The sequence below is a fragment of the Ranitomeya imitator genome, chromosome 3 (genome assembly GCF_032444005.1).
Source record: "Ranitomeya imitator isolate aRanImi1 chromosome 3, aRanImi1.pri, whole genome shotgun sequence".
In the NCBI taxonomy this organism is placed as follows: Eukaryota; Metazoa; Chordata; class Amphibia; order Anura; family Dendrobatidae; genus Ranitomeya; species Ranitomeya imitator.
The window spans coordinates 408,544,919-408,617,007 of NC_091284.1; the positions used below are offsets into that span (position 1 = coordinate 408,544,919).

The window sequence follows — 72,089 nt, forward strand, 5'->3', positions numbered from 1 at the left end:
ATAAAAATGGCCAATTTTATGTGTGCCTGGTAGCCTCTTTACAGCATCTCTCTTATACCAGGTCCTACGCTTGCCTTACCTCATTGAGAATAAACGTCTCCATCTGAATGGGTACATGTGAAAACCTCTTACTAGACTAAAATTCTCTCTCTCTGTGCAGGGGTATTGGACCTGCTGTAATTAAAACACCTGTAGGCTAGGAGGCGGAGTGCACGATCAGAAGGCTAGAGAATACATTTCAAAAACCTGACCTGCACATCCAAACATAGACTCAGTGTGAACAGGTGCTGAACCTAGAGTCGCCAACTCGTATTTAGTTAAGTAAATAAGGCAGCACACTGCAGCGCTAGAACATACAAACTTGAAAAACGAAATTTGAACTGCATTACTGCACTAGAAATATGAAAAATGAGAGCTTTTAGCGCATAAAAATGGCCAATTTTATGTGTACCTGGTAGCCTCTTTACGGCATCTCTCTTATACCAGGTCCTACGCTTGCCTTACCTCGCTGAGAATAAACGTCTCCATCTGAATGGGTACCCCTCCACAGAGAGAGAGAATTTTAGTCTAGTAAGAGGTTTTCACATGTACCCATTCAGATGGAGACGTTTATTCTCAGCGAGGTAAGGCAAGCGTAGGACCTGGTATAAGAGATGCCGTAAAGAGGCTACCAGGTACACATAAAATTGGCCATTTTTATGCGCTAAAAGCTCTCATTTTTCATATTTCTAGTGCAGTAATGCAGTTCAATTTTTAAATATGACCAGTGTCACTTTATGAGGTAATAACTCTTCAACGCTGGAACGCTTCAACAGATCCCACCGATTCTGAGATGGTTTTCTTTTGACATATTGTACTTCATGAAAGTGGTACATTTTCACAATTTTCAAATTTTAGTTCCTAAGCCCTTATACCAGAGTCATGTCACACAAAATAGTTAATAAATAACATTTCCCACATGTCTACATTACATCAGCACAACTTTTGAATCATTATTTTTTTGTTAGGAAGTTACAATGGTTAAAAAGTTGACAAGCAATTTTTCATTTTTCCAACAAAATTTACAAAACTATTTTTTTTAGAGACTATCACATTTGAAGTGACTTTAGAGGGGTCTATGTGACAGAAAATACCCAAACGTGACACTATTCTAAAAACTGCACTCCTCAAAACCACAATAATGAACTTTATTAATTCTAAAGGTGCTTCACTGGAATTAATGCAATGTGGAAGAAAAAATTTCACAAAAAATTTACTTTAGCCCCACATTTTTTTTATTTTCACAAGGACAACAGGAGAAATGAACCTCAAAATTTATTGTGAAACTTCTCAGGAGTACTCAGATACTCCATATGTGGGGAAAAACTACTGTTTGGGCGCACGGCTGGACTTGGAAGGGAGCGCCATTTGACTTTTTGAGCGCAAAAATGTCTGGAATAAAGAGCGGTTGCTATGTCTCATTTGGAGAACTCATGATGTTCCTAAACAATGAAAATCCCCCACAAGTGACCCCATTTTGGAAACTAGATCTCACAAGGAATGTATTTAGATGTGTGGTGAGCACCTTGAACCCCCAAGTGCTTCACATAAGTTTATAATGTAGAGCTGTGAAAGAAAAAAAAAAAAAATCACTTTTCCTACAAAAATGTTTTTAGCCCCATTTTTTTTATTTTTACAAAGGTGCATTTTCTCCTGCAACCATACAATTTTTTGTGCAATTTCTTCTGAGTGCAACAATACCCCATTTGTGGTCAAAAACGACTTGAGGCACAGTGGAAAGCTCAGAAGAGAATTACCATATTGGAATTCAGATTTTGCTAGAATGGTTTAAGGGTGCCATGTTACATTGGCAGAGCCCCCGAGGTGCCATAATTGCAGAAACCCCCCCATAACTGATGTTATTTTAAAAACTGCACCTCTCAATGAACTCCTCTAAGTGTGCAGTGAGCATGTTAACACCACATGCGCCTCACAAATTTATTCCATTGGGTGGTGAACAAAGAATAATTACATTTTTACAGCTAAAATGTTATTTTAGCCCCATATTTTTCATTTTTATAAGGTCTAATAGGAAAAAATGAACTGTATACTTTGTTGTAATTTGCATAGTCCATTGTGGTGGGTGCCACATAGATAAGAAGTGATGGAAAAAAAAGTGCTAGTAAAAGAATATCTTTATTGAATTACAAAAGTGTAAAAGAAAAGTTAAAAAGACGGCAAAGAAGGAGCCTCCAAACTGGTGGGGAAAAAAGGAAGCAGCAGCGGAGAATGATAATTATTGATAATAAAATACACACTGAAAAACAATATAATCCACACACCATTTATATAGGAATGAAGTGGGTGTAGAGCCATGCTGTATGATAGTCTTCAAATCCAAGTGATGGCGGAAGGGAAGAGGGGGGAAGAAGAGAGGAAGGGGGGAGAGGGACGAACAAGGGGGAGGACTTCGCAAACACTGAATTGTTGCTCTGTACGCCAAGTTTTGCAAAATGCAATATTGAGTAGCTGCATAAAAGTTAAAGATGGAAAAGGACAAAGACCCGGAGACAAGGTGTAATAGGTATAAGGCAGGGGTCCCCAACTCCAGTCCTCAAGGCCCACCAACATGTCATGTTTTCAGGATTTCCTTAGTTTTGCCCAGGTAATAATTGCATCACCTGTGCAATGCAATGGAAATCCTGAAAACATGACCTGTTGGTGGGCCTTGAGGACTGGAGTTGGGGACCTCTGGAATAAGGTGCTTATGAATTATAAGCCATGAAGGCTAGATTTGTGATAGAGCAGGTCTATTTGTATATCAAAGGCAATGAGAATCAGGTACCTGCTATGGGACTGGTGCATTGAGGCTGTGCAATGGAAACACCTGCTGCTAGGGATCCCCACGCCCAATTTGACAAGCACCGTTTCGCAGTGTTGATTCTTCCAGGGGCGTGACAGGTCTGAAGGTGTTGGGGAGGAATATATACAGAGGTACCGGGTGCTAATTGGATGATGAAAAGTACAGGGATACTCTCCGGGGATTTTTTTTTAAGCACATGCATGCGGTGGTTCCGCCTCCTATGGCTAAAGGGACTACCGGAATCGCGCTGCGGTCACATGTGTGAGCACTTCAGGAGGTCAGGAGATTTCGGGCGTGGCGCGTGCACAGTAGACCACGGGGGCGAGGGAAGCGCAGAGGGCAGGAGGAAAGACTGGAGTCAGTGGGATGTAAGACGAGATGAAACATTAAATGAGGGGAGGATAAAGAAAGGAGGTGCAGAATATAATGTGTATGAAAGGAGCATATAATAAAGGTGGAGAGAATGAAGAGAAAATGGTGTAAGTAAAAGGGGATAAAGAAGTGCAAAAACGAACCATTAGACTAGAAGCATAATCGATAAATCGAGTAAACATGGTATCGATATTATTATATCAATAAATAGGTATATTACATAGGTGACCGAACAAGATAAAAGTAAGAGATTAGGAAAAAATAATTAAGATTAAATAAGTACTAAAATATGAGTGTATTCATAGGATGCGAAAGAAATGAGCAGAGGGAATATGCAACAAAGGGATATTAAAATAAGTCTTGTGATGAAAAATATATACCGTATATACTCGAGTATAAGCCGACCCCCCTAATTTTGCAACAAAAAACTGGGAAACTTATTGACTCGAGTATAAGCCTAGGGTGGAAAATGCAGCAGCTACCGGTAAAAATAAAAATAGATAATAAAAATAAAATTGAGACATCCGTAGGTTGTGTTTTTGAATATCCATATTGAATCAGGAGCCCCATATAATGCTCCATACAGTTCATGATGGCCCCATAAGATGCTCCATTTTAAAATATGCCCCATATAATCCTGCATACAGTTCTTTATGGCCCCATAAGATGCTCCATATACAAATATGCCCCATATAATGCTCCATGCAGTTCTTTATGGCCCCATATAATGCTCCATGCAGTTCTTTATGGACCCATAGATGCTCCATGAAGTTCTTTGTGGCCCCATAGATGCCCCATATAATGCTCCATGCAGTTCATTATGGCCCCATAGGCGCTGCAAATAATGCTCCATGCAGTTCAGTATGGCCCCATAGATGCCATTCACCCCTTCCTTTCCCGCTGGCCGCAATATTTTCTTGAATTTGAGTATGTTTTCTCCATAGTTCATGCATGCGCAATGCAATCTTGCCTTACGCACGATCAGTATGCTTTGCCCAACTGCAGGCAAAGGCGAAAAGCATTAGTGCGCATGCACACTATACCCCGGAAGTATTTTGCTGTGTTCCGGGACATAGTGCGGCAGCGCATGCGCACTAATGCTTTTAGGATTTGCCCGCAGTTGGGCAAAGCATTCTGCCCGTGCGCAAGGCAAGATTGCATTGCGCACGCGTGAACTACGGAGGAAACATACTCAAATTCAAGAAAATATTGCAGCCAGCGGGAAAGGAAGGGGTGAATGAAAGAAGAGGAAACACCGCCCATCGGACCGGACACAGGGCATTTACATAGCCCGCCAAATTCGGGTGACAGACTAGGGAACCTTTTTAAAGGGACGCTGTTTCAGTAGGCTCCACAATCATGGGGAAGATTGCCAACTTCACAGATGTCCAGAAGGCAGTCATTGCCACACTCCACAAAGAGGGTAAGCCGGCTGTTCATAGTAATAAATCACAATATTCCTCACCTGCCCGCAGAGAAGATAATCCATAATGTCCCATGATGATCCTGATCACTTTGAAAGCAGTCACTCTTAAAATACCCTAAATCCATTAAAAAATACCTTAGCATCTGAAAAAAAATTTTTTTTTTCTAGACCTGTGTAATTGAAGGGATCAGTAGATGCATTTATAGTCAACTGGTCACTTCCAAAAACACTTTTCCAGCAGATATCTGCAGGTAAATTGTATTTAAATCCAGCCTGTTACCCCTCCCTATGCAATAAAACAAGGTTATCAGTCCACAGCACATTGACTGACAGCCTGGTTTGCACACACATTGCAAGACATGCTGGGGACACAAACTGTTCAGTGAGTGGAGACTAACATCCCCTATACAGCCCTGATGACTGGAAATAGAATTTAATTTTCTCCATGTAGCAGCACTTCCAGCCTACCAGACATGATTTAACCCCTTAGTGACAAGGACAATTTTTTTTAAATCTGACTTGTCACTTTATGTAGTAATAACTCTGGGATGCTTCAACACTGACACTTTTCATGACATAACCTTATGATAATGTTAAATCTAGCATACGTTGTGTATTTAGAACTAAAAAATTGCAATTGTCAAACTTTGAATGATCATCTCTTTAATCCAGAGTCCTACCACACAAAAAACATAACATTTCCCTCATGTCTGCCTTATGTTTTTAATTTTGCTAGCATTTTGGCTTAAAAAGGTAGCAGCAATTTTTAATGAAATTTACAAAACTTACTTTTATTGGGACCTGTTCAGTTTTGAAGCAACTGTGGGGGTCCAATGTATTGGAAACCTCCCAAAGTGATTTTAAAAACTGCACCCATCAAATTATTCAAAATTGCTTTCATTAACTGTTCAGGAATTAATGCAAAGTGGCATCACAGGAATGAAAGTGGGTTTTTTTTTTAACCACCTAAATATTAATAAATTTTAGACAGGCCACTATGTTTAGTAGACTCTGAGGCCGTTATTTGCCCATGAACTGCCATAGCAAACATCAGGCCCATATGATCAAGATCTCAGGCTGCTGATGGGCTTAAAGAGGGAGCTTCCGCATTTTGATGCTGTAATCACTTGACAGCAGCATCCAAGGGGTTAAACAGCAATGGACTGTGCCAACATTGATGGCGGCTGATGCAGCAAGTTGTATAGAGATCTGCTGACAGCTGCTGGATTATCACCCATCGGAGGATGCCATCGCAGGTCAGTAATAAGACCTATTGGAGGTCATTAAGGGGTTAAAAGGTGTTCCACAAACTACCATTTAAATCAATAGATCTTGGAATAAGTTCAGCAATTTGATGTGGTTAAAAAATGTTTTTTCTGTGCAGAGATAATCTTACAAATGTGGCCCTACAATGTACTGTGTAAAGATGGAAAACAGGGTGGTAAAATCTGCATTGCCAGTAGTCCCGTGATGAGCAGGAGACGGGATTTGTAGAAGCGCTATTCCCTGTTCATGTCACCCGTCTTATCCATGGTTTTTCCCCCTTTTTTTTCTGTGCTATGTTGTGCATAAATATGTGATTCTTCAGAATTTCTTTTAGTCTTTGCCTGATGAAAAGACCTGAGTAGTCTCGAAAGCTTGCAATTTGTTACCATCTTTTCAGTTAGTCATTAAAAGGTATCAACCACTGAGGACTCTCAATTCTAAATATTTTTCTATCTACTGGCTAACATGGTACCAAGACATATCTTTCCTGTATTCACTGATCAGTTTCTCTTACTCGTGTATTGTTTTATGGCAGTTTCTGATAGTGGCCTGCAAATACCACATCTCCTGGGCAATGGACAAAACAAAAAGAGTATACAGACAGGTCTGCTGATTCTTCCTGTGATGTAAAAAAGGCAGGGAAATGCTTTAACTCACAATCAGCGACGATCCCATGCTGTAATGTCTGTATACTCTTTTGCATCATGCCCCTGCCCAGGAGATATGGTACGATCAGACCATGCCCCTGTACAGTTAAGACACAGACATTACACAGTAGGGACACATTTATAAGATCTCAGCACAGGAAAAATTTTTGCTTGGTTTTTAAAAACATCCAATTCAGGAACATATTCGTATTCCATTCATTTATGAATTAGAATGTACTTTATTGATGGGATAACCCCTTTAAATGCTATTTACCTTCAAATTACCACTACATCTGCAGGTAGTTTGGGGAGCAGCAGACAGCGCATAACGAACTAGTATTGCCTGTCGGGAAGGGGGGTGTTGGAAAAAAATAAACCTTGCACCAAAAACAGCACGTGTGTTACCAATGTTCGGAAAAGAAACTGCACCATATTAGCACGTACAGCTAGAACAGTAGATGTGAACATGTTGGCTTTCAGCATACTAGATCTTTTCTTCTCACAGAAGATAAGCCGATAGTGGAGTCCTGCAGATGCCTTTTCTCTTTCCGCATTGAGAACAATTAGAACCAAAATGAGTATATGTGTAGGAAAGGCAAGGACAGATGTTGGCCAACCAAGCGTTTGATGTTCATTACCACCTTATGGCCAATTAGTTTGACTACTCTGAGAATAATACGTATTTATAGAAGACCTGACCACATCTCCTGCCATGTTTCTTTAGTAAATACTTGCATTCCTCATAAAATAATTCTAGATTTTTTTTTTAACCACTTCTCGGTTACACTCTTGAAATGCCTGATAAATCGAGTGTCATCATTCCACTTGTGATACTGTCAGCACCGATTGTGTCAGATTGAAGGAACAGACCCTTAACAACTGGATGTCAACTTAATAAAAAAAATTCCTTGTAGGAACAAAAGAGAAACAGCCCAGAATAAAGTTCTAATGGCAAGAGCACAAAATAGAGGAAATTCATTTGAAATCATACTGATCGATACCAGTACAAGGGAAACACCGTATATGGCAACTCTGTAACCCATGAGTAAACCTACAATTGATTTCATGTATTTTATTATTAGTACCATGACGAGCCCTAATCTTTAAAGGGAATCTGTCACCTCATTTTTCGCCTATAAGCTGCAGCCACCGCCATTAAGGGCTTATCTACAGCATTCTGTACTGCTGTAGATAAGCCCCTGATGTAACCTGAAAGATAAGAAAAACAGGTTAGATTGTACTCACTGTGCTTTAATTATTGTATTGTTAACCCTGTTACTTATGACTGTTGTTTGAAACTGTTCAACTGTAAAGCGCTGCGGAATATGTTGGCGCTATATAAAGATTATTATTATTTATTATTACTCACTCAGGGGCGGTCCGGTTCGATGGGACGTCGCAGGTCCGGCGCCTCCCATCTTCATACGATGTGGCCATCCTCCTTGCTTCTGTTGTGGCTCCTGTGCAGGTGCAATTCTCTGCCCAGTTGAGGGCAGCGCAAAGTACTGCAGTGCGCAGGGAAAGCTCAGAGAGGCCCGCCACCTGCGCACTGCAGTATTTTACGCTGCCCTCAACAGGGCAAAACAGTACACCTGCGCAGAAGCGACAGAAGCAAGGATGGCAACATGACCAGCCTACAACCTACAGTAACCACCGATCGACCAAACCGCTGCATGACCAGCTCTACCCTGGCCTACTGTATCCTCACCCATCCCTTGTAGATTGTGAGCCTTCGCAGGCAGGGTCCTCTCCTCATGTACCAGTTATGACTTGTATTGTTTAAGATTATTGTACTTGCTTTTATTATGTATACCCTTCCTTATATGTAAAGCGCCATGGAATAAATGGAACTATAATAAAATAATAATAACAACATCGTATGAGGATGGGAGACGCTGGATCCCGACCTGTGACACCCATGGGACCGGACCGCCCCCCCAGGTGAGTATAATCTTGTTTTTCTTACCTTTCAGGTTACATCGGGGGCTTATCTACAGTATTACAGAATGCTGTAGACAAGTCCCTAATGGTGGTGGCCGCAGCTTATATGCGAAAATTAAGATGACAAATTCCCTTTAAGCAAATTTCTATATGAAGAGAAACAGTTCTATACAGAGACAGAAAAATATTACATTTCCTACTGATTTTAATGAATGTACATTCGCATACTAAAAAAATAAAAACTTAAAAAAACTTTCACATTTTAAAACTCAAATTAACAGGGAAAATAATATTTATTAATGTCCGCAGTGCATCAAAAATCTATGTTCTATTTAAACAGAATACAAAAATAAAAAAAAATTTCATCCTAAGACTACACTCAGTGCAGAAAACACAGACCCTTCCTAAAGCATTTAATTTAAAGAGGGGAAAAAAAAACAAACATGATTTTAGCAAAAAAATATTTAAAGCCTTATGTTACAGTAAAAAAATAGATTTTAAAAAGTTGGAATGCTCCATCAAAACAAGTGAAATTGTCATTTATTAAACAGAACTCAAAAAATATAAGAGGTCGTAGTGTACAATATATTACACAGTGCACGTTTAAGTGCATATTCATTCAAGTATGAAGTCTTGTAACACCCCAAACTCCCAGACAATCATGCACATTTATTGTCAAAGGAAGCCCCATTACATTGATGTCCTAGCACCAAGTACAATAAACTGCTGGGAAGATCAACCAAAGATTGTGAACACATAAATACATTCATGAAATGTTACATCTAATTGCACAAATGTCTATATGGTACAACTCTTATTAATAAGAGAATCCTTCTGTGTGCTCAGACAAGTTCCCTCAAAATTAACACTGGCAATATTTTAGGGGAAAGGGGTATTTCATGAAATCCCCACACAGAGTTTATCATTTTTTTTATTGGAAAAGAGGTCTATTAGAGGTGCGGTGAAGTCTGAGCGCTCCAAAACAACAACTGGCCTTTGATAAAGCTGGTGGAGTTGTTTTAAAGCCAGGTCACCACAGTCTGACAATGCCTTATCCAACATTGTCCTTAAACTTTGTAATGTGAGTTCCGATGTCGTACTCTGGCCCAAGGACAAACTTATTTGTTGGTTATTTTGAGCTTTACTGGATCGTTTTCGATTTTTCAGAGTGCACTTTTGAGGGTAATTCCATTCAAGTTCTTCAAATTCGTCATCTGTGTCTTTACTCTCCTGCAAAAACTTCAGGAAAGAGGACTCAAACCCCATTGGCTTAAAGTTCTTAAGTCCAATTGCTATCTGTATTTGTTCTTGCGTGTTGTCCTCTTTAGTGGATAGGGCAATGGACCCTATAGACTGCCGTGGAGAACTTGCCTTATTTTCCAATTTGCATTCCGTTTGAAAACCTCTGCAAGAGACATTTTCTTTCTCATTAGAATCTGCAAGTCTGTCTTCAGATTTACGGAAAGGTCTGATGTCAGACTCTTTAAAATTGGATATTTCCACAGGACCATTTCTTCTTAGATCACCATTTGAGTTTCTCAAAGAATCAGGCTTTCCATTGGAAGCACGGTGAATATCACTGCGTAGAGTCAATCTAGGACTATGTTCTTCAGAAATTGACTGTTCTTTTCCCTTTGGAAGATTCTTCACACGATATACCAACTCTGAAAGATGATCGTATACATAGTCAGAACTCATTTCATGTGTTAGTTTGTAATGTCGTACAATACTACTTTCTAGCTTTACGACAGAGGAGCAGCCATGAACCATACATGGAAACTGTGTGAAGTCAATATTTTGGGCACACATCTGCAATGCTTCCTCTCTGGATTTATATTCGACCACATCTGTTCTGGTCACCGGGCACCGATTTTTGCCTTTTATTTTCTTCTTTTTGTAAATCAAACGATTGCAGCGTTTCGGCTGATTATAATTTTCGCCTAATTCTGCCTTTTTTTTCCTTTTCCTCCTGCCATCATAAAGGGTGTACTTTCTATGTCGGGACAGTATATGTCGGGTGTACTTGGTATGATCAGTGAAAACGGCATCGCAGTCTTCTACATCACAATAAATCTCAGATTCACTACTACTAGCCTCGCTTCCATCGTCGGTGTCAGTTTTGAAGTGGTTTTTAGTATCAAACAAAGCAAAGTCCTGCTCACTACTGTCATCCTGATCATGAACTTCTTTGTAATGTTTAGACAGAGCGCTGACACAAATAAAGCTTTTTCTACATTGTTCATATTTACAAGTAAATATCCTTTTGCATTTGCCATGCTCACTCTTTTCCCGTTTGTCTTTTTCCAAACATAAAGATTCCCTATTATATTGATGTACAAGTTGATAATGGCGAACTAAGCTCCGCTGGCTGGTAAAAGAAGCATTGCAAGATTTATGAATGCAGTGAAAAGGTTTATGATATTTATTTAAAATATAGCACAACTTCCCTTGAGCTACCACTCGTCGGCTACCTCTCCCTTCTGCCAAGTCATCTTCTCTTGTTGCCTCAGTCACATTACATAGATCCGTTTCAGAATTCATATCATCCTGGGGTGAAGGCGTTCTCTTCAGATTACCGTTTGATTCACTTAAATGGATATTTCCCCAGCACATCGCACGTCTCTGAGTTACCATACACTTTTTAGGTGTCTTGTTATCAAGCTTTGCAGATCCTGACCTGGTCTTTTCTTTCCTTATTTGATGTTGATTTTCATAGTGCAATTGAAGTAGGTTTTTCCTCGTAAAATGTCTTAGGCAGATATGGCACTCAAAAGGAGAATATTTTCTTTGGAGTACGCTGAGTTTGAGAGCTTTTTCCCTTGTATACTGATGTTTTTTACAGTAATGTAACAATAGAGCACCTTTTGTAACAAAAGCAGATCTGCAGCCCAACAGCTCACAAGCAAATGGCTTGGCTGCCAAGCGAGATAAAAACAGACTGATAACTTTGTCATGTTTCGAGTTGTTGCCTTTTTGAGCTGTAGAAAATTTGTTAGAACAGCTGGCTTTGGGCTGACGGCCTTGAGCAGAGGACCTAAATCTGGAGGAATCCGAGGCTTTTAAATTCAGTTGTTGCAAACTTGTGAGAAGTTCAAACAAACTTTCCTCAGAAGTAGCAGAGCTTTGGCAGCTATCAGAGAGAGCAATATCTTCATTTTCTTGTTTGATGGGCTTCTCTGGCTCTGTAAGGGCATGTAGTGTTTCCGACACTTCTTTTGGTCCATCTTGCTCCTCTTTAACATCTGTACTGCATGGCTTTTCACAGCTAGTTAAAAGATTGAGAAGACTATCCGAGTCAGTCGAGTACTTAACCATGGCTTGATCAAGTCTTTCACAATCAACTTTCCCATTGTTTTCCAGTTTACAAGTGCCATCTGAACTCAAGCCGCGATGCACACAAATTTCCGCATTGCTTGAGCATTTTAAAGTTTTGTCTACATGCTCTTCAGGCAGCAAGTGTGTTCCTGTACCAGATGATAACCGTCTATCTAACGAAAAATGTGTGTAATCAAACTTTGTGCTAAATAGTCTTTCGGATTCATTTTGCAGGTCTTTAAACAATTCAGTCGTATTTTTAAGATCATCACCAGAGCAAGCTACGTGTGTAGCTATGTGATCCTGGAATTCAGAGCTGCAGTAATAAAACTTTTTGCATTGTGGGAAAGTGCATGTGTATGCAGCATCTCGAAAATGTTGAGCTTCATGGTGGTAAAGCAGTCCTAAGTCACCAAAAACAAGGTGGCATCCTTCTAGCTCACATTTATATTGGGGGTCCACATGGACTTGTTTGTGGTTAAGCAGTTGATTAATAGTTTTAAATCTTTCATTGCAGTCTATAGACACACACACAAAAGGTAGAGGTCCTAGGTGGAAGCTAGTGTGTTGCCGCAAGTGAAAATTTGAGATAAAATGCCTCCGACAAAAAGCACACTTCTCTCTCAGATTTTTCAAGTTCAAATAATGCTTAGCATTCTCATCATTGTTTTGGTGCTCGGCTTTCAGATGTATACTTAAATATTTAAACTGTTTGAAAACTTTGGAGCATCCAGTTCCAGGACACGGATAAACATCTCGGTCTTGCAGATTTTTATCTTTTATTGTCCTAAAGGAGATGTAATCAGCTGTGTCATTTTCAACTTTACACTCAACAACTGGCCCAAATTCAATAACCTCCTTCTTTTTCACTTTTTTTGGAGGGCGAGGTCTCATGGGCATCTTCATGTGTTCCATCACGTGGGGAACAAACACTTCCTTCTTCCTGAACTTTTTTACACACACGGGACAGGAATAAACACCATCTTCAAAGTGCTTCCTAGCATGGTGAAGAATCCTTACCTCAATTACTTCTTTTTTACAAATACGACATATAAATTTATATTGTTGCCAACGCTTCGATCTTTCAGATCTTTCAGATGAAGCAATTGCCCTTTTCACTTTAGCACTATCCATTGCGATGGAAGCATTTTCTTGTGCTTCTTCTTTATGGTCAGACAGTATTTCACAGCTGGCCAATGAGGCATTTATAATATCGGGTTCATTTGTATCTCCGTAACGTTCTTCCTCTGAATCGGAAACTTCTTTACCAAGAAGTTTAAGGCAGTGTCTTTTTAACGTTTTCCAGGCCCAGAATTCTGGATCAAATGACCAATGACTCTTCAGTGCAAGTAAGAGTTCACAGCGGAGGGAGTTTGAAATAACACTCGATTCCTCAACATGCTTTTGGTCAGGTTGAAGAAACAGTTCTTCTAATGTGTCTAGGCCTTCAGATGTGGGTTCAAATAAGAATTCTGTAAGCTGGCAGGCACGTTTCACCTCCAAATCTTCTGGTAAGAGGCATGCTATTGTTTTGCAGACAGAAGACTTGGTTGCATCAGTTTCAGTCGATGTAATCTGAAGTGCCCGGATGCATAGCATGATTGAAATGGGAACACCATCATCACCAGCCTAAAAGACAAAGGTTTCAATTTAATTAAAGATGACAAAATATTTAACCTAAAACTTAACCCATCTCTACTGATCTAAAATCCCTAGTCAAAATGTAAAAGGGTATTCCTGTGTTACATTTAGATTGCATCCTGTAAACCAGCCATCAACCCCTTCAGAATTCTGCGCTTTGCTCTTCATTGCTCTTTTTATTTTTCAGTCCACACAGCCATTTTAGGGCTTGTTATTTTGGAGTTTCCTTTTTATAGCATTTGATTCATTAGGTCAGTACAATCATGTTGATTTTTTATTTTAGAGGTTACAATAATTCAGAATTTAAAAAGATTAAAAAAAATTGTATACTTTGGTCTTTACTTTTCTTGCAAGGGAGGTGAGGGCTTGTTTTTGTGCCGTGTAGTTTACATTGATATTTTGGGGCACATATGATGTATTTATTGCTTTTTATGGGGAGGTTTGGCAAATTGAAAGTCAATTCTGCTTTTTTTTTTACCTTCTTGCTACGCAATTTACAGTTTGGGTTAATTAACTTCACAGTATTCATTTTTACAGATGCAGTGATTTTTCCCGCCACACTAAATTATTTTAGATTTGGAGAAATATAGTTTGGGGGGATAAAGCATTGAATTTTTAATTTAATTTTCAAATTAATTTAAATTGCATCCTAGAGGACTTGAACCTGATCACTTATATAGTATTACATAGGAATATTATCGATCCCATATGAAGCCCACTCACAAGCAATTGGGGCTTTTAGTAGATCCCTTGCTGCCATGACAAGCCAATCACACCCCGCTACCGATGTGCGCTGCTAATCAAGTACACTGGCAACAAACCATTTAAAATGACTTTGTTAAGGATCTGACAACCACATTTAAACAGTTCAATCATAGCATTTGGAGCTAGCTATGGTGTTTACTGTTTGATGCAGGAGCCGGCAGTATAACAGACACCACATGCCCTTGTGATCTAACAAGAGAGACCAACACCTTTACACACCGTGATGTACATGTATAAGATGGGTAGCACAAGCTGAGCAAATAAGTGTGAATTAAAATACCCAATACTTGAGCTTACAATCCGGTTCACTAAAACGCATCCAGACAACGTCCTGGAAAACAATGTACAAACTCACACTCTGTGGATGTGGTCCTTCATTTATTTATCTGTAGGAGGAGCTCAGTCATGAACGCTCACTAATGAGGGGTATGGTGTTGTATATTATGAGTCTACTTGAAAAAAGGAAAGACTAAATCAAATGAACTACCAATGGCATGCATTGTTTATTAAAAAGCCACAACTGCTTATAAGGCAGATACAGGGGACTTGAAAACAAATTTGGCACACCTTTATTTTTTCCTGTTGGAAATGCCCAATAAAACTTGAAGACAAATTACTAGATTATGACATAATATACATATATATGTATATATATATTTTTATTTCTCACTCACCTCTGTATGTACAACTTTAATAAGAAAGAATAAGTGCTGACACGTTTTGGCAATTGCACCAAATTGCCTACATCTTTCAAGAAAAGTATTCAGAGATGAATCAATTCTTCGCTGCAGCTTACTCCAAAATAAAGTCAGCTCCCTGAAACATAGAACCAATGCAGAAGTGAACAAAGAATAAAATACACATGCAACTTTACAATTCAAGATAAAAAAAATATTATTCATACATACAAACACCGCATTCTTGCTATCGTGGTCTATAGTCCAGCACTCTGCATTTTCCCTCAAAATCTTCAGGACATTGAACTTTATTGCTTGCAATAAAAAGTCAAATCCTTTCCTTTTAATCATTTACCTTTCTTTGTGGAGGAGCTGTATGCTGGCAAATATCGTTAGTTCAGGTCTCCCTAGACTAGGTCAATCTGTCTACTTACCGTATTTTTCGGACTATAAGACGCACCGGACCATAAGGCGCACCCCAAATTTGGGGTGAAAATTACAGAAAAAAAGATTTTTTATAAGATGGGGGTCCGTCTTATTGTCCGAATTTACAGTATCTTACCTGAGGGCTGGCGGTGGCAGAGCAGGGTCACAGGAGGCATGGTGTCGGCAGAGGTGGGGAGGTGCTGGAATGAGGAGGTGCTGGGATGAGGAGGCGCAGTGTGAAGTATGGCGTCAGAGGGGTCCCTTTCCCCGGTATGGTGATGCAGCAGCCTGGTAAGCAGCAGAGCCGGTTGAATCCTGCGGTGGCAGAGGTGCGGCGGCAGAGGAGGTGCAGTAAGCGGGGTCCCTTTCTCCGGTGAGGTGATGCAGCAGCCCGGTAAGCAGCAGAGCCGGGTGAATCCTGTTGTGATCGGTGGGGGCGGCCATCTTCCTGAGGCCGCGCGTGTGCAGATGAAGCGCTCTGCTTCCCGGGGCTTCAGGAAAATGGCCGCGGGAGGCCGCGCGTGCGCAGATGGAGATCGCGGCGGCCATTTTCCTGAAGCCCCGGGAAGCAGAGCGCTCCATCTGCGCACGCGCGGCCTCAGGAAAGTGGCCGCCACCACCGATAACAACAGGATTCACCCGGCTCTGCTGCTTACCGGGCTGCTGCATCACCTCACCGGAGACAGGGACCCCGCTTACTGCGCCTCCTTTGCCGCCGTACCTCTGCCGCCACGGTAAGCCTGCATTGCGACTATTAGACGCACCCCCCTTTTTTTTGGGGGGGGAAAAGTGCGTCTTGTAGTCCGAAAAATACGGTAATTGACCACAGGCCTCATTGTTGCATATCTAGGCTTTAGCCCTGTAATGAAGCCCATACATGATGTGATTTCTCAGAAAACAGACATCTAAAACTGAAATCCTAAACTTTAAAGTAAGCTATAACTAATAAAAACAAGACTGAAAAAGGGGGAACAGTAGAGAAACATAAGTTGTAAGAACCAATAGATCCATAGCTGACAGTAGAACTTGACTGCACTGCATTCAATTTTAATATTAAAAGGAATCTGTCCCCAAGCTTTTGACACTTAACATGAGAGCAGCATGATGTAGGAGCAGACTCAAATTCCAGTGATGAGCCACTTACTGGGCTGCTTACTGTAATTTTGATAAAGTAATTTTATCAGCAGGAGATTATCACTTGCTGCCATGTAGTCCTAAACATTCTTGAGCTCTATCTCTGTTCCCTCCACTATGCATAGGCAAAAAGCTGCCAATCTGTGGTGAGCGTGGGGTTATACAGCATTCAGAGAACTGGTAAATTTTAAGCAGATAAAAATCACTTTATCAGAACTGAACGAAGGAGTCCAGTAAGTGATACATCGCTGGAATCGGGGTCTAGGCCCATAGATCATGCTGCTCTCAGTTAGGACTGCTTTGATATGGGTATACCTTGACGTTTGGTGGAGCAGCTTGGTATACATTTTTTGCAAAAAACGTATCAACCAAATACCCTGTTTTACGTCTTTTTACTAGCACTTGCGGATTACTGTGATTTTTTGAAACTGAGTTTTTTTGGTTCTACTATGCTCTCTTGTGTCTTCAGGTTTCAGGTGGTGTGTGAACATTTTCCTACAGACTTGTTCACTGTGCAAGTAGCCCATGTGTTCCTGTTTCTATAATTGTTCTCTTGTATCTCCAAGACGAGGGAGTTACCCACCACTCCTCTTGGGCTATCTGCACAAAAGCTGTTCCACTCAACATGTCCACATGGACTTTTCCTCTTTGAACCCTGTTCACACAGGTAATCTACAGATGATCAGGTTTTTAAACACATCAGATAGGGATTGCATACATCAGTTAGGACTGCTCTATATGGGTATACCTTGACGTTTGGTGGAGCAGCTTAGTATACATTTTTTGCAAAAAAACGTATCAACCAAATACCCTGTTTTTTACATCTTTTTACTAGCACTTGCGGATTACTGTGATTTTTTGAAACTGAGTGTTTTTGGTTCTACTATGCTCTTTTTGTATCTTCAATGCTCTCATATGGGGTAGCAAAATATTTTTGACAAATTCCTTTTAACTGCCATCGGACGGAATAGTACATCCGTTGGCAGTATCACCCCGCTTTGATGTTGGCTCCGGTGGTGAGCCTGCATCAAAGTCGAGATACAGCGGTTTTGATTCCACTCGCGCCTATTAAATATTATTATAACTGACAGCGGCATTTAACAAGTGCTTCCGGCCATTAGGCCGGAAATACGCGCACCAGTGACCCCCATCACATGATCGGGGGTCATCGGCACGTCGGCATGACAACCAGAGGTCTCAAGGAGACCTCCATTTTTGTTGATGCCAGATTGCTACGAGCGCCACCTCTTTCAAAATAAAAACAACAAAACACAAACCTACACATTTGGTATCGCCGCGTTCAGAATCACCTGATAAAAAAAAAAATAAATTAACCTGATCGCTAAACGGCGTAGCGATAAAAATAAAAGGAAAAACGCCAGAATTATGTTTTTTTGGTCACTGCGACATTGCATTAAAATGCAATAACGGGCGATAAAAAGAACGTATCTGCACCAAAATGGTATAATTAAAAACGTCAGCTCTGCACGCAAAAAATAAGCCCTCACCCGACCCCAGATCACGAAAAATGGAGACCCTCAGGGTATCGGAAAATTGCACAATTTTTTTTTTATAGCAAAGTTTGGATTTTTTTTTCACCACTTAGATAAAAAAGAATCTAGACATGTTTGGTGTCTATGAACCCGTAATGACCAGGAGAATCACAATGGCAGGTTAGTTTTAGCATTTAGTTAACCTAGCAAAAAAGCCAAACAAAACACGTGTGGGATTGCACTTTTTTTTGCAATTTCACCGCACTTGGAATTTTTTTTACCGTTTTCTAGTACACGACATGGTAAAACCAATGGTGTCGTTCAAAAGTACAACTTGTCCCGCAAAACAACAAGCCCTCACATGGCCATCTTAACAGAAAAATAAAAAAATTATTGCTCTGGGTAGGAGGGAAGCGAAAAACGAAAACGAAAAAAAAGCTCTGGGGGTTAAAGAGCTCTTCCCAAACACACTCATCACCAATTCTCAGTGAAGTCCTCATGTCTTCCCAAAACTACCATAACATTAAAATGGAGCAGCCGCACATATACCGTGCATATAGCTCTTCAGAGGAGTCACATGGACATAAGCAGAAAGACAACCTCTGACCACAGTTCTACAGCAGAACTTTCAAGCCATGCTCTGATCAAGTCTCATTGTGAAGGCAAGGGGGAATGAATGATGAATTTCTACTTCATTTAACCCCTTAAGCCCCAAGGGTGGTTTGCACGTTAATGACCGGGCCAATTTTTACAATTCTGACCACTGTCCCTTCATGAGGTTATAACTCTGGACGCTTCAACGGATCCCGGTGATTCTGACATTGTTTTATCGTGACATTGTACTTCACGATAGTGGTAAAATTTCCTTGGCATTACTTGCGTTTATTTGTGAAAAAAAAAAAAACGGAAACTTGGCGAAAATTTTGCAATTTTCCAACTTTGAATTTTTATGCCCTTAAATCACAGAGATATGTCACACAAAATACTTAAGTAACATTTCCCACATGTCTACATTACATCAGCACAATTTTGGAACCAACATTTTTTTTTTTGGTTAGGAAGTTATAAGGGTTAAAAGCTGACCAGCAATTTTTCATTTTTACAACACCATTTTTTTTTTTTTAGGGACCACATCTCATTTGAAGTCACTTTGAGGGGTCTATATGATAGAAAATAGCCAAAAGTGACACCATTCTAAAACTACACCCCTCAAGGTGCTCAAAACCACATTCAAGAAGTGTATTAACCTTTCAGGTGTTTCACAAATGTTTGGAATGTTTATAAAAAAAAGAAAAAAAAAAAAAAACACTAACATTTAACTTTTTTTTCACAAAACATTTACTTCAGATCCAATTTGTTTTATTTTGCCAAGGGTAACAGGAAAAATTGGACCCCAAAAGTTGTTCTACAATTCGTCCTGAGTACGCCAATACCCCATATGTTGGGGTAAACCTCTGTTTGGGAGCATGGGAGAGCTCGGAAGGGAAGGAGCACAGTTTTACTTTTTCAACGCAGAATTGGATGGAATTGAGATGGGACGCCATGCTGCGTTTGGAGAGCCCCTGATGTGCCTAAACAGTGGAAACCCCCAAAACTGACCCCATTTTGGAAAGTAGACCCCCTAAGGAACTTATCTAGATGTGTGGTGAGCACTTTGAACCCCTAAGTGCTTCACAGAAGTTTATAATGTAGAGCCGTGAAAATTAAAAAATCATTTTTTTCCACAAAAATGATTCTTTAGCCCCCAATTTTGCATTTTCCCAAGGGTATCTCGAGAAATTGGACCCAAAAGTTGTTGTGCGATTTGTCCTGAGTACGCCGGATGCCCCATATCAGAGAATTTTTTTAATTTTTTTTTTTTTTCTTTTGGGGGGGGGGGGGGGGGGGCGCGTTTATACCGTTCCGCGTTTGGTAAAATGGATAAAGCAGTTTAATTCTTCAGGTCAGTACGATTACAGCGATGTCTCATTTACATTTTTTTTTATGTTTTGGTGCTTTTATACGATAAAAACTTTTACAGAAAAAATTATTTTTGCATTGCTTTATTCTGAGGGCTATAACTTTTTTTATTATTTTGCTGATGATGCTGTATGGCGGCTCGTTTTTTGCGGGACAAGATTACATTTTCGGCGGTACCATGTTTATTTATATCCGTCTTTTTGATAGCGTGTCATTCCACTTTTTGTTCGGTGGTATGATAATAAAGCGTTGTTTTTTGCCTCTTTTTTACGGCGTTCACTGAAGGTTAACTAGTGGGACAGTTTTATAGGTCAGGTCGGTACGGACGCAGGGATACTAAATATGTGTACTTTTATTGTTTATTTACATAAAGAAATGTACAGTACAGACCAAAAGTTTGGACACACCTCATTTAAAGATTTACCTGTATTTTCATGACTATGTCATGAAACTATGAATTAACACATGTGGAATTACATACTTAAAAAAAAGTGTGAAACAACTGAAATTATATCATATATTCTAGCTTCTTCAAAGTAGCCACCTTTTGCTTTGATGACTGCTTTGCACACTCTTAGCATTCTCTTGATCTCTTGATGAGCTTCAAGAGGTAGTCACCGGGAATGGTCTTCCAACAATCTTGAAGGAGTTCCCAGAGATGCTTAGCTCTTATTGGCCCTTTTGCCTTCACTCTGCGGTCCAGCTCACTCCAAACCATCTCGATTGGGTTCAGATCTGGTGAGTGTGGAGGCCAGGTCATCTGGCGTAGCACCCCATCACTCTCCTTCTTGGTCAAATAGCCCTTACACAGCCTGGAGGTGTGTTTGGGGTCATTGTCCTGTTGAAAAATAAATGATGGTCCAACTAAACGCAAACCGGATGGAATAGCATGCCGCTCCAAGATGCTGTGGTAGCCATGCTGGTTCAGTATGCCTTCAATTTTTAATAAATCCCCAACAGTGTCACCAGCAAAGCACACTCACACCTCCTCCATGCTTCACGGTGGGAACCAGGCATATAGAGTCCATCCGTTCACCTTTTCTGTGTCGCACAAAGACACGGTGGTTGGAACCAAAGATCTCAAATTTGGACTCATCAGACCAAAGCACAGATTTCCATGGGTCTAATGTCCATTCCTTGTGTTCTTTAGCTCAAACAAGTCTCTTCTGCTTGTTGCCTGTCCTTAGCACTGGTTTACTAGCAGCTATTTTACCATGAAGGCCTGCTGCACAAAGTCTCCTGTTAACAGTTGTTGTGGAGATGTGTCTGCTGCTAGAACTCTGTGTGGCATTGACCTGGTCTCTAATCTGAGCTGCTGTTAACCTGCGATTTCTGAGGCTGGTGACTCGGATAAACTTATCCTCAGAAGCAGAGGTGGCTCTTGGTCTTCCTTTCCTGGGGCGGTCCTCATGTGAGCCAGTTTCTCTGTAGCGCTTGATGGTTTTTGCGACTGCACTTGGGGACACTTTCAAAGTTTTCCCAATTTTTCGGACTGACTTTCATTTCTTAAAGTAATGATGGCCACTCGTTTTTCTGTACTTAGAATTTTGTATTATGGCAAGAAAAAAAGCAGCTAACAGTCTATTCAGTAGGACTATCAGCTGTGAATCCACCAGACTTCTGCTCAACACAACTGATGGTCCCAACACAATTTATAAGGCAAGAAATCCCACTTATTAAACCTGACAGGGCACACCTGTGAAGTGAAAACCATTCCCGGTGACTATCTCTTGAAGGTCATCAAGAGAATGTCTTTGAACAACCTAGAATATAAGACATAATTTCAGTTGTGTCACACTTTTTTGTTAAGTATATAATTCCACATGTGTTAATTCATAGTTTTGATGCCTTCAGTGTGAATGTACAATTTTCATAGTCATGAAAAAACAGAAAAATCTTTACATGAGGTGCGTCCAAACTTTTGGTCTGTACTGCATCTATTGGAACAATATATATTTTTTTAATTTATTTAGGATATTTTTTTTTCTTTAAACACATGTAAATGTAAATATATATAATTTTTTTACTTTGTCCCAAGGTGGGACATCATGGTATATTGTCAGATCGCTGTTCTGACACTTTACATAGCACTGTGTCAGATCAGCGATCTGAAAGGCAGTGCTGCATGCTTGCCAGCGCCTGCTCCCAACAGGCGCTTGCAAGCCACCTCCCTGCAGGACCCGGAAGGCCCCCCGCGACCATCTTGGATCTGTGACCTGCAGGGAGGACCGAGGAGACGCTTGGAACAACGCGATCACATCGAGTTGTTCCGAGGGTCTCAGGGAAGCACACAGGGAGCCCCCTACCTGCGCGATGATTCCCTATGCCGCTGGAACGCTGCGATCATTTTTGATGACCGCTCCTGGTACATAGTGCCGGATGTCAGCTGTAATAATCAGGTGACACCCGGCTGCACTCACGGTAGGATCGCCTATGATGTCCAATCTTGTCCCTGGGAATTAAGTCCCAGGTCACCTCGACGGGATAGTACATCCAACGGCAGAAAGGGGTTAAACAGTTGTTTTCTGTCACCATCTCTGCCTGTTATATTACTTTCTGTACTAATGCTTTCCATCAGTAATTAAGTCTTAAAAGGGCTTTTCCCCGCAAACAGTTCATTTTAATAAACAGATCTTGAAATAATAATTATAATAAGTTCAACAATTGGATGTGTTAAATAAAATGTCCCTGTGCTGAGAATCTTATAAATGTACCCCTGCTGTATTCTGTGTAATGGCTGTGTCTGACCGTACAGGGACATGGTCTGATCATATCACAGCTCCTGGGCAGGGGAGGAAGCAAAAGAGTATACAGACAGCATGGGATCACAGCTGATTCTTTCTTTGAAATAAAACATTGTGAGAGATGTTAATGTCTTTTGCTTCCTCCCCTGCCCAGAAGCTGTGATATGATCAGACCATGTCCCTGTACGGCCAGACACAGCCATTACACAGTACACAGCAGGGGCACATTTATAAGATTATCTCAGCACAGGGACATTATATTTAAACACATCCAATTGTGGATTTATTATTCCAAGATCTATCGATTAAAATCAACTTTTGCAAGATGGAAAAGTCCTTCACGACCTATGACGTACACACACACACACACACAATCATAGATTGTGTCCCTGCACTCCAAGCGGGCTCTGGCACTGTGCCAGCATGCTTTCCGGTACATGTAAGCTGATTTTAGTTGACATGTTAAATGCTGTTGTCAATCTCCAAAGGTGACATTTAACATGGCCACGCTGGAGGCGCATCAGTAATCCTGACCGTGTCACATGATTGGGGGGGGGGGGGGGGGCGCCGATGGGTTTGCATGACAACCCAGGGTCTGCAGGAGACCCCTGTGGTTGTCAATGCCAATCTGCTATGAGTGCCAAGAATTCATCCCATCGGTAAACGACGCAACAACAAAATTAAAAAAAAAAAAAATTCAGAATCAGGTAAAATGTATCAATAACGTCAGCTCGGTGGGCCAAAAATATGCCCTCACGTAGTCCCAGTTCCCGAAAAATGAAGACGCTACAGGTTTCGGAATTTTTTTTACTAATTAAAAAAAGAGCCTATACATGTTTGGTATCTACGAACTTGGAATGACCCGAAGAGTCATAATGGCAGATCAGTTTTAGCATTTAGTGAATGTGGTTATTTAAAAAAAAAAATACACAAGCAAAAAACACACACACGTGACCTGTAGTCATCTTCCCCGGCTGCAGGTTTCAGTCATTGTCTGGCATTGGCCGATTTGCAGTGCCCTGACGGCATCCGCCCTTTTACTTCGCTCATCTCTCACCGAATCATGGCTCCTGCGCTTGGCGACTGGGGCAGGTGGAAGGTGCAGTAGCGCTAGGACTGCAGTCTTTTAGCTACAAGCAGCGCTGTGCCTGATCAGCACAACTATACGAGGCGAGTGCAGTACAATCCTTCCTCTACCTCTGTTGTTGGTAACCTCTACATGGAGCGCTCGGTTTTTCTCAGGCACTGACGTCATGTCGACAGCGCGGTAGCCAATCAGTGAGCTCAGCAGATCTGCCAGTGTAGACAGAGGCACTGAGCTCACCCATTTGCAGCTGTGCTGTCGAGGTGATGCCAGACACCGGGAGCAGCTGTGGAGACTTGCCAGTGGACCTGGGGAAGGGGATTATGGCGCATTTTAAACATAATATATAAACAGGATTAAAACTAACATTTTCTCCTGACATATGCATCTGTAATGATGATAGTTGAAGTGTTTCACAGGAAAGATTGTGGTTAAGACGCGAATTGTGAAAGTGGTAAACAAGCACTCACCAGGAGAAAGACATTACTTCATTTTGTAGCTGCTGTGTAAGGTATGTGGTGCAAAGAATAAATGCAGTATTAACTTGTCCTTCGGATTCCAGATTACATATTGTATCCAACACGTCCTTTTCATCCATTTTTGAGATCTGCAAATGAAAAGAGGAAGCAAAATGACAGGATCTCTTGTCTGTTAAATCATATTTCCACACATTTTGTGATGAGCTTGGGTTACTAACCGTAGACAATTTGAAAACATGGAGTGTCAGTGTAAAAGCATGAAACAAAGTGGAGCCACTGACAAGCCCTGGGGTGTCCTTCAAACTACCTAGAACTTTACAGAGTAGACAAAGAAAACCAAATGGAACAGAGCTAAACAATAAGCTTCACTGAAGAGGATACATTTGAGGTAGATCGGCAAATTTGAAATCTAAGGGGTTGTCCACTTTGGGCTAAAATTCATTTTTCGAATTGGGTTTTATACAAAATTTTCCTCCTTTTGACTTTTACAATTTTTTTGTTAACCACAGATCACATCCCAGTTGAATATGCAGGGAAGCAATCAGCTGAGAGGAGATCAGAAACAAACAAAAAAAAAAAGCGTTGCAAACTCTCCCATCTGAAACTACTACTTGGTCAAACCCCTTTTTTTCGATCAATGCATTTCCCTTATGTAAAATAAGGACAGCCTATGCCAATATATGGTGTAGACACCGTTCCAGCAATGTATGTAATATGCCTTATGTAATGTGAGCCCTGCAGCAAATCAACAGCCGCTTCACTTCCCTTGAGATGAAAATTACATCCGAGGTAAGTCAGAACATCTGCAGCTCTCACTTCGGACTTACAATTTTGTCTGAAGGAAGAGAGAGAATGAAGTGAGTGCTGTGTTGCTGCAGGGTTCACATTACATAATATCACGCAAGCTCCAGGAGATAAGGCATCGGGCACTGTTGAAATGGCTCTTGTACCGGAACCAAATATAGACACTTCTTATTTTACATGGAGGAAATCTAGTCACTAAAAAGGGGTTGTCCAAGTAGTGGACAAACCCTTTAAAGGGAACCTGTCACCCCCATAATCGAAGTTGAGCTAAGCCCACCAGCATCAGGGGCTTATCTACAGCATTCTGGAATACTGTAGATAAGCCCCGATGTATCCTGAAAGATGAGAAAAAGAGGTTAGATTATACTCACCCAGGGGCGGTCCGACCCGATGGGCATCGCGGTACGGTCCGGGGCCTCACATCTTCATAGGATGACGTCCTCTTCTGGTCTTCACATTGCGGCGCAGGCGTACTTTGTCTGTCCTGTTGAGGGCAGAGCAAAGAACTGCAGTGCGCAGGCGCCGGGCCTCGATGACCATTCCTGACGCCTGCGCACTGCAGTACTTTGCTCTGCCCTCAACAGGACAGACAGTACGCCTGCGCCGGAGCGTGAAGACAACAAGAGGACGTCATCGTAAGAAGATGGGAGGCGCGGACCAGACCGCGACGCCCATCGGACCGGACCGCAGCGGGACCACCCCTGGGTGAGTATAATCTAACCTTTATTTCTCATCTTTCAGGTTACATCGGGGGCTTATCTATAGCATTACAGAATGCTGTAGATAAGCCCCTGATGCCGGTGGCCTTAGCTCAACTTCAATTTTAGGGGTGACAGGTTCCCTTTAAAGGGAACCTGTCACCCCGTTTTTTGAGATTGAGCTATAAATACTGTTAAATAGGGCCTGCGCTGTGTGTTCCTATAGTGTATGTAGTGTACCCCGATTCCCCATGTATGCTGAGAAATAACTTACCAAAGTCGCCGTTTTCGCCTGTCAATCAGGCTGGTCAGGTCGGGAGGGCGTGGTGACATCGCTGGTTCTTCCTCAGCTTTACGTTGGTGGCGTAGTGGTGAACAAGCAGCGCGCGATCTGCGCTGTCATCCCTTTCGTCGGTGGGGGCGGCCATCTTCCTGGGGCCGCGCGTGCGCAGATCGAGTGCTCTGCTGCACGGGGCTTCAGGAAAATGGCCGCGGGATGCCGCGCATGCGCATTAGAGATCGCGGCGGCCATTTTCCCAAAGCCGAGATGCAAACTCGGCTTTGGGAAAATGGCCGCCGCGATCTCTAATGCGCACGCGCGGCATCCCGCGGCCATTTTCCTGAAGCCCCGTGCAGCAGAGCACTCGATCTGCGCACGCGCGGCCCCAGGAAGATTGCCGCCCCCACCGACGAAAGGGATGACAGCGCAGATCGCGCGCTGCTTGTTCACCACTACGCCACTACGCCACCAACGTAAAGCTGAGGAAGAACCAGCGATGTCACCACGCCCTCCCGACCTGACCAGCCTGATTGACAGGCGAAAACGGCGACTTTGGTAAGTTATTTCTCAGCATACATGGGGAATCGGGGTACACTACATACACTATAGGAACACACAGCGCAGGCCCTATTTAACAGTATTTATAGCTCAATCTCAAAAAACGGGGTGACAGGTTCCCTTTAAAGTCAATTTCCTTGTGAACTATTCTGCATACCTCTTTAAAAGCGTCTTCATTTGGCAACATTGTACATAGACAAGTGATAAAAGACTGACGGAAAAAGAAATTGCTTGAAGTCTCTGCGGTTTCAGAAGAAATTTTGGACAGGAGCATTGCTTGCTCCATGCAGTTTGTCTTCATTAGATGTTTAATGCGCATCTGTAGAAAACAGGGGCCTTCTTGAGATATCCAATTAGAAACTGGTATGGAAAAAAAGAATAAATATATAAAACTTTATGTTTAGGCACAAAAACAAAAAACAACATACAACTTAAATATTTCATTGATGATGTATTCTGGAAAAAATAAATGCCCACTCCTTATATTGAGAGCATTTAATTCTTGTGATCATCAGTACAACTTGAAACTTAGACTGGTTTCCCACATCCGTGTTCTGCAGTCCGTACTCCGACAACTGCACGGACTTGCCATAGGTCTCCTGAGCTGAAGTCAGTAGCTTCTGACTTTCGGTAAAAAGACCTGTGGCCAGTCTGCCCAACCCCTTCAGAGTTAGGACTGGAAAGTAAGGATGTGGGAAAACTGCTGTAGGCAGACATTATATGGGTGAACATATATAATAATAATAATCTTTATTTGTATAGCGCCAACATATTCCGCAGCGCTTTACAGTTTAATAGTTTCAAAACAACAGTCATAAGTAACAATGTTAACACAATAAGACAACCCTGCTCGTGAGAGCTCACAATCTACAATGAGGTGGGGGAGATACAAAGTACAGATGTGTATTTACAATGATGTATTTACAATAATGGTCCAGCCATCTTCAGGGGGTGGGGGGTAGATGGAAATCGTGAATGGGCTACACACACACTTACACATAAAATTACTTATTAGGGAACGCGATAGGCCGTTCTGAACAAATATGTTTTGAGGGCGAGCCTAAAACTATGCAAATTGTGAATGGTCCTACTATCTTGGGGTAGAGCATTCCAGAGGATTGGCGCAGCACGGGAGAAGTCTTGAAGTCGAGTGGGAGGTACAGATTACTGCAGAGGTTAGTCGAAAGTCGTTTGCAGAGCGCAGCGGTAGGCTAGGCCGATAGACAGAAATGAGGGAAGAGATGTAAGGGGGTACCGCACTGTGGAGAGCTTTATGGGTGAGAACAAGTACTTTGAATTGTATCCTGTAATGAATGGGCAGCCAGTGTAACGACTGGCGAAGAACGGACACGTCTGAATACCGATTAGCCAGGTAGATGACCCTGGCTGCTGCATTAAGGATAGACTGGAGAGGGGAAAGTTAAGTGAGGGGGACGCCAATTAATAGAGCGTTACAGTAGTACAGGCGGGAGTGGATCAGGTCAAGTGAGGGGTTTTGTTGTTTCCATGGTGAGAAAAGGGCGGATTCTAGAGATGTTCTTTAGGTGTAAGCGGCACGAGCGGGCAAAAGATTGCATATGGGATGTGAAGGAAAGATTGGTGTCAAACATAACACCCAGACAGTGCGCCTGCTGCCGGGGTGTTATTATGGTGCCACTCACGGAGAGGGAAACGTCAGGTTTAGGGAGGATAGTAGATGGCGGGTGCAGAAGAAGTTCAGTTCTAGAGAGGTTGAGTTTCAGATAGATAGGGGACATGATGTTGGAGACTTCAGACAGACAGTCAGTGGTGTTCTGTAGTAGAGCGGGGGTAAGGTCAGGGGATGACGTGTATAGTTGTGTGTCATAGGCATAAAGATGGTACTGAAAGCCAGATCTGCTGATGGTCTATACAATTGGGGCCGTGTAGAAGGAGAAGAGAAGGGGGCCAAGGACTGAGCCCTGAGGTATCCCAACAATGAGACATATATACAGTGAGAAATAGAACTGTTTATGCTCAGAAATATTCAAAAAGGGAAGAAAAATACCTGTACTATGATCTACAGGTAAAAGCCTTCTCGGCATCCTCACCTTCGTCATCCTGTACAGTCTGCCTAGACAGGATTTTAACAAGAACTGGATTTTGCCATGCCCCTCCATGCTTGATGCTGTCAACCAGCAACTGCAAATTATCATGTCCAAATTCAATTAATATGCCCTGGGAATCCTACAAATAATGAGAAGATGGTTATTCTTAGTACCAGCTTTGTATCTGCAAAACATCATTTTGGTCTCGTCTTTTGTGGCTAGTGAGTAAAAACCCATGGTGGAAATCTAAACACTGAGTTGATAGTTATTCAAGCGCTTTTGCAAAATTGGGTCTTATGAACGATGCATATGTAGCATGTTTCCTAAAGTATACTTATGTAGCTGAAGCTTCGGCTTCCAGCCAAGTGAGAACACAATGTGGACGTATAATGGTCAGGTCTGCCATTTTTAAAACCCCAGAATCGTGTTTCCAGGGGAAATATCCTGATGACGAGCCAGCGTTATTGAGTGTCCCTCATTGTTCCAGGAAAGTTTATTTTAGTGGCAAGGTACAATAAACCAAGAGTAACAGTTTACACTTACCAAAACAGACTTTTTAAAACGCATCCCAAAATCACATGAAAAGTCATCTTGATTCATAGAAAGAAACACTTCAAAACAACTCCTAGAGAAAAACATATGATGGTATAAAATACATGTTTAGTTATATGCCAACACGCAACAAACAACCATTCTACACTGGTAACAGAAACGGAGAATGGGAATTACAGACCGGCACATGGAGAAGGTGAAATCCATACAATGTGTCACTTACATTGCAAGCCTTTCCACAAGTAGCAGAACATCTTCACACTCCGTGGTCAGGTAAGGGCGTGCGTTTGCAAAGCTTCTCAGAGCGGTCCCGTACACATCTGAGTAAAGTTTGAGATTTTCAGATGCCATATGATCTTCAGCACACTGTAGTAATACCTAAGTGGGGAAAGAGCCAGTGATGGGTAATCAGGCAGCTCTAGAGTACACGTGTGGTCACTTGACATTTGGGCCGTTCATTAGAGGCACTTGTTAAAGAGGAGCTGTTTAAAGGAGAACTTGCAGTAAAATGTGTTTGTGCAGCCATTCCCCCCTCTACTCTACATAGACTTACAAGCACCAACTGTCATCTCCCATCTTAGTAATACGACGATCTGCCTCCATTGAATTCAGATTTTACCCATGAATTGATTAAATAAAAATCAAAACCACGGGAAGCATGAATTGGATACCCTCGGTGTTATTGCAGTGGTGTGTATTTTACTCTGAAATGTTGCAGCAAGTCAGGGAACACATACCATTCTTTAGAAAGACAACCAAGGACCCTGCGCCATATTTGACTAATCCAAGGGGCCGGTCGCCATTGGACTTTCACAGCTCAGCTCACCTATACCGATCAGAGAGACGTGCCAAGTCTTGGAGAGCAGGTCAGGAAGAAGCTGCTGAGGACCATCATCTTGGACTAGTCATACAAGACACATGTACACTAGTGGTCAAAACTGTGGATACACTTGAAGTATTTAATAAGTTTGAGGCTTCTGGAACTTTCGGCGATCTTGCTTGATAACGTAATTATATTAATAGCCAAAACACACAGTCTGTTACTAAAGATATCGGGAGACTTGTTTTTGATATTTTGTCGGTAGTTTTTATAATTTTACAAGAAATACTGGACTTCGTGCTCGGTGAGGAAAATTAATACATTTTTTAGATATATGCTTATGTTATGTCCGCATTAAATTAAAAATAGTGCTTTAAAGCTACAGTCACGTGATCCTTTCAGTATAGGGCCTACAGGCTTTAATTTCTTTACAAAGAATTTTTACTTCATGTATTTTATCAATTGTTTACATTTATTTTTTAACTGAATAATTATAAATGTCTATTTTGAGCTCAAACAATCCTGAATGATTTTTTTTAAATTTTAATCATGCCAGCCACAAAAAGGTCTGATTGGTCTCCAAAAAAAAGCTACGGCTATTGTTTTGAGGAAGGAGGGATACAGTTTCAGAGAAACTGCTAGGAAGAAGGGTGGTGGAGTCACTGCTTCTGGAGTGCGAAAGCTGTATTCACATGTTGCTGATAGTTGCAGCAAAACTAAAAAAAGTGGAAGAGGAAGGAAAAAGGTAACAACTCCAAAAAGAGACAGAAGAATTGTTAGGGGAGCCTTGCAAACGGAGGAGCATCAGCCAAGGAACTCAACCAGTTCTTGCACGATGGAGGAGTTTCGGTGTCGGACAGAACAGTACATCGCCGATTACTTGATGCCGGTCTGAAAGCAAGAACACCAAGGAAAAAGCTATTCCTAAATCTTAAACAGAGAAGTAAGAATTTCCTGGGCCAAAGAACATCTTATTTGGACAACCGAAGATTGGTAGAAAGTAATCTGGAGCAATGAAACGAGAATATCTATTTTTGGCAGTGACGGAGGGCAGTATGTTCAGAGAAGGCCAAAGGAAGCCCGTCTTCCAGAGTGTATGACCGCTACAATGAAACATCCTGAGAGTATTATGATATGGGACTGTATGTCCTGGCATGGAATTGGGAGAATACAGGTCCTTGAGGGAACTGTAAATGCCTTGAAAGATATTCATGATGTCCTTGAACCAAAGCTCATCCCATCAATTTGTGACATTGGCAAAGAACAGACCAAAATTATTGTACAACAGGATGGAGCACCATGTTACACTGCAAGGCAATGTCTAAAACGGTTTGAAAGCAAACAAATTACTGTGCTTTCATGGCCAGGAAACAGTCCTGATCTGAACCCTATCGAAAATCTGTGGTCAAGATTAAAGCAATTGGTTTCTAGTAAGGGTACCGTCACACAGTGGCATTTTGATCGCTACGACGGCACGATTCGTGACGTTCCAGCGATATACTTACGATCTCGCTGTGTCTGACAAGCTCCTGCGATCAGGGACCCCGCTGAGAATCGTACGTCGTAGCAGATCGTTTGAAACTTTCTTTCGTCGCTTGGTGTCCCGCTGTGGCGGCATGATCGCATGGTGTAACAAAGGTGTGCACGATATTGTATACGATGTGCGCATAGTAACCAACGGCTTTTACATCGCAAATACGTCGTGAAATTATCGCTCCAGCGTCGTGCATTGCGAAGTGTGACAGCAGTTTACGACGCTGGAGCGATGCTGGAGCGTCACGGATCGTGCCGTCGTAGCGACCAAAGTGCCACTGTGAGACGGTACCTTAAGTGACTGGGCAACAAACAGGCATTGATTGCAGCTGTTATCAGTTCCTGATACCATGTTACAACCACAGAGAACCTGAGAAGTCTTGCTGAATCAATGCCAAAGAGATGCAAAGCTGTTATCGATGCTAAAGGATACCCTACATGCTACTAAAGAAAGAACACAAAGGGATAGCATGAAATTAAAGGGAACCTGTCACCCCCAAAATCGAAGGGGAGCTAAGCCCACCGACATCAGGGGCTTATTTACAGCATTCTGCAGATTGTCTGCCCTGTTAAGGGCAGAGCAAAGTACTGCAGTGTGCAGGAGCCGGGAAAGGTCAGAGGTCCAGCGCCTGCGCACTGCAGTACTTTGCTCTGCCCTCAACAGGGCAAATCAGTAGGCATGCGTCGGAGCGCGACACCCATCGGACAGGGACCGCCTCTGGGTGAGTATAATTTAACCTCTTTTTCTCATCTTTCAGGTTACATCGGGGGCTTATCTTCAGCATAACAGAATGCTGTAGATAAGCCCCTGATGCTGGTGGGCTTAGCTCAACTTCGATTTTGGGGGTGACAGGCTCCCTTTAAATTATTAGGACGTGATATTTTGATTTGGCCATTTCGCTGTTCTTATAGAAGTAATGAAATATTTTGTATTATGGTAACCTTTTTTCTCTGTAGACGTGTTTTAATCTACCTTAGATTACTTGTGGCATTATTTCTTATAAAAACATTGTATGATTGCATGCTAAAAACTATTTTTTAAAAATGACAAAAATTTGAAGAGTATCCATAATTTTAGCCACTAGTGAATGTAAAAGTAAAGCCCATTATACAGTATACCTTAATAGCAAACTCTTTTAAAGACTTCGACAATAGATACCATAATTATAAAAAGGAATGCCAATGCATTGTATACATGTAATACAGTTAAAAATAGGTGCAAGGGGATCATATACACATTAGATCGCTGTCAGCCGAATGATGGTTCAAATGACAGCCATCTCTATGACTTCTCCATACACAGGAACACTACTACTGAGCTCTCTATGACAGTCACTGCCAAATTCCTGTGCCAGTGGCTTATCCTGCCAAGTACAAAAATCCACGAGATACTCATGTCACCTGATATCTGTCAAGGGACCCCCATACACAGACTATCAGACGAACCCCATTGGCGGTTTCAGCAGACTTGGGCCACTAAAGGACCACCTACATATTAGGATTGAGTGCTGCTTCCCGGGCAGAACCTATTATCTTCTACTCATATGCACAATTGGAATGTCTATGTATTCCAGAACATTTCTAATACAAGCTATACTTTAAATAAGAGAAAAAAAAGAACACTTTCTGTAAATGTGTCTCAAGTACAACAAAATACAAGTGATAAAGATTCGGTATCGCAAGCACTTGTACTATTTGCTGGAATTGCATAAAGTTTACTTTTCACCCATAATAGAATATGCCTTACAACATCAGAATTTGTACAAAGAATAATACGCATGTCAAAAATATACACCTAAAATATCGATACATCCTTCTTAAAAGAGCATTCATGTTTACATAGATAATAAACCAGAATTCAAGTTTACAAGCTGGACTCGTAAAATGTAACATTTCATAGAGAGGAAAGCCTGTATAAGATCATACGTAAAGAAAGGCACAGATTTGCGAAGTACACAGGCCTCATTAGGTATAAGGGCTATTTAATAATGCATGCAGTTTGAACGGCAAGATCTAGTGACAGATCTGTTAAAAAAAAATAAGATATTTCCAGTAGAACTCTATAAAAAAAAAGCACCATACAGTATGTGGTCTGCAGATCTTTTGTAGTGTTCTTGGCCTAACATCATTAGTCCGCTGTCACCCTATGTAAGCATCGGTGATATTATCAATGATGTGGTGATAATAGCTTAGCCTGAACAAAGTACACCAAGAGATTCGGAGCTCAAGCTCAAACAGGCAACTTCTCTTAGCTGCGGAGGAAAAAGTCCTCCTCCTGCTGGAACATATCTGGCTCAGCGACCATAGCTCAGCAATAAAGAGGTGCCACCCTGGCACGGCATGCAGATTTATGGAATCGTACAGACTGATCCAGAGCTTTGTGCCCCCACATGTACATCCTGATAGTACAGCACTGCGGCCTTGACCACTGCTACAGACAGTGGCAGAGAACACAGAACTGCAGGATGAGAATACACAGCTTGCTGGCAATCTGCGATGCATGGGGGTTGTTAGCACAGCGCAAGATATTTAAGGTTGTGTTCCCATGATGAGTTTTTGATGCAGTGCATTTTCGCCGCACTAAATATGCGACGTCTAACAGTTCCAGGAAAAAGTTTGGGATTTACAGAAATATCATGTCCATTGTTGTTGTTTTTTTAAATACGCAAAATGTCAATTTCTTTAGCAAAGAGTCTTCTATTCAGATTTTCCCCGAAGAATTGCAGAAATTCTCCAGGTAAAATACACACAAGCGGTTTCAATGCATTTCCGCATGTAATAAGCACATGACTGTACCAACAAGGTTCGGCCAAATACAACGAAGTATCAAAACAGAAGTTTATTTAGAAACCAGGCCTACTGAAAAGACAAAAATGGCCATTTAAAAAAATGCAAGTAAACTAACTTCCGGTACGTCAGATGGATGTCACAAGGACACATGGCCCAGGTGAAAACATGGACATATGCGCTGCCCCATAGATTTTAATGGGCGTGCACATGAGCAAACGGACACAACAGATACCAGAAACACGGACATGTGGAGGGGGCCTTGGGGACAATTTATGGTGCATGAACGATTATGTAGCATAATTGCTGCACTGTACAGACGAGCAACGTTGTATCCAGAACACTGCTATGGAAGCGGAGCTGGATACTTTGTGGCAAGTGCAAACAGCCGCCACTGACTGATAGATGAAAAGGCCATTACTGGTTCTTCACATCCTTTCGGGATCACATTTTTATTCTTCTCTCCTCTTTTCAATCGTTATCTGATTAAAAAAAAAAAAAATCAACATATATGTACTCCAATATGGTATAATAAAAAAAAGTAAGCTCCATTTCTGACTTCTGGGTTAAGTAATGTTATATTTTAATAAGTCGAACTTTTATAGAAAGGCAAAATCAAGCATTTATTTTGCAAATCATTGACGTGCAAAGATTGTGGCAAAATTGGCCTTCAGTAGGCCACTGGCTGCCATGGAAACCCCTGATCACATCATGCCACTTCAATGCCAATGTCCATTCCAGTGGTTAAAGGGCAGCAATTGGAGTCATATCCCATCATTGCTGTGGCACCTGTACAACACAGAGGAACATACACCCACACCTGGTGTACATGGACGTCACATGTCAGGAAGGGGTTAAACGTACACCTCATCTGAGGCAGCAGAGCTGCAGAGGAAAAAAAGCAGCAATCTGGGCCCATGAGACAGGAGGCGGGTATCAGACTCCGGTACACAGGATACATAAACCATGGTCACAGATTACAGCTCTGTCCTAATTAAGGCAAGACAGAACGCAGCAAGCTATATAAACATGGAGCCATCGTCCCGTCAGACGTCCATGGAACTTCTGAGTGCCTGGCTGGACATGGACCTCGTCAGTAACCGTGCAGCAGAATAAGTTGCCGCTACAGTAAGGTCATATTCACTGTTCGTAATGTCAAATTGTGGTCACTTTTTTTTTTTTTAGTCAGACAGCACTCGGACCATAGAGTCTCCCAAATCCATTAACAGATCTCTCTCTCTATCTATATATATCTATATATATCTATCTACATCTACTATATAATTGTCTAAGGGTCACTTCCGTCTTTCTGTCTGTCCTTCTTTCTATCATGGATATTCATTTGTCGCGGCCTCTGTCTGTCATGGAAATCCAAGTCGCTGATTGGTCGCAGCAAAACAGCCACGACCAATCAGCGACGGGTACATTACGGCGGAAAAATGGCCGCTCCTTACTCCCAGCAGTCAGTGCCCGGCGCCCGCATACTCCCCTCCGGTCACCACTCACACAGGATTAATGCCGGCGGTAACAGACCACGTTATGCTGCGGGTAACGCACTCCGTAACCGCTGCTATTAACCCTGTGTCCCCCCAACTTTTCACTATTGACGCTGCCTATGCAGCATCAATAGTAAAAAAATGGAATGTTAAAAATAATTAAAAAAAAACACAAAAAACCTGCTATTCTCATCCTCCGTAGTCCGCCGAGCCGCTTGCGCCAGCCGCCATCTTTCGTTCCCGGCAAAGCATTGCGAAATAACCCAGAAGACTTAGCGATCTTGCGAGACCGCTAAGTCATCTGGGTAATTTCGCAATGCATCCTGGGAACGGAAGATGGCAGCAGCCGCGCGCGTATCACCGGAGCTTCGGTGGATCCTAGGGGGTGAGTATATAACTATTTTTTTATTTTAACAGGGATATGGTGCCCACACTGCTAAATACTGCGTGGGCTGTGTTAGATACCGCGTGGCTGCTATATACTACATAGGCAGTGTTATATACTCCGTGGGTTGTACGATATATTACGTGGCCACTGTTATATATTGTGTGGGCAGTGTTATATACTACGTGGCTGCTATATACTGCGAGGGCAGTGTTCTATAGTACATGGCTGCTATATATTGCGTGGGCTGTGCTATATATTACGCGGCCGGTGTTATATACTGCGTCGCCTGTGTTATATACTACGTCGCCTGTGTTACATACTACGTCACCTGTGTTACATACTGTGTGGCTGCTATATACTGCGTGGGCCGTGTTATATAGTACGTGGCTGCTGTCTCCCCTGCTCGCACGAGCTCCTTTCCTCCTCTCCCGGCCATGAAGTTTTATTTGTGAAGACTCAATAAAATTTGCTATTTTGAAGATTGGTGAGTGCATCCTGCTTTTTTTCTTCTGCTGCTTGGAACACATATGCTATTTTATGGTTTTGCACCCGATATCTTTTTTGGTATGGCTATTGCTGATTAGATATAGCTTTATCATACTGGTCTTCCTGAAGATTATGGATTTGTTTGGGGCAGTGCCACCCATACGCCATTTTTTCTCTTCTAGATAGATAGAGATATATATGGGTGTGTGTGTGTGTGTGTATGTATACACACACATACATATATACATACATATATACACACAGTGCAACTCCTGCTTCCAAATTACATCATTTGGTGCATAAGAGTTTTTTCACCTGGATTTATGGCAACGTTCAAGGACAGATATACCACTCAATTGGCTCACTGCTTCCATTACAAGGAAAAGATCCTCAATTTCTTCAACTCTACTTCATGGGAAATGTAGAAGTAGAGGCTCAGCAGAGATGCTCTTTAATTCCAAACACTCGCCTTGATATTGTCACCAACTTGCAGCAGTTCCTTCACAGGGAACCGATCACACCCAAAATCGAAGGTGAGCTAAGCCCACCAGCATCATGGGCTTATCTACAACATTCTGGAATACTATAGATAAGCCCCTGATGTATCCTAAAAGATGAGAAAAACAAGTTAGATTATACTCACCCAGGGGCGGTCCCGCTGCGGTTCTGATCCAATTGGCGTCGCGGTCAGGTCCCGGGCCTTCCATCTTCTTATGATGACGTCCTCTTCTTGTCTTCACGCTGTGGCTCTGGTGCAGACGTACTTTGCCCTGTTGAGGGCCGGGTGTCTTTGACCCTTCCCGGCGCTTGCGCACTGCAGTACTTTGCACCGGAGCCACAGCGTGAAGACAACAAGAGGACGTCATCATAAGAAGATGGAAAGCCCCGGACTGTGACGCCCATCGGATCAGAGCCGCAGCGGGGGAACGCCCCTGGGTGAGTATAATCTAACCTCTTTTTCTCATCTTTCAGGTTACATCGGGGGCTTAGCTACAGTATTCCAGAATGCTGTAGATAAGCCCCTGATGACGGTGAGCTTAGCTCACCTTCCATTTTGGGGGTGACAGGTTCCCTTTAAACAATCCATATGTTTAACTTTTCGTGACTGCACTTGAATGTATGCCAAGTGATGATTACAAAGTTGTAATCAGAGCTGACAAAACACCACAAGGTGAACATCAGCCCCCACATTTGATGAAGTAGCTATTTTGATTGTGGGTAATGAGTTTCACAGCCGTGACATTGTGCTTCAGAAAAGGAACAATGGTTTGCAACGAGTAGCAGAAACTCACAGGTCCTATGATGGTCTGCAATATCCAATCATCTTTTGGCAGGGACAGGATGGCTATCACTTTGAAATACCTCAGACAAATCCTGCAACAGGCAACCCTTGAGGGAAAAGTGTCGGCCATGGACTTCCATGCCTACAGGATCATGACAAGAGTTGGTGGGGGAAATCACATCCTCATAGGCAGACGTGTATACGATACGATTTACTGCAATTACTGCAGTTTCTCTCAGGATCAAGTATTTCCAATTGTATAAGGAAGAGGAGTGTGAGGTGCTGCTGGAGGAGGCGACTATAAAGGAGAAAAGCTGTGCTTTATGTGCAATATAATCGTTATAACTAACCACAGTTAGTTACCATGCCCGGGCAACGCCGGGCTCTTCAGCTAGTTTGTTATAATCACAGAACTGAGGGAAAAAACTCAGAGCACGTCCTATTCTGATCCAATGTTGAGGGTTAGGAGAGCTGTCGGAGATATATATATATATGTGTGTGACCGCGGCGTCATCACAGGTCCTGCGCTCATACCGACCCTGGGATCGGAAGCTGCCACGTGCACCGCTAAACCCAAACTTCTGGAGAACTGAACGGCATTCCAGAGGTTGAGTGGTCCCCCATTCACAGTGTGGAGCATAAGTTACTGGACACTGGGAGGCAGACCAGCCACAGCGACCAGCAGAGCCCCGTCTCGAACACAGCGGAGTGTGCATGCTCTACCTCCATTTCTTTCAATGTATGGGGTCGCTGTGAACAGACGAGAGTATTCCGCTTTCTCTGGCAGGTCATAGACAATAAATGGAAGGGAAAAACTTTCGCTCCATTTCAGACAGGCACTCCAGATCGCTGAACGTCTAGTTATTGGAAGTCCAGCGATTAATATAGAATCCGCCATGGATAGCAGATAAAGTTCAATTCTGGGAATAAATCTCTAAAGAGAACATCACCTCCAGAAACGCCATTTATCTGCAGATGTAGAGGGGATATGCAGGTAACATAAGCCATGTGTACCTGGTATAATGGGGCAGCAGCTACAAGGAGAAAATGATGATATATTCCCCCTGCAGCTGCTTGGCTCTAGTAATGGGGCCGTATAGATGGCTGTTACAGTCAGCGCTCACCGGACAGCGAGTGCACCATCATTTTTCCCTGCAGATAGTGCAGAGCAGCTGTGGGTCTGTGTGCCAGGAGTGACTAGTGGCTGTACCCACTCCCTGCATGTCTGGAAGTGAGCGGCTACAGGGAGAATAGAACGTCACTTTCTCCCTGCAATCACTGCTCCTGTACACAGACTATACCGGGTTTAACCGCCATTTGTCTGCAGAAATATAGCATTGCTAGATATAACAGGCTCCCTTTAATAAATAAGGCACCGTGAAGTGTAGATACGAGTTCTGTCTCCTGGACAGTCCTTGGGAACTCACAAACAGCTCATCAAGACGAGCGAACATTTTCATTCACGCCCAATAGCTTCTGAAAACAGGATCCCATGCTCTGGATTAATGATGGGGGGCAAGAACCCAAACACGGCTTTCTGCAGAGAGTGGGGGCATTCTGGAAAAGAACTGGTCTGGCTCACATCTCCATTCATCCAACATGCTCCTATACGGTCACTACCGGGAGCGACACCGCTGGCATGGGACTACTGTGCCATGTGGGACCTATAATCGCTGGCCACCATAGCTCCTCGGGGTCACCAGCAGGTGCCCTGGTAGACACCGCAGCTGGCACCTAACATCTCCAGCCCTCTCCCCTGGGCACTGCCAGGCTGTGCTGGCACCAGGACACGATCAGAGGGTCCACATGGCGGCAGGATATGGAGGCTCGGTGCCAAGCAGCAGGGCCCCTGGCAGCAGCAGCGCTATGGATTGTGGGTGCAGCTGGCCGCCATTGCTCCCCGGTGACCCGCTCTGCTGTGACAGGGGCAGAATGAATTGAGGAGAGGTCTGGGCTGACAACAACCCTCCCCCAGATCCCGCCCCCATCACTCACTGTCAGCAGCCAAAATGTTAGCACTCAGCGGGGCACACTGGCCATACCGAGCGGCCTCCGGTCCGGAGAACGGGCCTTACTTCCCCGCCACTCACCTCGTACAGGCGCCTGCAGTACACAGCGGAGGAAAGCACCGACACCTCCTCCTCCCTCAGCCGGTCCTCCAGCTCCTGCAGCGTCTCCTCCAGGCGGCCAGGCTGCAGGGAGGCGGCAGCAGGGGGAAGCATCCCCCCATTGCTAAGCCCCGCTCGGGACTCTCCCTTCCCGTCCGCCATCTTCTCTCGCCTTTGCCGCGCGTAGGCAACACTCGCACACTCACTCTCTCGTCACGTGATTCGGCGTCGGTAGAACGACGTCATCACCAGGGAGACCGGCGTAGGGAACGCCCATTGTATCTGCGAAATGTCCCGCCCCTCAGCTAGCTAGCACCGCCTACCGTCGGCGGCCATTTTGTTTGTTGACATGGGAGTGAAGACGTTCAACGTGCCGGCGCTGGTCGGCTTCCGGTAACCTACCCTAACCAGAAGTCTCAGGATGCGTTATTACAGGGAGTCCGGCATAGTAGGAGTAGAAAGAGCCAGAAAGTGCCCCCGCCACCTCAGCCAAATGTAGCCCCCCACCGCAGCCAAAAATAGCCCCCCACCACAGCCAAATGTAGCCCCCCCACCGCAGCCAAAAATAGCCACCAACCACAGCCAAATGTAGCCCCCCACCACAGCCAAATGTAGCCCCCCCCACCGCAGCCAAAAATAGCCACCAACCACAGCCAAATGTAGCCCCCCACCACAGCCAAATGTAGCCCCCCCCACCGCAGCCAAAAATAGCCACCAACCACAGCCAAATGTAGCCCCCCCACCCCAGCCAAAAATGGCCACCCACCACAGCCATAAATAGCCCACCACCGCAGCCATAAATAGTCCCCCACCGCAGCCAAAAGTAGCCCCCCCACCGCAGCCAAATATAGCCCCCAACACAGCCAGAAATAGCCCCCCACTGCAGCCAGAAATAGCCCCCACTGCAGCCAGAAATAGCCCCCCACCGCAGCCAGAAATAGCCCCCTACCGCAGCCAGAAATAGCCCCCCACCGCAGCCAGAAATAGCCCCCTACCGCAGCCAGAAATAGCCCCCCACCGCAGCCAGAAATAGCCCCCTACCGCAGCCAGAAATAGCCCCCCACCGCAGCCAGAAATAGCCCCCACTCCAGCCAGAAATAGCCCCCCACCGCAGCCAGAAATAGCCCCCCACCATAGCCAAAAGTAGCCACCCACCCCAGCCATAAATAGCACCCCCACCACAGCCCAAAATAGCCCCCACCGCAGCCAAAAGTAGCCCCCAGCCAGAAATAGCCCCTCCACCGCAGCCAAAAGCGGTCCACCACCGCAGCCAAAGATAGCCCCCCACCGCAGCCAAAAATAGCCCCCCCCACTGCAGCCAGAAATAGCCCCCCCACCGCAGCCAAACGAAGCCCCCCACCGCAGCCAGAAATAGCCCCTCCACCACAGCCAAAAGCTGTCCACCACCACAGCCAAAAATAGCTTCCCACCGCAGCCATAAACGGCCCCCCACCAGAGCTGGTGCTAATCGTTTTGCAGGACTTGGTCCACCGGCCATGTCAGTAATCTGGTCACGTGAGGGAAGCCCCCTGTTACCTGACAACATGCGGCTCTCCTCTGGATTAGCCGGCCTGTCGCCATGTCAACACTGGTGTGACACGTGCTGTAGTGACCGGGCTGGCTAATCGAGAAAAGGGTTGTGGAGGTAGGAGGCAGTTTTTGGCTCCAGTTACCACAGATTACTGGCCTGGCTGATAAACCCAGGTCCTGCAAAACTGTTTGCACCAATTGTAATACGTACAGTTGTGGCCAAAAGTATTGACACCCCTGCAATTCTGTCAGATAATACTCAGTTTCTTCCTGAAAATGATTGCAAACACAAATTCTTTGTTATCATTATCTTCATTTAATTTGTCTTAAATGAAAAAAACACAAAAAGAATTGTCTTAAAGCCAAATTGGATATAATTCCACACCAAGCATAAAAAGGGGGTGGACAAAAGTATTGGCACTGTTCGAAAAATCATGTGATGCTTCTCTAATTTGTGTAATTAACAGCACCTGTAACTTACCTGTGGCACCTAACAGGTGTTGGCAATAACTAAATCACACTTGCAGCCAGTTGACATGGATTAAAGTTGACTCAACCTTTGTCCTGTGTCCTTGTGTGTACCACATTGAGCATGGAGAAAAGAAAGAAGATCAAAGAACTGTCTGAGGACTTGAGAAACCAAATTGTGAGGAAGCATGAGCAATCTCAAGGCTACAAGTCCATCTCCAAAGACCTGAATGTTCCTGTATCTACCGTGCGCAGTGTTATCAAGAAGTTTAAAGCCCATGGCACTGTGGCTAACCTCCCTAGATGTGGACGGAAAAGAAAAATTGACAAGAGATTTCAATGCAAGATTGTGCGGATGTTGGATAAAGAACCTCGACTAACATCCAAACAAGTTCAAGTTGCCCTGCAGTCCGAGGGTACAACAGTATCAACCCGTAATATCCGTCGGCATCTGAATGAAAAGGGACTGTATGGTAGGAGACCCAGGAAGACCCCACTTCTTACTACGAGACATAAAAAAGCCAGGCTGGAGTTTGCCAAAACTTACCTGAAAAAGCCTAAAACGTTTTGGAAGAATGTTCTCTGGTCAGATGAGACAAAAGTAGAGCTTTTTGGGCAAAAGCATCAACATAGAGTTTACAGGAGAAGAAAAGAGGTCATGGGTCTTCCAGCAGGACAATGACCCAAAACACACTTCAAAAAGCACTAGAAAATGGTTTGAGAGAAAGCACTGGAGACTTCTAAGGTGGCCAGCAATGAGTCTAGACCTGAATCCCATAGAACAGGGGTCCCCAACTCAAGGCCCACCAACATGTCATGTTTTCAGGATTTCCTTAGTCTTGCCCAGGTAATAATTGCATCACCTGTGCAATGCAAAGGAAATCCTGAAAACATGACCTGTTGGTGGGCCTTGAGGACTGGAGTTGGGGACCCCTGCCATAGAACACCTGTGGAGAGATCTAAAAATGGCAGTTTGGAGAAGGCACCCTTCAAATATCAGGGACCTGGAGCAGTTTGCCAAAGAAGAATGGTCTAAAATTCCAGCAGAGCATTGTAAGAAACTCATTGATGGTTTCCGGAAGCGGTTAGTCACAGTTATTTTGGCTAAAGGTTGTGCAACCAAATATTAGGCTGAGAGTGCCAATACTTTTGTCTGGCCCATTTTTGGAGTTTTGTGTGAAATGATCAAGGTTTTACTTCATTCTCTTTTGTGTTTTTTCATTTAAGACAAATTAAATGAAGATAATAATACCAAAGAATTTGTGTTTGCAATCATTTTCAGGAAGAAACTGAGTATTATCTGACAGAATTGCAGTGGTGTCAATACTTTTGGCCACAACTGTACCTCCTTTGAGGAAGCAATTAGTTCCCTCAAAATCAATTTAAGAAGCACTCCCATTAAAGTTTTTTTTTAATTAAATGTGTGTATACATATGTAATGTAGTGTGTGAGTGTATTAATATACTCACTAACTGTATATTTCTCCGGTGTCCAGCGCCGTCCTACTTCTCACCTTGTTGACGTCACCACTCTGCAGACTCTCAGGGTCACTCTGTGTCACCCGGAAATGGTTTTAGAATGTCAGGCTATGTGCACACGTTGCAGATTCGTGTGCAAATTTTTCCGCGCGGATTCAGAAAAATCCGCAGGTAAATCGCCCCGCAGTTTACCTGCGGATTTACCGTGAATTTCACCTGCATTTTTACACCTGTGGATTCCTATTATGGAGCAGGTGTAAAACACTGCGGAATCCGCACAAAGAATTGACAGCAATAAACCGCAGCGTTTCCGCGCGGTGTTTTCTGCAGCATGTGCACTGCGGATTTGGTTTTTCATAGGCTTACATGGTACTGTGCAATGCATGGAAAACTGCTACGGATCCGCAGCGTCAAATCCGCTGTGGATCCGCAGCCAAATCCGCAACGTGTGCACATAGCCTCAGTCTATGAAGCGTCAGAACAATGCACCGTAGACTTTCTTTGTAAAAGAGACTTCCGGTTCAGAGTGAGCCAGCTAGTCACAATTGCAGTGATGTCACTGAGAAGTGAAGGAGAAGAGCAGCGCTGGACACCAGAGGTGGCGGTAGCTGAGATTATTATTATACTCATGCTACTTTGCATGGACGTACACACATTTACTGAATAAAAAACCGTAATGGGAGTGCTTTAGTAAACCAACAGGAAAGTGTCTCAGGCTACCACCTGCAAATATCACAAGGGGCAGGGCCAGGGTGCTCTTTTAACCCTTTAGAGTTATTAATAGTGATGAAATGTGGGTGAGGGGACTCGGACATGTCACTTGAGAACCCGTGATACTCTGTCCATACCCAAGCACCCTAGGCAAACTCTAGTAAAGAGCACTTGCACTCATCACTAGTTAATAATATGGGCATACAGGTTGTATACATCTGAAATACCTGTATGCCTCCTGGATGTGGCCTTGTTCAGTAAAAACCATCTTTTATAGCTTTGATCTTCCAGGCTATGGGACGTACACTGCCCGGAAGATAAGACTACCTCTGGTCTTCATTATACAAGATTTTTGCTCCCCTTCTCTTCAGTGTCCCTTTGATGTTTTGTGCACGTCCGAGCCCTCTCTATAGAATTTGTCTGTATGCTACCGCTTAATTGTAAAGTGCTGCAGAATATGTTGACGCTATGTAAATAAAAATCATTATTCTTATTACCACCTCTCTTGAGGAGCCGTCTGCCAAGAAAAGAGGCATGTGGCACCATATGCCAGAATCAAAGAGCATTGCTCAAGACACTTGTCGCCCAAAAATTAACCCCTTTCTGACATCAGACGTACTATTCCGTCCATGTGACCCAGGCCAATTTGATCATGCATGGAATAGTACATCTCAGCTATCGGCCGTGATCACGGGGGGAGCAGGGCCTATCGCTGCCAGGGGTCAGCTGATTCTGACAGCCGGCACCCAGCACTGGGTGCCAAGAGCAGTCACTGACCACTCCTGGCACTTTAACCCCCGAAATACTGCGATCGAACATGTTCACAGCATTCCGGAAGCCGGCATGGGCTGACAACCCCTCTGCCTTTGCACCGGAGACCCCGCGGCTTGATGCGGGCTCCTGATCGTTGCCATCGTGACCCGATATACGGGTCACCAGAGCTAGGAAACTGATCATGCGCAGTGCATGATCACCAAGTCTCCCTGTCAGTGCAGCGCTGACAGCTTGTATGGCATGCAGATACTGCGTCATCTGCATACCATAGAATCGATCAGCTTGCAAAAAATGATTGTCCCATAGTGGGACAAAGTAAAAAAGTTAGAAAAAAAAAGTAAAAACATTTTTTTTAATTAATTGTAAAAATATTAAAAAAAAAAAAAAAAAAATCAATATTCTATCTCTAAATGAATATTTTAATGAAAAAAATGTAAACAATAAAAGTACACATTTGGTATCGCCGCGTCCGCAACGACCCGACCTATAAAACTATACCACTAGTTAAACCCTTTAGTGAACACTATAAAAAAAACAAGGGGAAAAAAATGCTTTATCATCATACCGCCGGGGGCTGGTATTCTCAGGCTGGTAAGGGGCCATAGATATTGACCCCCCAGCCTAAAAATAGCAGCCCACAACTGCCCAGAAAAGGCACATCTATTAGATGCGCCAATTCTGACGCTTTGCCAGTCTCTTTCCTCTTGCCCTGTAGTGGTGGCAAGTGGGGTAATATTTGTGGGGTTGATGTAACCGGTGACATCAATATACCATACCTGTTCGTCGTTGTGTCCCACGCAGTAATCCATGCACTCCACGCCAAATATACGAATATCAAACACAGAGAAATTTTGTTGGCACACCACAAACATGTTAAAACATATTTAAAAATGCAACAACTACAAAAGGAAGACCTAGTGCATATGAATGAAGTCCACAACAAATCTACTACAAAATTGTCTAATGGTCACTTCCGTCTTTCTGTCTGTCTGTCCTTCTGTCTGTCACGGATATTCATTGGCTGCGGCCTCTGTCTGTCATGGAATCCAAGTTGCTGATTGGTCTTGCCAGCTGCCTGTCATGGCTGCCGCAACCAAGCGACGGGCACAGCCCGATTAGTCCTTCCCGACTCCCCTGCAGTTAGTGCCCGACGCCCGCTCGCTCCATACTCCCCTCCGGTCACTGCTCACACAGGGTTAATGCCAGCAGTGACGGACCGCGTTATGCCGCGGGTTACGCACTCCGTTACCGCTGCTATTAACCCTGTGTGTCCCCAATGCTTTACTATAGATGCTGCCTATGCAGACCGCTGCTGATGCTGCCTCACGAGACCGCTAAGTCTTCTGGGTAATTTCACAATGCATCCTGGGAACGGAAGATGGCAGCAGCCACGCGCCCATCGCCAGAGCGCCGTTGGGTCCCAGGGGGCGAGTATGTAACTGTTTTTTATTTTAATTCTTTTTTTTTTAACAGGAATATGTGCCCACACTGCTAAATACTGCGTGGGCTGCGTTATATACTACTTGGCTGCTATATATACTACATGGCTGCTATATACTACGTGGGCAGTACTATATACTACATGGCTGCTATATACTACGTGGACAGTACTGTCTACTACATGGCTGCTATATACTACGTGGACAGTACTGTATACTACATGGCTGCTATATACTACGTGGACATTACTATACTACAAGGCTGCTATATACTACGTGGACAGTACTATATACTACATGGCTGCTATATACTACGTTGACAGTACTGTATACTACATGGCTGCTATATACTACGTGGACAGTACTGTATACTACATGGCTGCTATATACTACGTGGACAGTACTATATACTACATGGCTGCTATATACTACGTGGACAGTACTATAAATCCTACACACGACCAAAAACAGGAGTAAATGTCCTACCAAATTTAGATATAAATATTTTATATTAGTACATCCAAAGTCAACAAAATATATAGAACAGACATGAAAGGTAAAAAACAACAACTCATGAGGGGAAAGAACAGCACAACTGAAGTAACAGACCAGGTAGATGAGCATACCTAACGGGACTGTCGTCCATATTCAACAACACCCCTTGCAAAAAATACAAGCCTCACATATAGGGCTGGGCACTTGTGAACAAACCATAACCTCCATGTGCAAACGTAAAGAACTAATCGCCAATCCTCTATGGAGGTAGGAAAAAGACATGAAGTGGACCCCTTGGCAGGATGCTACAACTTACCCATTGTAATGTCTGTCAGTGTGCGCTCCACAGCAGCCCCAACGCGCGTTTCGCGTGGGCTTCTTCCGGGGGCTGTGTGTGTGTGTGTGTGTCATTCCCACATGTTTATATATCCCCGAATCAGCTGTAAGATGTTATTCATTAACGCTGCCCGGCGCCTGCGAACTTAATCCTAGTCACCATCACTGGCCCAAAGATGGCCGCCGAGCATGCGCATACAACCATAAGTAAACAGCGTCACTTCCCGGCGCCTGCGCTTTAAGACATTACGTCTATTGTGATAATCTAAAAATGGCCGCCGCGCATGCGCATATGAATGCCAGTGCTTAGTGCCGTATCTAGGCAACAGCCCACTCACAGCTGCCACCATGGTCCGGATATCCAGGCATCTAAATGGCGCATGTGTGCTGAGCACCGCGTCCCACAAGACCCATCGCCGCAGACCGCACACATGTCAGGACGGGCGAGGGGACATCCCCATGACGTCATAACGCCCGCCTGACACTACGGAGGCCCGCAGGGATGCATCAGGAATGCAGAAACAGCAGACATGCGCACCTGCTTGGAGGTAAATAGGACCATTAGAAAAAGGAGAAACATGGGAGCAAAAAGGAGGAGATCTCTAGATCTAAAGTACAGGAGGAGTAACGGGAAAATCCTGTGCAATGTGAATGTTAGTGCCAATATAAATATATATAGAAAAGGAGGCCCAGCCTCTCCTAACTTACAATCTGTAAATGCATAATAAAGTGAAACGTGCATAACAAGGTTCAAAACACTATCATAACAATTAATAAAATATACAATCAATGGTAAAAAAAACCAAAGATAACACTAAAATAGTGACATAATATACTCTAAATGTGAATACATGTTTTTTGAAGATTTCTTCTTTTCATTAAAGGTCCACTCCTCCAATCAGACTCCACCTCCAATTGACCCAAAGTCTCCATGTTGAAGAGGAAAAAAGTTATTTTCTCTGAAAATCCTTCTTCTAGACCCCCCCTCCAAGGCAGGAAATCCTTGGACCTTGGCGAGAGACAATCCTTGGACCTTGGGGAGAGGTTCCTGGCACGAGGGTACAGTAAGAGGAATATTACATCTGGACTTACCCGTGCCAGGAAATCAAAGAGATGTGATTTATTGAATCCAAGAAAAGCGGATAAACAGGAGAATTCGGGGATACGGTATATCTCTACCTTTAACCATCAATGGGGGAGAATGTATGAGATTCTTAAGAGGCACTGGCCTATTCTGTTGACGGAACCGAGTCTAGCAGGATGTCTTTCGGATTCACCCCTCATGACGGCAAGGAGGGGTAAGAATCTGAAGGACATTTTGGTTCGTAGCCACTATGTGGCTAAAACACCTAATGTGTTCGGAAGTTGTAAACAAAAGTGGGGATTTTAAAATATGGTGACTTAAAAAGGACTTTGGCCCAACTGGAATGCCGGTGGATCACAACATTGGGAACCATGGTCCCAATGGGTCTAAACGAACAGTTGAGCTTCTCGGCATTCCTTTGAAGATGAACATTGGAATTAATATTGTCACTAATCACCCTCTGTGTTATTGCAGTCGTTTTGGTCTGGTCCTCTTTTTTGGTCTTGGATTTTAATTTTGTGTGTCTTTTTGTCATTTTATGTAGTTACTTTTCTAGTTATTCCTTACCCTTTTGAGGTCGACTTCCTACGTGCAGAGAGTCTCTGGATCAGCTTTTTCCTGCGTTGGAGAAGAAGGATTTTCGGAGAAAATAACTTTTTTCCTCTTCAACATGGAGACTTGGGGTCAATTGGAGGTGGAGTCTGATTGGAGGAGTGGACCTTTAATGAAAAGAAGAAATCTTCAAAAAACATGTATTCACATTTAGAGTATATTATATGTCACTATTTTAGTGTTATCTTTGTTTTTTTTCACCATTGATTGTATATTTTATTAATTGTTATGATAGTGTTTTGAACCTTGTTATGCACGTTTCACTTTATTATGCATTTACAGATTGTAAGTTAGGAGAGGCTGGGCCTCCTTTTCTATATATATTTATATTGGCACTAACATTCACATTGCACAGGATTTTCCTGTTACTCCTCCTGTACTTTAGATCTAGAGATCTCCTCCTTTTTGCTCCCATGTTTCTCCTTTTTCTAATGGTCCTATTTACCTCCTAGCAGGTGCGCATGTCTGCTGTTTCTGCATTCCTGATGCATCCCTGCGGGTCTCCGTAGTGTCAGGCGGGCGTTATGACGTCATGGGGATGTCCCCTCGCCCGTCCTGACATGTGTGCGGTCTGTGGCGATGGGTCTTGTGTGACGCAGTGCTCAGCACACATGCGCCATTTAGATGCCTGGATATCCGGACCATGGTGGCAGCTGTGAGAGGGCTGTTGCCTAGATACGACACTAAGCACTGGCATTCATATGCGCATGCGCGGCGGCCATTTTTAGATTATCACAATAGACGTGATGTGTTAAAGCGCAGGCGCCGGGTAGTGACGCTGTTTACTTATGGTTGTATGCGCATGCTCGGCGGCCATCTTTGGGCCAGTGATAGTGACTAGGTTTAAGTGTGCAGGCGCCGGGCAGCTTTAATGAATAACATCTTACAGCTGATTCGGGGATATATAAACATGTGGGAATGACACACACACACAGCCCCCGGAAGAAGCCCACGCGAAACGCGTGTTGGGGCTGCTGTGGAGCGCACACTGACAGACATTACAATGGGTAAGTTGTAGCATCCTGCCAAGGGGTCCACTTCATGTCTTTTTCCTACCTCCATAGAGGATTGGCGATTAGTTCTTTACGTTTGCATATGGAGGTTATGGTTTGTTCACAAGTGTCCAGCCCTATATGTGAGGCTTGTATTTTTTGCAAGGGGTGTTGTTGAATATGGACGACAGTCCCGTTAGGTATGCTCATCTACCTGGTCTGTTACTTCAGTTGTGCTGTTCTTTCCCCTAATGAGTTGTTGTTTTTTACCTTTCATGTCTGTTCTATATATTTTGTTGATTTTGGATGTACTAATATATTAAAATATTTATATCTGCCTAAATTTGGTAGGACATTTACTCCTGTTTTTGGTCGTGTGTAGGATTTATAGTAATTTGGAGTGTCCTGAGATATTTATCAGCAGTCTATCAATGTGGCATTTTGCCCTTTGGATATATCTCTGTAGATTTCAGTGGTTTTCCTATCTATCAGTGGACAGTACTATATACTACATGGCTGCTATATACTACGTGGACAGTACTATATACTACATGGCTGCTATATACTACGTGGACAGTACTATATACTACATGGCTTCTATATACTACGTGGGCAGTACTATATACTACATGGCTGTTATATACTACGTGGGCAGTACTATATACTACATGGCTGCTATGTACTACGTGGGCAGTGTTCTATACTACATGGCTACTGTATACTAAGTGGCCTGTGTTAGATACTGCGTGGGCTGCGTTATATACTACATGGCTGCTATATACTACGTGGGCAGTGCTATATACTACATGGCTGCTATATACTACGTGGCCAGTGTTACATACTATGTGGCCTGTGTTTTGTACTGCGTGGGCTGTGCTATATATTGCGTAGCTTTTGTTACATACTACGTCGCCTGTGTTATATACTATGTGGCTGCTATATACTGCGTGGGCTGTATTATATACTGTTTGGGCTGTGTTATATATTGCATGGCCTGTATTAACGCATTGGGTATTCTACAATATGTATGTATATAGCAACCACATACTATATAGCACAGGCCATGTACTATTTGTATGCTGTATACTACATGGCTCCTATATACTACGTGGCCTGTGCTATATACTATGTGGCTGCTATATACATACATATTCTAGAATACCCGATGCGTTAGAATCGGGCCACCATCTAGATAGAATATATATATATATATATATATATATATATATATATATATATATATATATATATATATACAGTGGGGCAAAAAAGTATTTAGTCAGTCAGCAATAGTGCAAGTTCCACCACTTAAAAAGATGAGAGGCGTCTGTAATTTACATCATAGGTAGACCTCAACTATGGGAGACAAACTGAGAAAAAAAAATCCAGAAAATCACATTGTCTGTTTTTTTAACATTTTATTTGCATATTATGGTGGAAAATAAGTATTTGGTCAGAAACAAAATTTCATCTCAATACTTTGTAATATATCCTTTGTTGGCAATGACAGAGGTCAAACGTTTTCTGTAAGTCTTCACAAGGTTGCCACACACTGTTGTTGGTATGTTGGCCCATTCCTCCATGCAGATCTCCTCTAGAGCAGTGATTTTTTTGGCTTTTCGCTTGGCAACACGGACTTTCAACTCCCTCCAAAGGTTTTCTATAGGGTTGAGATCTGGAGACTGGCTAGGCCACTCCAGGACCTTGAAATGCTTCTTACGAAGCCACTCCTTCGTTGCCCTGGCGGTGTGCTTTGGATCATTGTCATGTTGAAAGACCCAGCCACGTTTCATCTTCAATGCCCTTGCTGATGGAAGGAGGTTTGCACTCAAAATCTCACGATACATGGCCCCATTCATTCTTTTATGTACCCGGATCAGTCGTCCTGGCCCCTTTGCAGAGAAACAGCCCCAAAGCATGATGTTTCCACCACCATGCTTTACAGTAGGTATGGTGTTTGATGGATGCAACTCAGTATTCTTTTTCCTCCAAACACGACAAGTTGTGTTTCTACCAAACAGTTTCAGTTTGGTTTCATCAGACCATAGGACATTCTCCCAAAACTCCTCTGGATCATCCAAATGCTCTCTAGCAAACTTCAGACGGGCCCGGACATGTACTGGCTTAAGCAGTGGGACACGTCTGGCACTGCAGGATCTGAGTCCATGGTGGCGTAGTGTGTTACTTATGGTAGGCCTTGTTACATTGGTCCCAGCTCTCTGCAGTTCATTCACTAGGTCCCCCTGCGTGGTTCTGGGATTTTTGCTCACCGTTCTTGTGATCATTCTGGCCCCACGGGGTGGGATTTTGCGTGGAGCCCCAGATCGAGGGAGATTATCAGTGGTCTTGTATGTCTTCCATTTTCTAATTATTGCTCCCACTGTTGATTTCTTCACTCCAAGCTGGTTGGCTATTGCAGATTCAGTCTTCCCAGCCTGGTGCAGGGCTACAATTTTGTTTCTGATGTCCTTTGACAGCTCTTTGGTCTTCACCATAGTGGAGTTTGGAGTCAGACTATTTGAGGGTATGCACAGGTGTCTTTTTATACTGATAACAAGTTTAAACAGGTGCCATTACTACAGGTAATGAGTGGAGGAAAGAGGAGACTCTTAAAGAAGAAGTTACAGGTCTGTGAGAGCCAGAAATCTTGATTGTTTGTTTCTGACCAAATACTTATTTTCCACCATAATATGCAAATAAAATGATAAAAAAACAGACAATGTGATTTTCTGGATTTTTTTTTCTCAGTTTGTCTCCCATAGTTGAGGTCTACCTATGATGTAAATTACAGACGCCTCTCATCTTTTTAAGTGGTGGAACTTGCACTATTGCTGACTGACTAAATACTTTTTTGCCCCACTGTATATATATATATATATATATATATATATATATATATATATATATATATATATATATATATATATATATATACACATACATACATACATACATACATACATACATATATATATATATATATATACACATGCATACATACATACAGTTCCTACAAGTAGTATTCAACCCCCTGCAGATTTAGCAGGTTTACACATTTGGAATTAACTTGGCATTGTGACATTTGGACTGTAGATCAGCCTGGAAGTGTGAAATGCACTGCAGCAAAAAAGAATGTTATTTCTTTGTTTATTTATTTTTTTATAAATTGTGAAAAGTCTTTTCAGAGGGTCATTTATTATTCAACCCCTCAACCCACCAGAATTCTGTTTGATTCCCCTAAAGTATTAAGAAGTAGTTCAGGCACAAAGAACAATGAGCTTCACATGTTTGGATTAATTATCTCTTTCTCCAGCCTTTTCTGACTATTTAAGACCCTCCCCAAACTTGTGAACAGCACTCATACATGGTCAACATGGGAAAGACAAAGGAGCATTCCAAAGCCATCAGAGACAAGATCGTGGAGGGTCACAAGGCTGGCAAGGGCTACAAAACCCTTTCCAAGGAGTTGGGCCTACCTGTCTCCACTGTTGGGAGCATCATCCGGAAGTGGAAGGCTTATGGAACTACTGTTAGCCTTCCACGGCCTGGACAGCCTTTGAAAGTTTCCTCCCGTGCAGAGGCCAGGCTTGTCCGAAGAGTCAAGGCTAACCCAAGGACAACAAGGAAGGAGCTCCGGGAAGATCTCATGGCAGTGGGGACATTGGTTTCAGTCAATAGCATAAGTAACGTACTCCACCGCAATGGTCTCCGTTCTAGACGAGCCCGTAAGGTACCTTTACTTTCAAAGCGTCATGTCAAGGCTCGTCTACAGTTTGCTCATGATCACTTGGAGGACTCTGAGACTGACTGGTTCAAGGTTCTCTGGTCTGATGAGACCAAGATCGAGATCTTTGGTGCCAACCACACACGTGACGTTTGGAGACTGGATGGCACTGCATACGACCCCAAGAATACCATCCCTACAGTCAAGCATGGTGGTGGCAGGATCATGCTGTGGGGCTGTTTCTCAGCCAAGGGGCCTGGCCATCTGGTCCGCATCCATGGGAAGATGGATAGCACGGCCTACCTGGAGATTTTGGCCAAGAACCTCCGCTCCTCCATCAAGGATCTTAAGATGGGTCGTCATTTCATCTTCCAACAAGACAACGACCCAAAGCACACAGCCAAGAAAACCAAGGCCTGGTTCAAGAGGCAAAAAATCAAGGTGTTGCAGTGGCCTAGTCAGTCTCCTGACCTTAACCCAATTGAAAACTTGTGGAAGGAGCTCAAGATTAAAGTCCACATGAGACACCCAAAGAGCCTAGATAACTTGGAGAAGATCTGCATGGAGGAGTAGCCCAAGATAACTCCAGAGACCTGTGCCGGCCTGATCAGGTCTTATAAAAGACGATTATTAGCTGTAATTGCAAACAAAGGTTATTCCACAAAATATTAAACCTAGGGTTGAATAATAATTGACCCACACTTATGTTTAAAATTTATAAAAATTTAACTGAGCAACAAAACTGTTTGGTTTGTAAGATTTATGCATCTGTTAATAAATCCTGCTCTTGTTTGAAGTTTGAAGGCTCTAACTTATTTGCATCTTATTGAACCTGCTAAATCTGCAGGGGGTTGAATACTACTTGTAGGCATTGTATGTATGTATATATATATATATATATATATATATATATATATATATATATATATATATATATATATATATATATATATATATATATATATATATATGTATATATATATATATATATATATATATATATATATATACAGTGGGGCAAAAAAGTATTTAGTCAGTCAGCAATAGTGCAAGTTCCACCACTTAAAAAGATGAGAGGCGTCTGTAATTTACATCATAGGTAGACCTCAACTATGGGAGACAAACTGAGAAAAAAAAATCCAGAAAATCACATTGTCTGTTTTTTTAACATTTTATTTGCATATTATGGTGGAAAATAAGTATTTGGTCAGAAACAAAATTTCATCTCAATACTTTGTAATATATCCTTTGTTGGCAATGACAGAGGTCAAACGTTTTCTGTAAGTCTTCACAAGGTTGCCACACACTGTTGTTGGTATGTTGGCCCATTCCTCCATGCAGATCTCCTCTAGAGCAGTGATGTTTTTGGCTTTTCGCTTGGCAACACGGACTTTCAACTCCCTCCAAAGGTTTTCTATAGGGTTGAGATCTGGAGACTGGCTAGGCCACTCCAGGATCTTGAAATGCTTCTTATGAAGCCACTCCTTCATTGCCCTGGCGGTGTGCTTTGGATCATTGTCATGTTGAAAGACCCAGCCACGTTTCATCTTCAATGCCCTTGCTGATGGAAGGAGGTTTGCACTCAAAATCTCACGATACATGGCCCCATTCATTCTTTCATGTACCCGGATCAGTCGTCCTGGCCCCTTTGCAGAGAAACAGCCCCAAAGCATGATGTTTCCACCACCATGCTTTACAGTAGGTATGGTGTTTGATGGATGCAACTCAGTATTCTTTTTCCTCCAAATACGACAAGTTGTGTTTCTACCAAACAGTTCCAGTTTGGTTTCATCAGACCATAGGACATTCTCCCAAAACTCCTCTGGATCATCCAAATGCTCTCTAGCAAACTTCAGACGGGCCCGGACATGTACTGGCTTAAGCAGTGGGACACGTCTGGCACTGCAGGATCTGAGTCCATGGTGGCGTAGTGTGTTACTCATGGTAGGCCTTGTTACATTGGTCCCAGCTCTCAGCAGTTCATTCACTAGGTCCCCCCGCGTGGTTCTGGGATTTTTGCTCACCGTTCTTGTGATCATTCTGACCCCACGGGGTGGGATTTTGCGTGGAGCCCCAGATCGAGGGAGATTATCAGTGGTCTTGTATGTCTTCCATTTTCTAATTATTGCTCCCACTGTTGATTTCTTCACTCCAAGCTGGTTGGCTATTGCAGATTCAGTCTTCCCAGCCTGGTGCAGGGCTACAATTTTGTTTCTGGTGTCCTTTGACAGCTCTTTGGTCTTCACCATAGTGGAGTTTGGAGTCAGACTGTTTGAGGGTGTGCACAGGTGTCTTTTTATACTGATAAGTTTAAACAGGTGCCATTACTACAGGTAATGAGTGGAGGAAAGAGGAGACTCTTAAAGAAGAAGTTACAGGTCTGTGAGAGCCAGAAATCTTGATTGTTTGTTTCTGACCAAATACTTATTTTCCACCATAATATGCAAATAAAATGTTAAAAAAACAGACAATGTGATTTTCTGGATTTTTTTTTCTCAGTTTGTCTCCCATAGTTGAGGTCTACCTATGATGTAAATTACAGACGCCTCTCATCTTTTTAAGTGATGGAACTTGCACTATTGCTGACTGACTAAATACTTTTTTGCCCCACTGTATGTATATATATATATATATATATATATATATATATATATATATACACACACATAATATATAAATACACATACATACACAGTCCGAACAAAAAACCTTCACATCTATCGGCTCATGGGACTGCTAACGCTAAGCCTGATACCCTGCCCAAGACAATGACCCCAACAATGTTGAGAAGATACGTGAGGCAAACCCTAATTTGTAAGGGCTTATAAGCTCTTAACCAAAGCGCATTTATGAGCAGACAATATACAATCCCATAAGAAACATACTAAAGAGTGCACAGAGGATAATTACCCGTTGTTCGGTGCTGACCGGGGAAAAGAATGTGTCCCCATATGCCACATACGTGTTAAATACCTGGCCATGAGAGTCAGTGGGTTGTGTCTTAGGAGAGGAGGTACTCCCACATAGCTCCAAGGAGGAGCTGATGGCAGTGTGCCTTGGTGTATGCGGACTTTAATAAACCAGAATGTGTTTTACCACCAAAGTGTTCCTGTGTCTACCTGAAGAAGCAGCTAAGCGTGTCAACCCCTCACAATATCCATCCATCCATCGCAAAAATTAAGAGATCACTGTACAGTTTTATAAAACTCAGCTTCTCTACATGTCTGACAGCCATTCCATTCCAGTGTCAGTTGAATTCCAACCAGAGTACACCTCATTCTACTTAATGTGCTTCTGATTAGGGGATCACCTGAACCAAATCTTATTTAATGAAGGAAAGTATAAAAAAAAAACCCCACTGTGGTGTTCACAATCCTCTTACAATAGGACAAGCTGGATGGTAAAACAAGTGCTAGTAATATCCTAAAAGTAATAGGAATGAAAAAATAACTTAACTATGCCAAAGGAGTTGAAAAAATTCTTGAATGAGGAGAAGGGCTCAATTCTGGCTTTACTAGCAGAGGGACACAGTGAGCGTCATGTTGCCTCCATCCTTAAAATTTATAAGACAAGAGTCCATTACAACAAGGTCAAGCAGCAGACATTGGGGACAATAAAGCTACAGACTGACAGAGGGTGAAAAGACTCTCCACTGACCGGGATGACATTCAAATGTCACTCAGCAACCGCAGGATGACATCAAGTGACCTACAAAAAGGATGGCAAATGGCAGCTGGGGTGAAGTGCACGGCATGAACAGTTTGTAACAGGCTCCTAGAAGCAGGGCTCAAGTCATGTAAAGGTAGAAAAAAGGCTTTCATCAATGAGAAGCAAAGGGGAGCCAGACTGAAGTTTGCCAAAGACCACAAGGATTGGACCATAGAGGAATGGAGTAAGGTAATCTTCTCTGATGAGTCTAATTTTCAGCTTTGTTCAACACTTGGTCGTCTATTGGTTAGACGGAGACCTGTAGAGGTGTACAAGCCACAGTGTCTTGCACCCACTTTGAAATTTGATGGAGGATCGGTGATTATCTGGGGATGCTTCATCAAGGCTAGAATTGGGCAGGTTAATCTTTGCGAAGGACGTATGAATCAAGCCGCATACAAGGTTATCCTCGAAAAAAACCAGATTACTTACCGGTAATGCTCTTTTATAGAGCCCACAACAGCACCCACTGAGAGAGGGGATCCGCCCCTAGGAACAGGAGACTTACAGAGAGATAAAAGGGGCGGCCCCCCGTCGCTCCTCAGTTGTATTACAGAGAATAGGAGGAACCGCCACTAGGTTTTAGTCAATATGCTCCATATTAAATTATATATACACATATTTACAATTTCTTATTTATAGTTTACTATTAACCCCTTTACCCCCAAGGGTGGTTTGCACGTCAATGACCAGGCCAATTTTTACAATTCTGACCACTGTCCCTTTATGAGGTTATAACTCCGAAACGCTTCAACGGATCCTGGTGGTTCTGACATTGTTTTCTCGTGACATATTGTGCTTCATGATAGTGGTAAAATTTCTTTGATAGTACCTGCGTTTATTTGTGAAAAAAACGGAAATTTGGCGAAAATTTTGAAAATTTCGCAATTTTCAAACTTTGAATTTTTATGCAATTAAATCACAGAGATGTGTCACACAAAATACTTAATAAGTAACATTTCCCACATGTCTCCTTTACATCAGCATAATTTTGGAACCAATTTTTTTTTTTGTTAGGGAGTTATAAGGGTTAAAAGTTGACCAGCAATTTCTCATTTTTACAACACCATTTTTTTTTAGGGACCACGTCTCATTTGAAGTCATTTTGAGGGGTCTATATGATAGAAAATGCCCAAGTGTGACACCATTCTAAAAACTGCACCCCTCAAGGTGCACAAAACCACATTCAAGAAGTTTATTAACCCTTCAGGTGTTTAATAGGAATTTTTGGAATGTTTAAATAAAAATGAACATTTAACTTTTTTACACAAAAAATTTACTTCAGCTCCAATTTGTTTTATTTTACCAAGGGTAACAGGAGAAAATGGACCCCAAAAGTTGTTGTCCAATTTGTCCTGAGTACGCTGATACCCCATATGTGGCAGTAAACCACTGTTTGGGCGCATGGGAGAGCTCGGAAGGGAAGGAGCGCCGTTTGACTTTTCAATGCAAAATTGACAGGAATTGAGATGGGACGCCATGTTGCGTTTGGAGAGCCACTAATGTGCCTAAACATTGAAACCCCCCACAAGTGACACCATTTTGGAAAGTAGACCCCCTAAGGAACTTATCTGGATGTGTGGTGAGCACTTTGACCCACCAAGTGCTTCACAGAAGTTTATAATGCAGAACCGTAAAAATAAAAAATCATATTTTTTCACAAAATTATATTTTTGCCCCCAATTTTTTATTTTTCCAAGGGTAAGAGAAGAAATTGGACCTCAAAAGTTGTTGTCCAATTTGTCCTGAGTACGCTGATACCCCATATGTGGGGGTAAACCACTGTTTGGGCGCATGGGAGAGCTCGGAAGGGAAGGAGCGCCGTTTGACTTTTCAATGCAAAATTGACAGGAATTGAGATGGGACGCCACGTTGTGTTTGGAGAGCCACTGATGTGCCTAAACATTGAAACCCCCCACAAGTGACACCATTTTGGAAAGTAGACCCCTAAGGAACTTATCTGGATGTGTGGTGAGCACTTTGACCCACCAAGGGCTTCACAGAAGTTTATAATGCAGAGCCATAAAAATAAAACAAAATTTTTTTCCCACAAAAATTATTTTTTAGCCCCCAGTTTTGTATTTTCCCTAGGGTAACAGGAGAAATTGGACCCCAAAAGTTGTTGTCCAATTTGTCCTGAGTACGCCGATACCCCATATGTGGGGGGGAACCACCGTTTGGGCGCATGGGAGGGCTCGGAAGGGAAGGAGCATCATTTGGAATGCAGACTTAGATGGATTGGTCTGGAGGCGTCACATTGCGTTTGCAGAGCCCCTAATGTACCTAAACAGGAGAAACCCCCCACAAGTGACCCCATATTGGAAACTAGACCCCTCAATGAACTTATCTAGATGTGTTGTGAGAACTTTGAACCCCCAAGTGTTTCACTACAGTTTATAACGCAGAGCCGTGAAAATAAAAAATCTTTTTGTTTTCCCACAAAAATTATTTTTTAGCCCCCAGTTTTGTATTTTCCCAAGGGTAACAGGAGAAATTGGTCCACAAAAGTTGTTGTCCAATTTGTCCTGAGTACGCTGATACCCCATATGTGAGGGTAAACCCCTGTTTGGGCACACAGGAGAGCTCGGAAGGGAAGGAGCACTGTTTTACTTTTTCAACGCAGAATTGGCTGGAATTGAGATCGGACGCCATGTCGTGTTTGGAGAGCCCCTGATGTGCCGAAACAGTGGAAACCCCCCAATTATAACTGAAACCCTAATCTAAACACACCCCTAACCCTAATTCCAACGGTAACCCTAACCACACCTCTAACCCTGATACACCCCTAATCCCAACCCTATTCCCAACTGTAAATGTAATCTAAACCCTAACCCTAACTTTAGCCCCAACCCTAACTGTAGCCCCAACCCTAACCCTAACCCTAACCCTAACCCTAGCCCTAACCCTAACCCTAGCCCTAACCCTAGCCCTAACCCTAGCCCTAACGGGAAAATGGAAATAAATACATTTTTTTTTATTTTTCCCTAACTAAGGGGGTGATGAAGGGGGGTTTGATTTACTTTTATAGCGAGTTTTTTAGCGGATTTTTATGATTGGCAGCCGTCACACACTGAAAGACCCTTTTTATTGCAAAAAATATTTTTTGCAATACCACATTTTGAGAGCTATAATTTTTCCATATTTTGGTCCACAGAGTCATGTGAGGTCTTGTTTTTTGCGGGACGAGTTGACGTTTTTATTGAAAACATTTTCGGGCACGTGACATTTTTTGATCGCTTTTTATTCCGATTTTTGTGAGGAAGAATGACCAAAAACCAGCTATTCATGAATTTCTATTGGGGGAGGCGTTTATACCGTTCCGCGTTTGGTAAAATTGATAAATCAGTTTTATTCTTCGGGTCAGTACGATTACAGCGACACCTCATTTATATCATTTTTTTATGGTTTGGCGCTTTTATACGATAAAAACTATTTTACAGAAAAAATAATTATTTTTGCATCGCTTTAGTCTCAGGACTATAACTTTTTTATTTTTTTTGCTCTGATGATGCTGTATGGCGGCTCGTTTTTTGCGGGACAATATGACGCTTTCAGCGGTACCATGGTTATTTATATCTGTCCTTTTGATCGCGTGTTATTCCACTTTTTGTTCGGCGGTATGATAATAAAGCGTTGTTTTTTGCCTCGTTTTTTTTTTTTTTTCTTACGGTGTTTACTGAAGGGGTTAACTAGTGGGACAGTTTTATAGGTCGGGTCGTTACGGACGCGGCGATACTAAATATGTGTACTTTTATTGGGTTTTTTTTTTATTTAGATGAAGAAATGTATTTATGGGAATAATATATATTTTTTTTTCATTATTTCGGAATATTTTTTTTTATTTTTTTTACACATTTGGAAAAAATTTTTTTTTACTTTTTTACTTTGTCCCAGGGGGGGACATCACAGATCAGTGATCTGACAGTTTGCACAGCACTCTGTCAGATCACTGATCTGACATGCAGCGCTGCAGCCTTCACAGTGCCTGCTCTAAGCAGGCTCTGTGAAGCCACCTCCCTCCCTGCAGGACCCGGATCCGCGGCCATCTTGGATCCGGGGCTGGAGGGAGCAGGGAGGGAGGTGAGACCCTCGCAGCAACGCGATCACATCGCGTTGCTCCGGGGGTCTCAGGGAAGCCCGCAGGGAGCCCCCTCCGTGCGCGGTGCTTCCCTGCACCGCCGGCACATCGCGATCATCTTTGATCGCGGTGTGCCAGGGGTTAATGTGCCGGGGGCGGTCCGTGACCGCTCCTGGCACATAGTGCCGGATGTCAGCTGCGATAAGCAGCTGACACCCGGCCGCGATCGGCCGCGCTCCCCCCGTGAGCGCGGCCGATCGGCTATGACGTACTATCCCGTCCAGGGTCAGATAAGCCCAGGGCACCTCGACGGGATAGTACGTCTAAGGTCACAGAGGGGTTAATCCCTCACCACCAAAGTACCATGTGTTACTATAAAAAGGGAGGGATGTGAGTGGGTGCTGTCGTGGGCTCTATAAAAGAGCATTACCGGTAAGTAATCAGTTTTTTTCTCTTCGCCACTACAGCACCCACTGAGAGATTTACAGAGACAATCACCTGGGTGCGACCAACGTGTCAAGAACTGATACTCCAAAGGCTAAGTCAGAAGAAGATGATAGCTCTAGCCTATAGTGCCTATAAAAGGTAGAAGGCGAAGACCAGGTTGCGGCCTTACATATAAGATCTATTGGAACCTCCGCCTTTTCTGCCCAGGAAGCAGATATGGCTCTTGTAGGAGTGTGCTCCCACATTTTCTGGTGGATCTCTTCCTTTGGCCTTATATGCCAGTATTATGGCATCTCTAATCCAACGAGACAGGGTGTTTTTCGTGACTCTGGAGCCCTTCTTATTACCCTGAAAAGAGAAAGAGAGCCCTGCTCTGCCTCCAGGCTTTAGTTCTATCCAAGTAGGCCAAAACAGTCCTTTTTGCATCAAGGGCATGTAGCTTCTCCTCCTCTGGTGTCGAGTAGTCCTCATGAAAAATAGGAAGGAAGATTTCTTGTGTTCTATGAAATTTAGTGGCTACCTTGGGAAGATAGAATAGTCTTAAAATGGACCCATCCTATCAGGCCGTATTGAGAAAAAAGGTGGATCAATTGATAAAGCTTGGAGACCACACATCTAGATAAGTTCCTTTCGGGGTCTAGTTTCCAAAATGGGGTCACTTATGGGGGGTTTCTACTGTTTAGCCACATCAGGGTCTCTGCAAACGCAACGTGATGCCCGCAGAGCATTCCATCAAAGTCTGCATTTCAAAACGTCACTACTTCACTTCCGAGCCCCGACATGTGCCCAAACAGTGGTTTACCCCCACATATGGGGTATCAGCGTACTCAGGAGAAACTGGACAACAACTTTTGGGGTCAAATTTCTCCTGTTACCCTTGGGAAAATAAAAAAGTGCAGGCTAAAAGATCATTTTTGAGAAAATATATATATATTTTTTTCATGGCTCTGCGTTATAAACTTCTGTGAAGCACTTGGGGGTTCAAAGTCCTCACCACACAACTAGATTAGTTCCTTTGGGGGTCTAGTTTCCAAAATGGGGTCATTTGTGGGGGATCTCCAATGTTTAGGCACACAGGGGCTCTCCAAACGTGACATGGTGTTCGCTAACGATGGAGATAATTTTTCATTCAAAAAGTCATATGGTGCTCCTTCACTTCCGAGCCTTACCATGTGCACAAACAGTGGTTTACCCCCACATATGAGGTATCGTCGTACTCGGGAGAAATTGCCCAACAAATTTTAGGATCCATTTTATCCTGTTGCCCATGTGAAAATGAAAAAATTGAGGCTAAAAGAATTTTTGTGAAAAAAAAGTACTTTTTCATTTTTACGGATCAATTTGTGAAGCACCTGGGGGTTCAAAGTGCTCACTATGCATCTAGATTAATTCCTTGGGGGGTCTAGTTTCCAAAATGGGGTCACTTGTGGGGGAGCTCCAATTTTTAGGCACACGGGGGCTCTCCAAACGTGACATGGTGTCCGCTAAAGAGTGGAGCCAAGTTTTCATTCAAAAAGTCAAATGGCGCTCCTTCCCTTCCAAGCCCTGCCGTGCGCCCAAACAGTGGTTTACCCCCACATGAGGTATCAGCGTACTCAGGAGAAACGGAACCACGAAAGTTGTCCAATTTGTCCTTTTACCATTGGAAAAAAAAAAAAATTGTTGCTAAAAGATAATTTTTGTGACTAAAAAGTTAAATGTTAATTTTTTCCTTCCATGTTGCTTCTGCTGCTGTGAAGCACCTGAAGGGTTAATAAACTTCTTGAATGTGGTTTTGAGCACCTTGAGGGGTGCATTTTTTAGAATGGTGTCACTTTTGGGTATTTTCAGCCATATAGACCCCTCAACCTGACTTCAAATGTGAGGTGGTCCCTAAAAGAAATGGTTTTGTAAATTTCGTTGTAAAAATGAGAAATCGCTGGTCAAATTTTAACCCTTATAACTTCCTAGCAAAAAATTTTTTGTTTCCAAAATTGTGCTGATGTAAAGTAAACATGTGGGAAATGTTATTTATTAACTATTTTGTGTCACATAACTCTCTGGTTTAACAGAATAAAAATTCAAAATGTGAAAATTGCGAAATTTTCAAAATTTTCGCCAAATTTCCGTTTTTATCACAAATAAACGCATAATTTATTGACCTAAATTTACCACTAACATGAAGCCCAATATGTCACGAAAAAAACAATCTCAGAACTGCTAGGATCCGTTGAAGCGTTCCAGAGTTATTACCTCATAAAGTGACACTGGTCAGAATTGCAAAAAACGGCCAGGTCATTAAGGTCAAAATAGGTTGGGTCATGAAGGGGTTAAACGAATGCCCTTCATCTTGACTGAACCTTCCTCCTGTAAGGTACTACTTATACAAAACTGGCATAACCTCTTGAGATAGGTTTCTGGCAGGGGTTCAGAACATAAAGCACATTGCTTATGTTTGATTTTTCCAGTTTTTTTGGCCTATGAATATATCAAGAAAAAATAGGCAACCATCAGCTTAGCGAAATTTTCTCACAAAAACTCACCCTGACAAATGATCTGAAACGGTTGCAGGGATGACTGCTTAGACTGGGGTGTAGTCCGGTTTGATCTCCTCTCCTTCCCCGTTTTATCTGTGGAATCACTCTTAGAGTGTCCACTCCCTTTCTTGCCACTGTCACGCACTGGTAACATTAGCTCCTCTAGTGGGCGCGCGGTATTGTCACTAGGAGATGACATGTTAGCGCACACACATTCAGCTCTCTTAGCTTGTGCTTTTATATCCAGGTCATGGAGGCAAGTCCACACACACACTTTTTTTTTGGCGGGGGAGGTAGGAGCGTTACATGGAGCCTTCAGATCAAAAGAGGAAGGGTCCGACAGATATAGGGCATCACCTTTTTACCAGCGTAAAATGCTCCGCCGCGCCGCCTGGAGCTCAAGGCTGCATTACCTCATCCTCCATGCAATCCCGGACATGCCTCAACAACTTCCGGGTGCACTGATCCACTGCGCATGCGCGCAAAACCACGCTACTCCTCAGCGTCGCCACTCCACTCCAGCAGCGATTCTTACTCGACCCGGCACACAACTGACTTCAGGTAAGCACTTGACAGCGCATGTCTTACCCCTGAATCAGCGCACCCCTGCGATGAGACTCCGCAATCAGTGTTCCAGCAGGGAGACTGTTGCTAACATGAGGACGCCATATGTCATGTTTCACAGAGGAGGGGGGAGCCCACAGGAACATTCCCCGACCCTGCCACCCGCTCTGGAGCCCATGCCGCTCTACCAGAAACTGCACAGGTGGCAATCCAGGTGGGTATTCCTCTTGTTAAAAAAATCTTCAGCGAGTAATCTCTGCAGGTTCCCCTCTAGGAACAGGAAACCAACTGAGGAGCGAGGGGGCCGCCCCTTTTATCTCTCTGTAGGTTTCCTGTTCCAAGGGGTGGATCCCCTCAGTGGGTGCTGTCGTGGCGAAGAGAAAACTGTTGATTCCTTCTGCTCAGGCAATGTTCCCCAACTCTGAAGACTGTTTTTTTTCCAGCAGGACAATATGCCATGCCACACAGCTAGGTCAATCAATGTGTGGATGAAGGACCACTACATCAAATCCTGTCATGGTCAGTCCAATCTCCTGACCTGAACTCCCTCGAAAACCTCTGGAATGTAATGAAGAGGAAGATGGATAGTCAAACGCCATCAAACAAGAACTTAAATTTTTGTACCAGGAGTGGCATAAGGTCACCCAAAAGCAGTGTGAAAGACTGGTGGAAAGCTGTGATTAAAAATCATCGTTATTCCAAAAAATGTTGATTTCTGAACTCATCCTGAGTTAAAACATTATTATTCTTGTTTCTAAATGATTATGAACTTGTTTTCTTCTTGCATTTTTTGAGATTTGCAAGCAATGCATTTTTTTTGTTATTTTGACCATTTCTCATTTTCTGAAAATAAATACAAAATTTAGTGCTTGGAAATTTGAAGACATGTTGTCAGTAGTTTATAGGAAAAAGGGGAAATTTACATTTTAAGCAAAAATCTATTTAGATAATTACCTTAAATTGTCTGTCATCCACTTCCGTCTGGACGTCCTCGAACCCCACAATCCACCGCGCCGCACCAGAAGTACACCGATGGCCATATTGGAATACCCAAGTCATGTGCAGTACCACCAGCGGGCCATCGCCAGACCACCAGCGGACCCACGCCACAAGAACCCCTCCCCACTGTTGGGATCCATGCCGCCGCTGGGATTCCGATCGCCGCTTGAATCCCGGCCTTTGCTGGGATCCAGACCGCCGCTGGGATCCCAGCCGCCACTCAGATCCAGACCAACGGGGCACCCTCCCCGTCGGGCAGCAGTCGCAGTGCTGCAAAGCCTGCCCCATTGGGATGTCACCACCCTCCATTTAGTATGCATATAAAAATACAAATCAGACAAACTGACCATTTTGCAGTGGTCTCTTAATTTTTAATCTATCTATCTATACACACACTCACGCACAGTGGAGAAAAAAATATTTAGTCAGCCACCAATTGTGCAAGTTCTCCCACTAAAAAAGATGAGAGAAGCCTGTAATTGACATCATAGATAGACCATAACTGTGAGAGTCAAAATGAGAATACAAATTCAGAAAATCACCTTGTCTGATTTGGCAAGATTTATTTTGCAAGTGATGGTGGAAAATAATTATTTGGTCACTTAAAAACATGCAAGATTTCTGGCTCTCACAGACCTGTAACATCTTCTTTAAGAGGCTACTCTGTCTGCCACTCATTACTTGTAGTAATGGCACCTGTTTGAACTTGTTATCAGTATAAAAGACACCTGTCCACAACCTCAAACAGTCACACCCCAAACTCAACTATGATGAAGAACAAAGAGCTGTCGAAGGACACCAGAAAAAAAAACATTGTTGCCCTGCACCAGGCTGGGAAGACCGAATCTCCAATAGGCAAGCAGCTTGGTGTGATGAATTCTACTGTGGGAGCAATAATAAGAAAATGGTAGACATACTAGACCACTGAATCTTCCTCGGTCTGGGGGTCCACGCAAGATCTCACCCCGTGGGGTAAAAATGATCACAAGAACAAGCAAATATCCCAGAACCACACAGAAGGAGCTAGTGAATGACCTGCAAAAAGCTGGGACCACCGTAACAAAGGCTACCATCAGTAACACACTACTCCGTCACGTACTCAGATCCTGCAGTGCCAGGCGTGTCCCCCTGCTTAAGCCAGTACATGTCCGGGTCTGTCTGAAGGTTGCTAGAGAGCATTTGGATTATACAGAAGAGTATTGCGAGAATGTCATATGGTCTGATTAAGCCAAAGTAGAACTGTTTGGTAGAAACAAAACTCGTCATGTTTGGAGGAGACAGAATGCTGAGTTGCATCCAAAGAACACGATACCTAATGTGAAGCATGTGGGTGGCAACATCATGCTTTGGGGCTGTTTCTCAGCAAAGGGACCAGGACAACTGATCCGTGTATATGAAAGAATGAATGGGGCCATGTATTGTGAGATTTTGAGTGCAAACCTCCTTCCATCAGCAAGGGCATTGAAGATGAAACATGGATGGGTCTTTTAGCATGACAATGATCCCAAGCACACCGCCACGGCAACGAAGGAGTAGCTTCGTAAGATGCATATGAAGGTCCGGGAGTGGCCTAGCCAGTCTCCAGATCTCAACCCCATAAAAAATCTTTGGAGGGAGTTGAAAGTCCGTGTTGCCTGGTGACAGGCCCAAAACATCACTGCTCTAGAGGAGATCTGTATGGAGGAATGGGCCATCATACCACCAACAGTGTGTGGCAACCTTGTGAAGACTTACAGAAAATGTTTGACCTCTGTCATTGCCAACAAAGGATATATAACAAAATATTGAGATTAACTTTTGTTAATGACCAAATACTTATTTTCCACCATAATTTGAGACTCAAATCCAGAAATCCAGATTTATTTTGCATTTTGACTCTCATAGTTGTGGTCTACCTATGATTAGTGATGAGCGAGTGTACTCGTTACTCAGGTTTTCCCGAGCATGCTCGGGTGACCTCCGAGTATTCATGACTGCTAGGAGATTTAGTTTTCATTGTGGCAGCTGAATGATTTACAGCTATTAGCCAGCTTGATTACATGTGGGGATTCCCTAGCAACCAGGCAACCCCGACATGTACTTAGCCTGGCTAGTAGCTGTAAATCATTCAGCTGCCGCAATGAAAACAATCTCCGAGCAGTCAAATACTCGGAGGTCACCCGAGCATGCTCGGGAAAACCCGAGCAACGAGTACACTCGCTCATCATTATCTATGATATCAGTTACATGCCTCTCCCATTTTTTTAAGTGGGAGAAATTTCACAATTGGTGGCTGACTAAGAACTTTTTTTCCCCACTGTACTGTATGTACAGTGGGGGAAATAAGAATTTGATCCCTTGCTGATTTTGTAAGTTTGCCCCCTGACAAAGACTTGAACAGTCTATAATTTTAAGGGTAGGTTAATTTTAACATTGAGAGATAGAATATCAAAAATGAAATCCAGAAAGTCACATTGCATAAATTATATAAAATTTATTTGCATTTTGCAGTAAGAAATAAGTATTTGATCCATTACCAACCATTAAGAGTTCTGGTTCCTACAGACCAGTTAGACACTCCTAATCAACTCGTTACCTGCATTAAAGACAGCTGTCTTACATAGTCACCTTTATAAAAGACTCTGTCCACAGACTCAGTCAGACTAACTCTAAAACATGGGCAAGACCAAAGAGCTTTCTAAGGATGTCAGGGACAAGATCATAGACCTGCACAAAGCAGGAATGGGCTACAAAACCATTAGTAAGACGCTGAGTGAGAAGGAGACAACAGTTGGCACAATAGTAAGAAAATGGAAGAAATACAAAATGACTCAATTGACATCGATCTGACGCACCATGCAAAATTTCACCTCATGGGGTATCCTTGATCAAGAGGAAGGTGAGAGATCAGCCCAAAACTACATGGGGGGAACTTGTTAATGATCTCAAATCAGCTTGGACCAAAGTCAAAGAAAACCATCGATAACACATTACGCCATAAAGGTTTACAATCCTGCAGTGCCCGCAAGGTCCCCCTGCTCAAGAAGGCAAATATGGAAGCCTGTCTGAAGTTTGCCAATGAACACCTGGATCATTTTGTGAGTGATTGGGAGAAGGTACTATGGTCAGATGAGACAAAAAGTGAGGTATTTGGCATTGACTCGCTGTGTTTGGAGGAAGAGAAATGCTGCCTATGACCCAAAGAACACCGTCCCCATTGTCAAGTATGCAGGTGGAAATATTATGTTTTGGGGTTGTTTCTCCTAAGGGCACAGGACTACTTCACCGCATCAATGGGAGAATTAATGGAGCCATGTACCATAAAATCCTGAGTGACAACCTCCTTCCCTCTGCCAGGACTTTAAAAATTGGTCCTGTCTGGGTCTTCCAGCAAGACAATGACCCAAAACATACAGCCAAGGCAACAAAGGAGTGGCTCAAAAGGAAGCACATTAAGGTCATGGAGTGGCCTAGCCAGTCTCCAGACCTTAATCTCATAGAAAACTTATGGAGGGAGTTGAAGCTTCGAGTTGCCAAGAGACAGCCTCAAAATCTAAATGATTTAGAGATGATCTGCAAAGGGGAGTGGACCAAAATTCCTCGTGACATGTGCGCAAACCTCATCATCAACTACAAAAAAGTCTGACTGCTGTGCTTGCCAACAAGGGTTTTGCTAACAAGTGTTATGTCTTGTTTGCCAGAGGGATCTAATACTTATTTCCTCCACTGTATATATAGTGGTAGTTCCACTCACTTGGCAGTACATGGAGGTAGAAAACTGGAACACTGTCTCTTTAAATCTTTAGTTTATTATAGTGCAGCATAAGCGAACAAGAAGTTAAAGTAAACACAGCCCCTCGGGCTGTCACATATTCCCCCCTCTGCCCAATGCCGGGGGTTTTCGCATCTTCGCTCACTAAGCAGGGGAGTCTGGACAAGGCATCTGCATTCCCATGCAACTTCCCTGGCCCATGCTCAACATGAAAAGTGAAATCTTGGAGGCCTAAAAACCACCTACTTACCCAGACATTCTTACTCTTTCCCTCAACTACCTGAGAGGGGCATAGTCAGATACCAGCTTAAAACCTACGGCCTAGCAGTTAATATCTCAGGGTATCTACTGCTCATTTTACGGTCAAGCACTCCTCGACGATTGCATAGTTTTTCTCGCATGAAGAGATACAGATACAGGATGGGTTTCACGGACGTGATTTGTGGAACCACTGTGCCACGGATGGTGGACTGCCTGAAGGGGCATGACTAAGCGAACACCTGACTGTTCACTAGAGCCTCTGATGGTGAGATTAGACTTGGCTCCCGATGAACACCAGGTGCCACTCCAGGACAGACCAACGGATGCGCAGCAGCTGGACACAGAGGACAGACTGGAGGGAGCAGCTGGCAGTTTGTACTAGAATGCAGCAGACAGTTCATATACAAGTGCAGCAGACAGAGCTCGCATCAGAGTGCAGCAGACAGTGTTTGTATCAGAATGCAGCTGAAAGGATCTGCAAATGAGTGCAGCAGGCAGGATCTGCAGTTGAGTGAAGCAGGCAAGATCTGCATTAGAGTGAAGCAGGCAAGGTCTGCATTAGAATGCAGCAGGCAGGATCTGCAGTAGAGTACAGCAGGCAGAGTCTGCATTAGAGTGCAGCAGGCAGGATATGCAGTATAGAGTGCAGTGGGCAGAGTCTGCATTAGAGTGCAGCAAGCAGGGTCTGCAGTGAGTGCAGCGGGGACTGGTATGCAACCTTACACAACTTAGACTGCGAAACAGGAAGGTTGCTTAGGCACCTTCCTGGTGGGGAGGAAGCAATACATACATAATATCCCATAGCCATTGACTGGGGAGGAAGTAGCAAGTGCATGCGCTGGCCCTTTAAGAAGGCAGTATCGCGTGCCCTAAAGACATGGCTAGAGGACCAGCTGGAAGCATGCCGAGCATGGGGAAGGGAAGAACTGTCTGCAGCATGGGTGAGTGAAGAGACACGCCAGCGACTGCCTGTCAGAGCAGGGATCCGACATGGTGCTAACAGTACCCACCCCTTTATGCTCCCTCCTCTTCAAGCCATCTAGGAAGTTCCGGAAAAGAATTGGAGCATGAATATTCTCCTTAGGCTCCCAGTTCCTTTCTTCATTACCAAATCCCTTCCAGTCAATGAGGAACAAGGTCTCGCCTCTCACCTTCGTCATGGCCAAGAAGTTCACTTCAAAAACATCATCCTAGGTTGTTGGCATAGGCTTGGTACTGGGATCCTTTGAAGAAGGGACTCAGGATGGCTGGCCTCAGTAGAGATACATGAAAGGAATTTGGAATCCGCAGAGAAGGAGGCAGCTTCCATTTATAGGAGACCTCGTTGATCCGCTTCAACACATCGAAAGGCCCAATAAAATGGGGATACAACTTGTAAGAAGGAACTTTCAGTCAGACGTACCTGGATGAAAGCCATACCTTGTCACCAGGACGGAAGCACGGAGGATCAAGACGCCTTTTGCCTGCATGTCTCTTCATATGGGTGGAGGATGCTTCCAAAGTGGCTTTGGTATCCTCCCACAACTTCACAAAATCATTGGAGAGGACATCTGCTCAGGGACATCAAAAGGAACAGTCACCGATAGAGGAACCTCGGGTTGCCGACTGAACACAATATACAACGGAGATTCTCCCGAGGCTTCACCAACGTGATTGTTATATGAGAACTCAGTCCAAGGAAGCAATTTCACCCAATCATTATGGTGGGCATTGACAAAGTGTCGCAGGTAATTGCCCAGGACCTGGTTGGCATGCTCCACTTGCCCATTGCACTGCGGGTGATAGGCCGATGAGAAATGCAAAACGATATCCAGATGTTTACAGAGAGCTCACCAGAATTTGGAAGTGAACTGCGATCCTTGATCGGACACAATGTGACGAGGAAATCTGTGCAGGTGGAAAATGTTTGATGAAGCTGTCAGCCAGATCAGGAGCGGACGGAAGAGAAGACAATGGAATAAAGTGCACCTTTTTGGAGAAGAGATCCACGACTACCCAGATGAGGGTGCAACACTCAGATACTGGCAAAACCGTAATGAAGTACATAGCTATG

General features: G+C 43.3%; 1 protein-coding gene across 1 annotated transcript; it reads right to left on the reverse strand.

Moving 5' to 3' along the window:
- Window positions 1-9,015: 9,015 nt before the first annotated feature.
- On the reverse strand, window positions 9,016-40,319 carry RLF (RLF zinc finger). Its single transcript, XM_069757122.1, has 8 exons — window positions 40,052-40,319; window positions 29,393-29,547; window positions 29,161-29,242; window positions 28,621-28,756; window positions 26,709-26,911; window positions 24,203-24,339; window positions 14,890-15,031; window positions 9,016-13,438 (listed from the first exon to the last, which is right to left on the reverse strand). Exons 1-8 carry the CDS (start codon window positions 40,229-40,231, stop codon window positions 9,392-9,394), a joined length of 5,082 nt encoding a protein of 1,693 aa, XP_069613223.1. The 5' UTR covers window positions 40,232-40,319; the 3' UTR covers window positions 9,016-9,391.
- Between the last annotated feature and the right edge of the window lie 31,770 nt (window positions 40,320-72,089).

What these genes read in the sequence shown, in the direction of transcription:
- RLF (XM_069757122.1), bottom strand. Translation starts at nt 40,231, where the DNA reads ATGGCGGACGGGAAGGGAGAGTCCCGAGCGGGGCTTAGCAATGGGGGG. An exon ending in ACTGCAGGCGCCTGTACGAG is followed by an intron (nt 29,548 to 40,051) that starts GTGAGTGGCGGG and finishes TTCCCCACTTAG; the next exon opens with GTATTACTACAGTGTGCTGA. An exon ending in TTAAAGTTGTACATACAGAG is followed by an intron (nt 13,439 to 14,889) that starts GTGAGTGAGAAA and finishes TTTGTCTTTTAG; the next exon opens with GCTGGTGATGATGGTGTTCC.